Source organism: Lepeophtheirus salmonis, chromosome 7 (assembly GCF_016086655.4).
Source record: "Lepeophtheirus salmonis chromosome 7, UVic_Lsal_1.4, whole genome shotgun sequence".
In the NCBI taxonomy this organism is placed as follows: Eukaryota; Metazoa; Arthropoda; class Copepoda; order Siphonostomatoida; family Caligidae; genus Lepeophtheirus; species Lepeophtheirus salmonis.
Window position 1 is genome coordinate 28,270,216 of NC_052137.2, and position 72,089 is coordinate 28,342,304.

A 72,089-nucleotide genomic window follows, 5' to 3' on the forward strand; every position below is an offset into this window, starting at 1 on the left:
TATGAAAGAAAGAAATCCCAAATTTGACAGTATACTTTCATTTTTGTCAAAAATGCTGCCTTTTTGACAAATTTGACCAGAAGTTTTTATAGACAGAGGATGTGTTTCCCAGTGATACATAAAACATGTCTTTTCGGTATGTAAAAATGAAAGAAACCGAGAATAAACATGGTAATCCTGTCAATTTGGAGAATGTTTGAGAGAAGTGAAGCTTATCTGTTATGACGCTGTATTAAATCATCTGCAGGCAGTCATGAGAGGAAGGAAAGAAACACAAATTCGACACTGTGAATAGCAAGGTGAGCTGTAACTACTCCGATATCACACCTCAATTCTACTCGGAGTTTAAAAGGGACTACACTAACCCCCATGAGCAAACCCTTATTGTTACTTTTCATTGTTCATGAAAACTAGATATGACTTTATATTAAGAGAAAATTAAATAAAGATGACAACAGCTTTGGTTCCTCAAAAAGCCTGTTTAGATTGCCAACTACAAGAAGCCGCACCCACTTTTTAGAACATGTTTGATACCCATCTAATGATAACAGCTTTAGAAAATAAAAAAAAATCTTTTTCCGGTTCCAACTACAAACAGTCGCTCCCACGTTCTAGAACATAATTTATACAGCTCTGCCTATTATACCATTGAAATCTAAGCACTTACTAATTCAATAATTAATGAATGATTTGAACTAATTCGTATTTCGATATATTAAAGCATAAATAATTAGTTATTAACCAGAGCCCTCTAACTGACACTAGAACTTGATCGACGAATTTCAATTCAGGCACTCTAAGCAGGTGTGTATCTCCAAGACTACTGTCTACGCCTTCAGTAAGCCCGAAACGTTAGAGAGGAAGAAGGGGCTATCAAAAAGGTCACACAGGAACTGGAGGAGTAAAAAAAACCAGCCCATGCCAGTCCCCTCAAGTCCATGATGGTACATGCAAATAATTTTGGGATTTCACACCAGACTATACAGAGAGGTATAAAAAAAGTAGGTGAAAAGAACCTTGTGACATTGGAGCGGCCACTTTAGACACCAGTAATGAAAGGAACCCATCTTCGTCGTTGCAAGACTCTTTTGAATTCTTTTTTTGACACTTTTGCCCACGTACAGTCCTAATGCATATTGAGGGGAGGACCTTCAGTGTCCTTCTTCCAAACACCGAGGCCCTCAACACCATGACAGATGACTGCTTCTACTGCGGGGGCCATGCATTCTGCCGCCGCTTAGAAGGCATCATTGACGATAAGGACTGCTACATTAATGATAAAGAGAGCTTGGGCCTATTTATAATATTAATTTTGTTAAAATTGTTTTTGATTGTTAATGAATAAATTATATCTTGTTCAAGTTTAAAATACAAAATATTCAGATTTTAATGGACCCCTCGTTACTACAGAATAGTGTACATTACAGATGCAAGTTGTGGGGTTTACGAGCGATTGTTGCAATGATATTACTGGAGGTACCTTAAAGAACAGTCTCATTCAAACTACATTAACTACTAATTACCTTGGGTGAGATGTGTAATAATAATAAAGAAAAGGTACATGATTTCGTAAGGTAAGTAAATATGAATTGCATCATATCCTCATACCTACATGGCCTTCTTTTGCATTTAGAATTTATTTTCCAAAAAAGAAGAACATTTACAAAAGTTTTTTTTCTTTTGTTCGCCTCTATTTTTTCTTTCTATTGTAACTTATGCACAAGAGGGGAATACAATATTGTGTAATCTTAAGGTTATTGTTATGAGGTGTGTGTGTTACAATATGATATACATTGTACATACTAGGATTCCTCATTCCCCCGGATCCCCTTAGTAAATAATAAATACAGTGAAATTTAAGACTGTTTTTCTATGTTTTCCGAATAAATAATTCATTTTAAGTAGGGGGAAGGGGGGAAGGTGTAATTCTATGAAAATGGGCAAATTAAATTTTAGCTTTACTTTTCGGATGCTAGAGCATCATTTAAAGACTCAGGTATTTCGTTGGGCGACAATTTGTTTTTCTTCAAAATGAAAAATAAAAATTGAATTCTTATGTATCATTTGAGAAAATGAACATTAATGAAAATTTTGAAATTCAGCAACAACACTTTTGAAATTGAAACTTCTGAATCCCTTTACAAATATAGAATGTCGTGAAAAAAACTCATTTTCAAATGGCTATAGAGGTCCAAATCGCCCTTTGAAGACTAAACCTTTACAAACATTATTTTTTAAACAAAATACAACTAAAGATCGATTTAATAGGCCACCCTAAAAAGTGGATACCCTAGTACACACGCTAAAATAGAAGAAGTTGACCTTTGACCTTTTTTGTGACCTTAAAACTGTAATTTTAACACATTAAATTAAAAAACCCATGGGATGAAGAGTCCTGGTCTTGACAAAGAAAACATTTATTTTTGTTCTAAATTTAATTTAATTTTATAGTGGAGTCTCCATAACACTTGTCAAGTCATTGCGTAGCTTGAACGAATTTTTTTTCCATCAAGAAGGAGTGTAAAATTACAAAACGAAATTGTTTTTGATCCAATATTTTAGAAATAACAAAAGTTGTGTATCTCTGAGCAGAATAACTCACAAACATACGACCAGATTGTCACGAAATTTTGACAGCTCTTTTGTGAAGGTTGGTACTCACTGAAAATGAGGTAAATTATTAAAAAATATAGCGTCATATAAGTGTGAAGTTCGGGACTCGGGTAATACAATCTTCTTTCCATATTGTAGTAAATAAATACACTAATATAATGGAAAGAAACATGTATTTTTCACTTATTATCCAACTTCTTCGTCCATAATTGATCAAAAAAATAAATAAAAAAAATGTATATATTTAAACAACTTATGGGGATATCCAGCACATTTAGTTATTTTTTAATTCCAATATCAGTGGTTTATCATTGGAACCAAGTAGTATTTAATGCAGATATTAGGATATATATGAAGTTTTATCAATAATTATTGGAAATTTGTACATTTTATATAGTAAAAATATCTACTATAGAAGTCCAAAGATGACATCAAATTCAATTATGATGTAACTTATCACGTCAGTGAAAAAAGGTCATTTTCAATTTCTTCATTTTATCATTACTCCTAATATTGCGCAGGTTGCTTTTTAGAGACTGCCGGTACCACTTTTTGAAATTCTATAGCTCTATCCAACCCGCAATAAATTTTTTTAATAGTAAATGATGAAAGAGGTAATTTTTGATGACCTGGGGATTGTATAATTGTGCAACACACATCCCGACCAGCAAGCTAAAAGTAAAAAGCGTGTTACTAGAATCTATGTAAATCTGCTTATAAAAAATATTACTCATCCGAAATATCATATGTAATAATTTTTCAAAAACACTGATTATCCGAGATCCATGGCTTATTTTAGGAATTCTATGACTTCATTTTGAATGATTTATGGCCCTACAGCAGTCCGTATCTGAATCAGATGAATTATTTGGTCTGGGAATACGTTAAATCCAAAACAAATCGAACATCTCATGATATTAATGACTCTCGGATTGCCTCCATCAAGGAGCCACATTACGAACATGTTAAGGAATTATCTCATCAACACCTGCTCCTCCTTCCAGACACGTATCCTGGCCTGAATTGATGCTTGAGCCGAATAAATCAAATGAGCTCTTATTTCAACATCCATATCTACAATTCAACTCAATTTTTCTTGTAAATCCACTGAAATATGTGGCCTCAGTGTAAGTTTAATGATTTTTGAAAAATAAGCCAATTTTATCTTAACAATCTTACATTCCGGTGCCGCCGATCCGTGGGTCCCACTTTTTTGAATTCCTTAATCCCATATAACTTGCAATAAAAAAACTTATATAGTAATTGTTTAAAGAGCTGATTTTTGGTGAAGGCTGTAAAATTATGAAGTATATGTACAACCCGACCAGCGAGCTGAAAGTCAGCTCGGTATTCCTATTTTCTTAGAACATCCTCCCAGAAATGCCCCGGAAGACGGGATATTGGGAAAAAAGTTCAGACAGGGTTATATCTACATTCTATATTCATAAACATATAGGTATAAGAAGTCTTTAAAACTTTTAAAAAGTAAGTTGCATAATTGTGAAATATATATCCTACTCGACCTGCAAGCTGAAATTCAGCTCGATATGCAAATATAATTATAATAACTAAATGATGATTATATTTGAAATAATGAAATGTGGGATTTCCCAGGGAACCTCCCGAGAAAACCCGGGAAAATAGGATCTAAGGATTAACACCTATTACATACACTTTCCTATGGAGTTATATATCTACATTCTACAAACATACACTTTATAAAAAGTCTGTTTTCTTTGATCCTTTAAGAAGGAAGGGGCCACTTAGTTAAAGAAAAAGTATTTCTCCAAATATTTATTTATGTAGTTGTTTGTATTGAATTATTATAACTTATAGACTTATTTAAGTTTGACCAACTCTGTGTTTTTGAAGTACCTCTTTGCTTATACATATATGTACAACAGTTGGTACTGCCTCGACCCACTGCTAGTCAACGATCTTTATATAACGCAGTTAGTGAACTGGGTAAAAATGAAATCCCAAACATAAAATGCATTTAAATCATGGTTATTAGAACAAAGTTAGGCAATAAGAAAATCTTAGGGCAAATAATTTTTTTTATTAAGTTTCTATTTATTTTTGCTGGTTCTAGGATGTTTTGCCTCCACAATTTTCTCTCTGAGTAAGTTTTTCACTAATAATTTTCGTCCTCATTATAAAAAATATATATCTTCACAAATAACTTGATCTTATGAAGACAAAGGGCATACCCCTAGCCAACTCGTTTCATCCAGGGATTAATAACATCCCTGAATCACTCCTTCTAGATATCCACATTAAACTTGAGACTCTGAGAGAAGAAATACAGCGGAGATGCCGCTGAGGGCCATGACAAAAGAGGGGAACCTGTGCTGCACCACGGGAACATGCTCTTAGATCTCGCCAGAAAAAAACAACGAACCAACCCAACCGAGTCGTGTTTCAAATGCTTCAAAAGTGAATTGAACCTCGTCCCTGGTAAGAATCCTGACAGGTTTATGTAGTCAAGGAATTTTAAACGAAGGAATACCCATTTCAAGGCCGAAAAAAAGGGCAAAGATTCATTTATGCTATAATATATATTAGATTACGTAAAAAGCTCTTTTTGCTAGAATAACTATTAATACATTGCATCAAAAAAAGCTTAATGTATGCCTTAATGTGTTCCCTTAAAAAAAGTGTATTTACAATTGTGTGTTTGGTGAGCCCAGTTCTGTGTTACAGTGTTTCAAAATGAAAGTTAAAAGTAGAAAAAAAATCGATACAGTATTCAGTATCACTACGATCAATGTGAAAAGGCATAGGAGGTGGGCAAAAAAGTTGTGCTGTTTATGGACCCAATACAGTATTGAATGCATCAGCAGTGTGGTGGCTCCAACGAGTCAATCGGTTGAGCACCAACCTTCGCTTAAAATCATTTCCCCTACAAATTAACATTCTGCTTTATTTATTAGTCAAAAGGTTACAAAGTTTAAACATGTTTGACCTTTTATGTGACTTTGACCTTTTACCGTATCAGACGTGCTTTTATTATACCTACAAAATGATTCTAATTTGATTAATGTATTTTAATTCGTTCCAAAGTTAGGATTAATTTCGCTTTTTTGACATTTTTTATAACCTTAACCTCTCAAAAATTAGTTTGATTTATTTACCTCAATATCTAAAAAAGTTTATGTTCCCGTTATCAACGTTTTGTCTGACCTTGACCTCTCTTACTATTATGGTATAAAATCTTCCTACAAAATTAAAAAAAAAAAATAGATTTGTAATTTTTTTTGTATCCTACTTACAGACAGACAAACAAATAAACCAAGGCGATTACATAATTTGATTGATTGATTTAGTTGGTAGAAGTATTCTTCTTTTTTATTTAATAAAAACTATTTTAGGACAGATTTTATATTAAAATAGATATCTAATAAAAAATTATTAGACGGATTAAAAAATATATTAATTTGTATAACTTTTGGGAAAATTTCTTTGTACGAAGTATAATTATTTATTTATTTTGATCAAATTGCACAGATATGGTCATTACAGCCATATGCAAGTCTTAAAAAGGCTAATTTTGTTTGGACAAAGTTGGTGCATCAGCATGGTCCTAGTGTACACTACCTAGAGTAAGAATATCATTGAAACCAAAATGTTGTTTGGATATGATTGATAAATACGTTACAAATGGTGCATTGAAATGTGAACGGAAAATGTATTAGAATACCACCTATATTTTATATAGTATACAGTCAAACCTTCGATTAATACTTAGTTACAATTTATTCGTTCTTTGTATTTAAATCAAAGTTAATGAAACTTAAGAATAGAACATGACTCTGCATAAACAAAAAGATCAATATTAAAGATCTTAATCATTAAGACGTCGTCCAGTTTCTTAGGTTTTATTTCTATGTACAATGTACATAGTATGTCCCCCTGCTATGAATGTGTAGGAGGTGTGTTGTAGATCCTGGAGATTTCTTCAAATATAAATTAATAAGTGGATAATATACTTCTTATGGAATAAACGTTTTAAGCATGCTTCAAAGAAATATAAATAGAGTCGTAGTAGATAGTAGAATAGAGATAAGCCACGATGATGAATCCACCTATACAATATATAATTGTATGTACACATGCAGAAACTACTTGATAGCTCCCAAAAAGGAAATACGTCACGGAAAGGAACCGTGACCAAACTGTCCTTCAGAGTCCTGAATAAGTTTTTTAATTATCCAATTGCTAATCCCACTAACATGAGCATGTCAAGGGCGTCCGCAGGGTCTGTAGCCCCCCCTTAAAATATATAAAAAAATGATAATTTTTCAAAAAAAGTTCCTAAAAATTTAATTTTTCAATGTTTTCTTATTTACAAAAACTCTAATATTTATTTATAAATTCTATAAAACAAATAACGTAACAACGAATATAAACAGAAAAAAACAAACAGTTAAAAAAGGAGAGGTTGACACTTTCTCTGACAAATAGATTCCTTTAAAACTTAAATCCTTGTCAAACTGAATAAATATCTGGAGCCGGTTAAACATTTAAAACATTCCTATATAAAGATAAAACTCCCATACTTCTCAAAAGTGAATTACGTTGTTAAAGTCAGTGTTATATATGCCCTTATTGCTCACGTATATTGTGAACTTGAGTTTCATTCGATTCATGTATCCTTTCCCAACTTGTAGTCTTGTTTTTATTAGAGTTAGTTTTATAATTGTAAAGATATTTGGGGAAATTTTGTCTTCCTTTGTCACTCCAGATGGACTGAACCAGAATAAAGCCTCCTTATAGTCTTTTAAACCTAATAAAAGATAAAAGTTTTTCCCTAGTTTTCATCCTTGTAACAATTTTTCACACTCTGTAATGATATGAAGACGTATACATTATACATATCTCCACAACCCAACAGGCGTTTTTTGTCAATGTTGAATCAATTGGGTATTTCAATGATGTGACATTGAATGAAGAGTTATTAGTGTTGAATCTGTCCTAAGACTGCATTTCTAATCAGTCTTTTATTTCTAATCGTTCCAGTATTTTTCTCCATTTCAACAGTCTTAAAACCGAATAGTCCTATCTTGAACTGAAGAAAAAAAAAGAATATATTACTACAGGGGTGTTTAGGTAAATCCAGAACAGCTTGAACTAAATCCTGATCAATAAGGGAAGCAATTTGAGGTATGAAATTTTATTTACCAGTTCTAATAATACAAAAGAAAAACCTAACACCAATCTTTCGCATTTAATGACGATTTAATCTCCGTTATTTTTAATTTGGAGGTTTCATTATGCAACCAAAATATACAAGTTTTGCTTTTATCCCATGTCTCTAAGTGTCAGAGCAACAACATATGTGTAGGCAATCTTCTCCGCACGGGTGTCAGTGCCAAGGAAGCTGCAAGGACCGTTGGTACCTTGATTCGGATTGCCTACAATACCAATTAATTACGCCATACAACCAATAAGAACCAAAAATTCTGCAGCGAGAATATGCCTGATTTCTGGCCTGCCTTCGTGTGGTCCTCCTCCAGCCCTAGGCTCAACCTACTGGACTTTGCTGTTTAGGACATCTTGGAGAAAAATATCTGCCACACCTTTCATCCCAATTTGAATTCGCTCTGAGCTACCATCATGAAAGTGTGGTAAACCATGGACATGACCTACATGGGCAGGAGCTTCCAATCTGTTCGCCGACGTGTTGAGGTTGATATTGTTCCTAAAGGAGGGCATATTTGATTAAAAATAAGGCTAAATATAGTATTTATAAATATTACAAATTGGTTTTGAATTGTCTTTTCCTAATTTCATAAAAATCACCTTTTTTATAATTTAGTTATGCTACTCCAAGTTTGGGTTTTCATTCTGTACCATTCTCTACTACCGAATGAAGAATAACCACACAATTGGGTATTACTATGTCTAACGAACAACTGAGTAAGGGTTCCTCTTTTAATTTCAAAGGAAAGGTTGGGAGATATATTAAATATCGCAATGTGAAAAAGGCTAAATACGCAGGGGTCATTGTTAATTATTCTTAATCAGACAGATCCATCAATAATCATTTTTCACTGTCAAAAGAAGTCATTTGCTCATTAGTAAAAGAAAAAAATGGTATTTACACTCCACAGTGACCACACTCAGATCATCTACCTTTTTTTCATTCATACATACAAAACTCGTTTTTATAGTCATGCCATATATGTAGAAACACACGCATAGCAAAAAACAACATGAATTACGTACATACATACATTACGCCGTTGCCTTTATTGTATTACACAACCTTTCTTCGAAAAAAAACAAAACACAAAAAAGCCCCACAATCAGTTGGTAGTTAGAAAAAATAGTCACTCATGCCAAATATATTTATCTCTGAAGTACTACCAGACTATCATTCTCCTATTATTTTTCCACAATTTCTAAAATAAAATTACATATTCTTATATGTTGAGTACAAGTTGTAATTATCTTAAAGCAGATTATCTAATTATAATGTTGGTCATTCTAATAAACAACTATAGATGAATACTATCATTTCATTTTGATCTATTCAAATAACTCGGTTATCATGTATGTATATATGAGTAATATAACTCGGGGTATTTGAACTTAATAATGTACGACAGAATACTTATATATTTTTGTCAATTGTATTCAAATAGTCCAAAATATTTATCATCCATGGAATATTCAATTATTGCCTTCACCTCCTACTAATTACATTGAATTCTTCTTTTAAAATTATTTATCTCATTTTTTGCCTTTCTCTAATAAAGAATCTATAGTTTACAGCTTACCTTAATACAATATTGGATATAATTAATATTATAAAGTAAGTTACCTTAAAAAAAATCTCCCCCTCCCCCCAATGAAGAAATTGCAATTAATGGAATCTTCGTCTCGTTCCGAGGAGTTTATATTTTTTCCTTGGATATCCTGACCATAAGCTTTCTAATTTTCTCTTTAACTTCATGTGCTGTTCAAGGGATATCGTCTCTTTATGCCTCCCTCGATGGATCTCATTGCTTGTAATTGAAGAACGGTCGTTGTTCACGTGACTCTTCACATCAAGGTTCTCGATAGTAACTTCTGAATTCATAAATCACTGCAACTATACTCAAGAATACAAAAAATCCTCCAAACCTTGTACGGAATTTTATCGTATACTTCCAAGGTTTTGCCCTTATCCTAATTGGAACCGACACAGTCGAACCAAGAACACAATATTTTGCTTATTGGTCTAGGTTCTTATTCTTTTTTTTCCTATATATAATATATAAATAAAATACAATATATATAATAAAAAGATATTAGCTTTAATCAATAAATCCATTTTCTGAGTTATTTTTATGCAATTGCAGCGTTTTCAAATGTTTTTTTACGTCACGAGAGTGATACAGTTTTATCTGAGTTCTAAAAAGGTATTGGCTTTTTATGGATCTGGAAAATGGTTTTAGGCACCAGACGGCGTTAATAAAAGAGAGAAGGGGTGGGGTAAATTATGGATCATTGCCCGCTACTAAGCTTGTCGAGTCCTATAATATGATAAATATAATATTTCTTAAGCCTGGGGTTCGGCTTCCTAAACTAATAGGTACTTTTTTAGCTGATGCTCCTTTATGCAAAACATATGTACTGTGTATATGTAGACTGAAAGCAATCCTCAATTCTCCATCTTCCCCCCCTAGCCTTCTCTCACGGCCCTCACTTTAAAAACAATTATTTTAAGTAACCTTAGCTTTTAGGTCTCCTGCTGAACTTGGGACACTACGCACTCTGCGTATAAGCTAGCTGTGGCCCTATTTTCTGGGTCGAATTTTCCATTGAAGCCCTTTGCTTTAAGTGCCTGTTACTAAACTGAAGAGAGTTCTCATCCTCCCTCCATAGCTCCTTCATAGAAATTGTTGAGTTCATTCCACCTTAAGTTCACTCTGATTCGTTTCCTACTTTAAGAACACTATTTCATTGATAAGAGCCTTTAGTGTTATTGATGTATAACACACAGAAGTCACTCATCTAAATCACATTGAGATCTATTCTATTTTTGGGGGAACAGTTAGTTATTACTGCTTTTATTTATCTGAAAGGTTAAATTGTGAAATAGCCTTAATACATCAAGTCAGATGAGGGAATTGAGAGTTGACAATATAGTATATACACCTGATATTTTTGTGTTAGCAAGGCATATATCCAAGGAGGAAGAGTAGAAGCAGTAATAAATCATGTAATATGTTTTATGCGCAATATAATAATTGATTTCTTCATAAATAGAGATTTCAAAAAACAGTCGAAATCTCGGCAAGTTTAAATAAAAATATGTACATGTTGGTAACGTTCAATATATTAGTATAACGTCCATTCTGTATTTTCCACACTTTATTCGACAGGATCCTTCTTTGGTTCAAAAACTTAACTGGAGAACGCCATATTCTAATGTTTTATCTAACTCTGGCAAGAAAAGGGTTGGAAAAAAATGAATTTCACTTATTTTTCTAACTAGTACTTACGAGTTTATCATCAGGTAATACAGTAACTAGGCTATTAAAATTGAGAAAAATAAGGTTCAATATGGGTAAAGACATTTATTTGTAAAAAATCAAAGTAATTTTGTTTAAATTTTAGCTTCATCAAATAATCCTCCATTTGCTTCTATAACTGGTTTACAGACTTTTGGCATTCCTGCTGTTCGTTTTTCAAGATAGGTAGGTCTAGATAGTCTAGGAGTTCCCAAAATTGATAATATGTGAGAGGCTTCTTTCTTTTGGAAGAAGTTTTTGCAGAGCTGGGATGTATGCTTTGGGCCGTTCTCTTGTTGAAAAAACAACAACTTCCTTTCAATTAATCTCTGTCGAGAAGGTATGGCTTGCCTTTCAGGATAGAATGATAAACATTCTAAAAGAATTGACTTCGAATCTTTCATACTTGCGAGTGAGAAACATTACATATGAAATTAAGCCTGACCAAAAAATGCTGGATTTTTATAGACAAATAATTTAAAAAATATTTTATGGATCTATTTTTTGTTCATAATAATTTTAGTATTGTTAAAGTAAAAAATATTGATAAAGTCAATTACTATTAGTGCAAGGAAAATATTATAATGATATGTAACTTCTATTTTCCCAGCACTAATGATTATTAAACGTAATAGATTCTCCTTTTTATACTAGTAATTCATTTTCAGGGTAGGCAATTTAAATCCGGAAAATTTAAGGATAATACATATTAGAATTTATTTCCCAAAATTAATTCAGTAACTCACAAATATCTTGCTCTTACATGAAAGTATCCATAATCAAGTCAATCACTCAAACCAACCACCTCCAGCTTAAATCACGTCTTCCAACCTGACCATGAACCTTGCACATGCCTCGATGAAGAACTCCTTGTTCCTGTTGAACCCTGCCTCGAGAATGGAAGCCTACAGTGAGTCAATAGTGTTATTTGCATGTTTATTGGAGTTTCTATCCAAGACTTTTGAAACAAATAGTGGTCCAAGGGGTCCAGATCTGACGAGCTAGGAGACCAAATTTCCTTTACCCGAAATATTAAGGAAGTCCAAAGTGTGATTTTTACTCGCAAAACGATCCTGAGTCTTCCATACAGTTGTTCCCGACCCATCAGACGTCTTAAAATCCTTGGCAACATTGTTAACAGTTGATTTCGGCAGCTTCGTAAACTTAATAGCCTCTTTGGGAGTGGGGCCGGCAGGTAGGCGTACAATAATGGCCACATGGTGTTCGTATTCGGAAGAAAACTCAAGGATTTTGTATTTTTTCTTGCACAATTTTGTCAGCTGAATCTGATGAGTACAGTTTGATGAACATTGATTTCAGAGTTACAAAGAGGTCTACATACACTTGCTCCAGATTTAAAATCCCCACCCTGTATAAATATTTTGTTATGCATTTTTATAATAATTTTTAACAAAGATAGGCAAAAATGCTTTCTGTAGACATATTTTCACAATAGGATTGTAATATAAATACTATGTGCTTTAGAATTTGCCCATTGCATGCAAAAGTTCTACTTATACTAGATCAATGTTTTTCATACTATTTTATCCGTGTGTAAATATTTATTATGAGCTATATATACTTATAGATAACATATGCATATTTTTAAACACACATTGCTGTTTTCTGGGTGTACTATTCCACACTGTTTGAGGAACAATATGTAACGATTTACAAAGTGGGAGACACGTCACATTTGGGGGTACAAGAGTTCTTCTGGTTCCAAACCAAAAAAAAAAAAATGTATAGAGATTGCGAACGTGAATTTTATGGAATCAAGAGAAACCAACTCCAAACCAATTTATGAAATCTTTAAATACTTGATTTAGGTTTATTTTGTATTCAATAGACATCCTCCTTCACACGCAATAACAGCCTAGACACACCGGCAAAATGATGGACAGCTCTTTACGATGAAGGCTGTGTCTATGGCGTACCACAATGTGATGATAACAGCTCGGAGCGAATTCAAATTTGGATGAGAGGTACAACAGACATTCTTCACCAAGAAGCCCCAAACTGCAAAGGCCGGGGAGTTGAGCTCATAGCGAATGGAGCGAGGTCAGAAATAAGTCATATTGTTACTTGATAAATTTTGGGGTTTCTTGGCTGTATGGGAGCTTTCAAACCCATTATCTTCCTTAATAGATTTCTTGACGTTGTAGGCAGTCCGTATGGATGCCAACAATCTCTGCAGCCCTCTCGCCACTGACACAGGACCAAAGGAGATCGCACGTTCTATCCTTATTTGCTTTTTGTTCCTACATTTTTACTCTTAGAGACATATGATAAGAACAAGACTTGCTTATTTTTGTTTCAGCTGTCGTTTGGTTGTATAATGAATCCTTGTAATTAAAAATATTGAAGATGAAATCTTAATTAGTGCAAATTTTGAGTCTCTCCTTTGGATTTAAGCACCGTTAACTGACAAAAAAACAACTTGAAATGGCTTTGAAAACCATTCAGATTCTTATAACTATTGATTATTGATCAGTGACAACGAATGGTTGTTAATTCAAACACTTCTACTACATGGTTGCACCACGTAATCCAGGTTACTACCATACTTGCAGTGATTATATCTATATTTTACGACTTTATTTCAACATAGTGTCACAAGAAGACAGTATATACAGGTATATACTGTATAGTGCACATGATCTGTATACTATAAAATCGATGCATTGCATACAAAATAAATGATCAAGCGTATGCTTGACAAACCATTGAGCTTCTTGGGACTCTACGATATTGATAATTGCTATCAAATGTTGGTAAATTTATGCAGAAGAAGCAAGCATTGGTAACGTCATTACTTATAAGTACTTCTACCGCTTGAGTGTTGCTCGTTATTTGAGGAACTACTCTATAGACAATGGTTATATTATTTTATACTTACGAAGGTAAATCTACTTCGTTAAATAATACATAATTAGTTTGAATAAGCAATTAAGTCTTGACCACAAGACACATATCTGCAAATAATTTTATTTTAATGAGTAACCAAAGCTAAGGAAGGGTGTGCCTGTGATGCCTCTCTCTCTCTCTGCCCTCAGTAATACCTACACACACAAAACTATAAATACTTTGAATGAAGACAATTTTTTTTATCATTATTCTGTAAAGTTGTTCTACTTTTCCTGGTATAGCAATAAAGAGAGAGAAATAGAAAGTTCATTCGAACAACAAAAAAGGATGTACAAAGGAAAGCAGGAGATGAAGAGATGCAGACATAGGGGGAGCCACTTGCGTAGAAAACTTAGTAAATCATCATCATCATTTGTTTTATGTCCATTAAAAAAGTTTTTATTAATCACTTATTTCTTTTTTTTATCTTATCAGGCTGGAGAAATAAGATTTCATATTCATCCATAAAAGTTATCGTGTACTTTGTATGATGTATATTAACTTTATTTTTGGGTAAAGTTTCTACAGCCATTGAGTCTTTTTTTGTGGGTAAACATCAGATGTCAGTTTTTTTTATCTCTCTCTTTCCTCTTTTTTCCATCTGGAAGCATTTTAGAAAGGAGGTAGTATGTTATGAGAATAGCACCTTACAATTAATATTAAGATGATTGTGTGTGATGGAGTCAAAAGATGGATATCAATACTAGGGTTTCATTGTTCTTTAGCAAAATTCCCTCAATCTAATTTTTAAATTAAGGGATCCTGGGGAAATTTCTGGGATAATATTATAATGAATAAAATGATGTGACATTTATTTATAATTTAAAGAGTAATTACTTTAATTTACATAGTAACAGGAGTTTAAAAAGTTTTTTAACACTTATTCAATTGCATTTTTGAAGGTTTTAAAGATCTTATATGACATTGTTACTTAATAAAAAACCAAACCAGTGTGTTTAACTTTAAAAAAAAGAAGACCTTAAGCATATTTAGGTCACCTTCTAAAAACATAGAGGTAAAAAGATTACATGTTGCTAATTTGATCAACGCCTGCAATACCTGACATCCTTGAACGACTAGTAATCATCTGCTTTACGGTTTACAATGTCTGTAAATGCTGAGAAATGGGGGAGGGGGAACCGTAAGGATCGTCTTCAATCAAAACGACCGGTCGAGCTTGATCCTTAGGCTATTGTATTTTTTTTTAAAAAGAGAAGAAAATCCAGAAATGCCCATGGTTGTAATTACCCATATAGAAGTATGTCGGCCCACCACCGTGTACAATTTTTTAGATGTTTCCGTGATTAAGTCTTTGAAATGTTAAGACACACACCTTGTGACTGAAAGAAATAGTACATTCCGTTTCGAACGTGATCGATGTCTATTGAATTTTATTAAGCATCATATAAATTTTCTTTAATCTATTAAAGAAGGGAAGACCTTCGAATTGATTGAGTCATAGTTCGGTAAAATTATTAAGTCAACCTAATGAAATTTGCTTCTTATACAGGACACAATATTCAGCATCAGTAGTTATGCTAGGTCTTGTTTGCACAAAATACACCAATAAAGGTTTGATATAGGATGCCGATTAACATTGGCCAACGGTCTTGTGATCTTGGAGAAAAAGGTTCTCTCGTGGATTTACAAAATCACAAAGCAGTCTATAAAGTCTAATTGGGTATTCTCATAGAGGAAATATTGTTTAATACTAAATGGGCAAAAATATGAACATTTGATTGCAATAATTTTGGCCTCCACAGAAGCATGACCTCAAACCCACTGAACATATCTTTATGTTAGAAAGAGTTTGCCAAATACGGAATAGTAAATAAATATTATTTTAATAATCAATGATGCTTCACATATGTAAAATAAATGACAATAATAATTAGTTTAGGATCCGTCTACAAATATAAAAATACTGGTGCCCTATCAGTCAGCTCCGAAAACAATGTGTCAGTCCTAGGACCGGTCCTTATCGGTCTTTTATGGAAACTACAATAATTGAAATGAGGAAATTAGTAAGTAAATCATTTGAGAAGTGGACGTTTTATCAAAACTTTGTTCAAAGATAGAACATACGTGAACTTTAAAGTTGAAGGTGTGAAACTAGAAGGCAAAATACTCAAGTATTATAATTGCTCTACCCATCATAATTATTTTCTTTATTTTTATTGAATTTAATTCAAGCTAAGAGTGAATAAAATTTATAGATAGCTATGATCGTAGAACCGATGAATGGTACAAATATCGGACCGTTAAAGACTTAAATGGGGGGTTAGACTAATTAGGAAATCAGTACTGGAACGATCCGACATTAAGTTAAGAGTTTATTACTGTATACCGTATACATACATACACATATAATATTATATCGATATAATAGAATTGTACAATAAATGCATAAGATAAAGAGCGCAACCACACAATGGGCTATATGTGATGACAAACTCCTTTGACAAGTTGTCCCATTACTATAGAGGACTTCAGTGAGTCCACATTTGCGTGTGAGATCCTGTTAGTTTCCCTTTCCAAAGTGGGCCATATAGAATAGTTTAGTGGGTTCAAATCTGGTGAGGAAGGGGCCATATCTCTTTGGACCAGAATAGAGCCCTCTTATCTGCACATAACTTTTGGCACTTGGCGGACCTGTGAGAGGGGGCGTCGTCCTGAGTCCACACGTATTTACCCTCCAGGTAGTTGGTGTTTAGTCATGGCAATGGTGATGTTTTTAAATTCCTAGATTAGAATGGGAAGTTATAAATAAATATTTATTTGTTGGTTTGTTATAGAATATTCGTCCTTGGGAATCATTTTTTTTGTCAAGGTTATTGCTGTATTGTTTATTACCATTTAGTTATAAATTTATTCTTAAGCAATAGGTTGGCAGATATTTTTGGTTGGTAGTCAGTCTCTCACGGTTTATATTCGTAAATCCGATAGTTAAACGCAGGACTGCCGCAGTGGAGGAAGTAGATTCCCTATTCACGATTTGAGTCTAGGACTCAAATTTTGGGGCTTTTGCAGGTGAAGAATGGGGTTCCATTTCAACATGTCCAGGGTTGTGACTGCTCTGTGAACTTATATACATATGTGTGGGCTTTTGACATTTATATCAATGATCAGGGGCTTGGTTTTTGAAATGTTTTTCAAAAAAAAAAAATCAAAAAATTGCAAAAGTTGACAGCTGTTCACAAATTTGTTTTTAATTTTTTTGGAAAAAAATTAAAAAAATTAGACTTCAAATATTTTTTGGAAAAAAATTTCAAATATTAAACTTTTGGAATGTTATTTCAAAAATCCATAGTAATTCTCAAAAAATTAAATTTTTTGTAAAAATATTTTCAAGATTAAATTCATTTTTTTTTTTTTTTCAAAAATATTTAACTATTCACATAAAAAATAATTTTTGGGAAAAAATTTCGAAAATCCACGGTTGTTCACAAAAAATTAAATTTTGTGGAGTAAATTTCAAAAAATTAAATTTCAATTTTAATAATTTTTGGAAAAAAAATTCAAGTATTAAAGTTTTTGGAAAATTAAATTTTCTAGTAAAAACAAAAAATCCTCTCCAGTCCGCACCCCTGTGGACGCCCCTGATGATTCAGATCTGAGAGTGTATCAGGTTGTCTGGTCCCTTGAAAAATATATGAATGCTCATAGAACTCTAATTATTTGTTACTTGTTAATTTATTAATGGATCGTAGTAATCAACATGACAATAGAAACGAAATGTACAAATTTCGAAAAATCTGCTTCAAAATGAAAAAAATGGAGGCAACTTCCCTCAATCCTACATTAAAAGAAACTCCGTAATGACAAGAAATCACATAATGAGAAGTAAAACATGACTATTCAAAAAACACGTGACTTTCTACCTGGATTGTGTAATTTGGCCCATAATAACATTTTTATCAAAGAGTACGTAATATTCTAACTGCGCAGATGATAAATTTCAATTTTAATTAATTAGTTATTTTGAAATATGAATGTAGAACTATTTGTTTCGTAAATAAGTTTCTATCTAGCACGCTATGAAGCACGCAGAGTCCACTTTCATCAGAACGAGAGTATGCGAAAAAATGAGAGAAACGTGGATACAAAAAAAGAAAAAGGAAAAAAGTGTGAGGTTCTGATAAATGAAAGGTTGCGAGAGCTGGAATGTCTACTATTCCGTAGTTTTTACTTCGTATTTTCTAAAATTAAATTACATTTCTGTAAAGATATATGAATATTATTTAAAGTTTCTTAAACTTATTTGATGGGCTTGGATACCTTTTGGCACTGTCATAGACTTCAATTATACCAAGGGTGCGACAAATTCAAAATATTGCATTTTATAGGGCCGTCTCAAGCCTTTAAACCCAATTTCGGAATATGCTTCAATAATTCATTAAGTCAAGGGTGAGGCAAAGTCAAAATTTTGCGTTTTAGAGGTTATGTCTCAGGTTTTTAAAGGCATTTTTCAAGTAAGTTTCAATTTTTTGTCAAGAGATAAATCTTTCACCCATTGCTTTTAAATGCGATCTGGACAAAAGCTTGAACAAATATATATAACTTTCAATATTTGCGTGACTATATCTTCGTAAATATTGAAGCTAGCAGATCCAAATTTTGCCATCACCATTATACTAATCTAGGCACTAAATGGTAATTTTTTTAATTATGCCTGTTATGGATATCAAATTGATAAAATGCATTTACCAATTAAATATAACTGATGTCAAATAATATACTCTTAGTCCTAAAGTAGTGTTTCCTTAACTTTTTTGAGTTTGACTCTTAAAATATGTGGCTAGACAATGTGCGACCCCTACACCTCCCATTGAGAGATTAATTTTGAGTGTATTTTATACAAATAGATAATTTAAAGTCATATCAACCCTTAAAAGTTCGACTCAGAGTCAAATAATATAAGTTATTTGATTATACTGATCAAAAATAAAGATTTAAATTTATTCCTATATTGAAAAATATAATAAATAACACGTCGAAATAGTTGGATATTTTGTAAATATAAAATGAGCGATAAATGTACTACTTCAAATCATATATACGTGTGCTATCAATTCTCTCTTTTGCGGTAAATAGAATCAAAATTAAGACTCACAAACGAATAATATTACAGGCTATGGATAGTGTTTTTTGGAGCACTTTCTTCTGGGAAATACTTCTTAAAATGATCCAGAATCATCTCACGACCCCTTCGTTGTGTTCTGCTACCCTCACTTTGGGAATCACTGTTCTAAAGAAAGCTCTATAAGGTCTTGAAGTTGACTCATACCCAAATTTCCGGTCCGGTTGAACATATCCAGAGACTTGAATAATACTTAATGCCGTTATAAAACAAAAAAAAAAGTAACTAAAAAAGAGCTTGGTAACCCTGACAATTTAAGGAATGTTTTGGAGGAGAGTAGTTTAGGTGTCAAGATGTTTCATTTAAATAAATGTGAGCTACTAAAGGAAGAAGGAAAAAAACAAAAAAAAACATCCCAAAATTAGTTACAGTAATTACAGCGATGCCAATCCAGAATTCTACTCCTAGTACAACAAGGACTTACACATATAACTCCAAAACAAATCCTCAGAGTTGCTCATCGTCTTTCACGCACTAGTCGTTACTTTATACTTATTGTTCTCTCTTCAAGAAGGATAATGAACGCTTTGGGAAAAAAAAAATATATACTTTCAAGTAGCAACTACAAAAAAAGTACAATCTTCAATTTTTTTTGTATAGAGTCTCTGAAAATTTCCTTTACTGAAACTGAGTGTTGTCGCCGTGTTAAGAGAGCATATTAAATTTCTATTGAAACAATTTCTGGCTTCTGATTGTGTCTATGATTTTTATTTTGGGGTTTAGTTGGGAAATAAGCGAAATTTAAACCTAGTAATATTCAAAAATAATGTATAATGATACAAGACTGTTCCAATTTTGGGGTGGTACAGGCCATTTTATATTGGAATAACTTTTTTTTTTGTGTCAAATTGCTCCATTTTTAAGCCTCTTGTACTGTCCCAAATATGATGTTATGAGTCAAAAATTATACTTTTTATATTTTGTAGTATTCGTTTTATGAGTTAAAAAGATTGTGGGGTTTCCCTGTTATATCAAACATAACAAGGTAATGATCCTCCTCCTATTTCTCACCCTTAAATTGAACACTAAAAAATATAAAAAGTACCATTTTTTATAAAATAACAAAATCATAATGATGACGTCACCACTATATAATTTGGCCCCCCACTTCCAAATCCATTTCACCACGCGTTTCTAGGACAGTTCACTGTTGAAAGGTTTGCTATAAGATTACTCAAAATAAGGAAAAATTGACTTGTGGAAAAATAGCTGTGGGACAACTCGCTGTTTGTAAAATTAGCTATGGGACAGCTCGCCGTGTGTAAAATTAATCATTACTTAATCCTACTTATAACTTTTGGATGTACATAAATTAGAACCATTCAATAAGTAATATTTTATGTCAACTAATGGCAAGATGAATATTAGAAGCTCTGTTATAAGGGGTGCCCGCAAGGGTTGGGTTGGAAGGGCTGTAGCCCCCACACAAATAAAGGAATTGTTGCTTTTTTAATAGATTTTTTTTTCGTTATTGGTAAAAAATATGCAGTAGAGAAAAAAAAAATCCAAAAAATTTCATTTTTCCAATTTAATTTTGAAAGTTTTTTCCCTAAATGTTAATTTTTTAAGGAATGACTGGGAATTAATATTTTTTTCAAAAAAAAATTTGATATTAGAATTTTGTTTCCAAAAAATTCAATATTACAAATATTATTTAAGGAATTTTTTTCTAAAAAGTTAATTTTTTAATGAATGACTGGGAATTAATATTTTTTTTTCCAAAAAATTTGACATTAAAATTTTTTTTCCAAAAAATTCAATATTACAAATATGATTTAAGGAATTTCTTTCCAAAAGAATAATTGTTTTTGTTAATAACTTTGGATTTTTGAAATTTTTTTTGCAATAAATTTAATTATCTTTAAATATCTATGGATTTTTGAAATTTGTTTTCAAAAAAAGGAATATTTGAATTTTTTTTCAATGAATGAAATAAATGAAAGAGAAGTTACTAGGAAAACTACCCTGGGGATAATTACCTGCGAGAAAATTACCCGTATTTATTTCAAACTTGATGATGAAGAATAACACATTATAAATTCGCTTGATATTATTTATGACAAATATCTAAGCATATTTATTTGCTCCATCCCCAAGGGAGTACCTTCATGTGTGAGATATATTATTACTATACAATTTCCTTGAAATTTTTTAAACTAAATCTGGGGGAAATAAATAGCTTAGGGCCTCTTAAAATATGGTTGAATTCCTTCGCCCCTAAGATTGACTAGGGGAAGTTAAAGGCTTTCCTAGTATGTATGCAATGTAATTGCGGTGGTTTTTAAGGATCTAGGGGTACCCTCAAGTATCCCGCACAACCCGAGGGCTTGGAACTATCTCTTGATATTATAGGGGTTTCTTGGATGTATTGGTGGTGGTTTTTAATTACTCCCTGGACCACGGAAACCTGAGTGCTTTGAACTAGTTTGTAATGTTAGAGGGGCTCCTTGGTTGTATCAGACAATACCCCGGGACACTGGCCAATCTGATGGTGGAAAATATTAAACCATATTTTAAGGAACCTAAGCTATATGACATACAGAAAATCCTTAAGATTTACAACCCTTTGTAAGGTCGTGCGACTTTGATGTCACCTTTATATTTTCCCCTCTCCCAATTGCAAATACATTTAGGTATCCCTGGACTGCAGATCCTAATCTTTTGAATTCCTTAACCTGATATGGCCCGCAATATAAGAGTTAAGTAGTAACTGTTGAGTGAGCTTATTTTTGGTGCAGGCTGTATAATTGCTAAATATATGTAGAAACCGACCCGCTAACTATAAGTCAGTTCACTCGGTAGAGTGCAAAACCTCTGCCTAAAATCAAATTTAGTTGTGTATCTCAATTTGTTCTAAAGTTATGGTCGATTATGCATTTCATACGTCTTCTGTTACATTTATCTCTTACTGTGACTATATATATTTTTCTTACTAATTTTAATCAAAATCGATCCGTAACTTTTGCTGTAATCCTGGTTTGTATCAAAGAAACAAACAGAGGCAAAAATATAACCTCCGTTCAACTTGATTACTGAAGTAATGAATCTTATATTATGAAAGAAGGAAGTGTTGGATTTCCCGTGGATCTCAAACTCCGAGAAATTCTGGGAAAGGAACACTAATATGCACTTAGTTTTTTGCTACTTACAAATACATTACTTTTATAAGTTGGTTTTCCTGTAGCAATTGAATCTAATAAACTAATTAAACATAACAAAGGATTATTTGTTATGTTTAATTAGTATTTATCAATTATAATTTCAAGTGAAAGGAAAAGGTCCTTTAATTTATGATGTTCCTTTTCAAGGTAAAAATAAAGAAGTGAAGCAATAAATATAACATGTAAAGTTATTTACTTTACCTCTTTTTTCAAAGTCCTTGGTAGAACTTGTCTAGACAAGATGTCTGAAGTTCTCAATCCCGATCCTGGATTCGAGAGCAAAGTTTTCAAGGTCTGAGTACGGACTCGTCATCCAGAGCAACGTTTTCAAGGTCTGAGTACAGACTCGTCAAACATTTTCACTTGATTAGGATATGTTTTTTTCGCGGGGCATGTTCCTTTTTTTTTTTACACATCGAGTCTTGGGCGTAGGGAAACTTTATTTTAAATTCTTTAAATGATTTTTGAAATGGTTTTTGTAGATCAAATAGTGGAATTAAATCAAAATGTTTTCTTGCAGAACATGATATTGATAAATTTAAAAGTTGTAACACCCAAGCCCTCATACAACTGATATGGATTAACAGGGGTTAAAAAAATATGAAATTTCAAGATTGCACCACTGTTTTTATCATTGCTACATAAACATATTTTTTTGTTTACAAAAGCTGTTATCATTATTATTGAAGACAGAATAATAACTATAAGGAAATCAATGACGATGAGTAACTCTAAGAATTTGTTGGAGAGTTATAAGTTTTAGTCCTTCTTGGACTCGTAGTAGAATTGAGGATCCTCTATTAATTAACGGTAGAATTTTAACCAAATTAATTTTATAAATAGATGTGTGTATGAGCTCTGTTGCTGATTAATGTAGCCATCCTTAGAGGCAATGATGGCTTCCAGTCAGCGGAGGAAGACCTAGCACCTCCTGCGAATGTTGTCTTCTGTCATGGCATCCCAGTGCTGGGTGACAGCAGCTTGTTTGGATGACGGACACTTCAGGTCTTCCTCTGGAAATGCACCCAAAAGGTGTAGTCGTTTGCATTAGGGCTGTAGAAGGGCCAAAAATGTCAAAAAAGAGTCCAAAAGAACTCAAAAGAGTCATGCAGAGGAGATGGGTTTCTTTTGTCTTTGATCTCAAAAGTGGCCTGTCCACTCTCACAATGCTCTTTATACCCATTTTTTTAAAAATATCTCTATCGAGAGTCTTCTGGGAAATCCCGATATCTTTTACATGCTCCATCATGAACTTGAGGAGATTTGGCCTTCTTTAACTTCTCTGGATCAAGTTTGGCCTTTTTGACAGTGCCCTTCTTCCTCTTCAATGTTTCAGACTTGTTGACGGCATAGACCGTGGTCCTATAGACGTTCAACTGCATAGACTAGTGAATTGAAATTCGTCAATCACGTTCAAGTGTCCCTTTCTCGACTTGTGTGTAAGCTAGAGAGCTCAGGTTTAGTTTGATTTGTAACAAATTGCATGGGACTTGAAGTGATTGGCCTGAGCGGTTTTATTTAACTCCTCCTGGCCCAGTGTGGTCTTTACGAACGATATCTTCTTCTTCTTCAACGTTTCGTACTTGATGACGCCATTGAAGGGGGTCCTGGAGACGCCCAACTGCATTGAATTCGCGAGTGGAAACTTGTCGATCACATTCTAGGTTCATTTTCTCGACATGTAGTTAAGCTAGAGAGCTCAAGTTTGTTTTGTTTACTAACTAATTGTTTATGATTTATTTCATTGAACTATGAATTAATTTCAATCAGTCATTCTGCATTAATTATTGAATTAGTAAGTTTTCAGGTTTCTATGAACCACCCGGTATATCATTGCTATATAAGGAATGGGGTTTGTTTGATTTCCTTCCTCTTGTAGCTGCTTGCAACTCATTTGTTGACATGTCGTGACAGCTAAGCTGCTCTCCTCCAAGACATTCTTCAAAATGTTAGGTTGTCACGTTTATTACAGCTTTTTTTTTTTAAGCATACCGGTCTTTCATATCATTTGAACCTTTGCTAATTAGAATCCTTTTTAAAAAATTCAAACTATGGTCACCTTGGTTTCCGATAGAGAACCCTTCATTCAGGGGCTACAATCAAGTAGTGGCATTAATCCCTGCATTCCAAACTAACTTGGACGGTCTACTCTAGACACGCCTAGATAGAGTAGTTCAAGAGTTTTTCATCTGGAGAGGAGGAAAGCCACATGTTGAGATCCCAAAAGTACGAAAACTTGTCACTCAGGAATGCCTGGGTGTTAGTAGTACGATGACATGGAACCAAGATGGTCATGAATGATTTCCCTGGCACGACAAACAATGACGCGGCTACGCCCTACCTTCCTGGATATGTCCATGACGTGTACGAGAGGCTTCAAAATTTCACTCCTGTATTGATCCATTTTACTCGTTCTTATTTGTTTTGTTTGCATTGTGTCGAAACTTTACATAAGGAATCTTGAGTCACAAAACCTCTCTTTCACGGTGTTTGAAGACCATCGACGAATAAATTTCCAATTTAGTCAAATTTGAATTAAGTGTACCACTAGATAAACTCAATCCTGGGTAAGTTTGAATGCTACGCATTATCAAAAGATATATTGCTTCACTCTGTATTATAAAAAGCTTTATTTAATGATCAAAATAGTATTCTGTAGTATACAAATAAAATTCTTCTTTCTTGTTGATTTTAAGAAAATAACTATATACGAAGATAAAAAATACTCAAAACCCTTTTAACTTTTATTTTTATTTATCTTTTTTTTCAACTCATTTATTATTCAAAACGATTTGAATTTATATGTGTTTATGTGAGGAAATGTCTAGAAATTTGGGGCTTGACAATCGTCTTTAGTTTGTTATCTACTTTTAAAAAAAATAAAAAGTTTTACTTTTTATTTATTGGAGAAATGAATGAGTAATTAGTTTTCATCCTTTGTGTTCCTCATTGGTGGCTCCATATACAATAAATATGTCATACCTACATTTTTATCTATACCTATGTCGTCTATGGGTTTGAAGCTGACAAAAATATCATCAATTAGTATAATTTTATACATCACCCAAGACAAATAGGTCATATATTTATAGGCAATACTCCTATTGCATATAAATAATATAATAGAGAGACAGATTCATCAACTCTTGATTTTTGACCAGAGTGTTCAAGGGATGATACAAATTACTGTGGTTTCAGAGGTGTCCACAGGAGGGGGGAGCTTGGACACACCTGGGTTTATGTACATATTTGTTAAAGACATGGGGTGAAAATTACCGGGCTGTACACATACATGCCCCATTTTTTTAGGTCACTTTCAGTGCGTACCAACCTTCAAAAGACTGCTTTCAAAATTTCACGACAATCTATTCTTTAGTTTGTGAGTTATTCTGCTAAGTGTGAGGCTACTTTGGTTATTTGCAAAATAATGGATCAAGACAATTTCGTGTTTTAACTTTAGACTGCTTTTTCATGAGGAAAAGTACCGTTTCACCTAAGCAATGGCTTGAAAAGTGATATGGGGACTCTAGTTCTATCAGAAGTAACAATTAAACGTTTTTTTGCTTACTTCAAACATGGCTGTAAAGACACCAATGATGGAGAACGCAGTGAACATCCAAATGAGGCAGTAGCTACAGAAAACATCAAAAAAATCCACAAAATTGTTTTGAATGATCGAAAAGTGAAGTTGGAGGAGTTAGCTGATATTGTAAAGAACGTGGTGCTTTTATATTGGATGAGCATTTGTCAATAAAAAAGCTTTGTTCACTGTGTGTTCTGCGTTTGCTCACTGTTGAACCAAAAAAAAAAAAATCCTGATTCAGTTTTGGTCATGTTCAAACGTATCAGCCCGGAATTCTTGCGTCGGTGTGTAATAATGGATACAAAATGGATCCATCACGTAACTCTGGAATCAAAACGATCGTCATCTGAGTAGACAGAAACTGTTGAAGCTCGTTCAAAGCTCCCAAAGATACAACAATCAGCTGGAAAGGTTATGGCGTTGGTATTTTTGGGATGTGTATGACTTAATATGCATAGACTGCAATGAAAAAGAAAATACTATCAACAATCTAGACTATATTTTTGTTATTAGAGCGAGTGTTTGAAGAACTTAATCCCATTAAGGAAAAATAAAGTGTTGTTTACCCGGATAACGCACCGTGTCCCAAGTCAATCAAAACAATAACAACACCCCACGAATTGAACTTCAAATTGCTTCAGCATCCACCTTAGTATCCAATTTTGGCTTCCAGCTACTACTGGCTGTTCCAGATCTAAAACAAACGCATACATGTAAGAAATTTTGCTGTAATGAAAAGGTTTTACCTGAAACTGAGGACTTTTTCGAGGCAAATGAAAAAACGTTTTATAAAAGTGGCATTCAAATAGCGCTGTAATGATTGTGTTGCTCTTGAGAGAGATTATATTGACAAATAAAGGCAAGTTTGAACAATTTTTTTTTCTTTGTTAGGCCCAGAAATATTCAGCATATGTGTTATTAGTTGTTTTCTACGCTTTGTAGCCTGTGTTCATTATTGTTTATTAGTTTTTGGTTTTTATTTGTAGGAATGGATTGGTTCCAAAAAAGAACAATTAAAAAAATTAAAAATTAAATTTTTTTGTTTTCACTTCAGTTTTTTGTTTTGTTTGTTTGAAAACAGGAGAACGGAAAAGTTACGGACTGATTTTAGTCCATCTGGACGGTCAATCAAACAATACTAAGTCAAACAATTACAGAACCGTCGGATTATTTTTTTTAGTACAAGGTCTTATCATTCTAACAAAATCTAAAACAAACCCATTAAACTTATGCAACGCGGGATACACATTACTAAAGCCATCAATTAGAAAAAGGGGATATTTGGTTTACTACTTCAATAATATGATACTTTAAGAATATGTTTTGATGTAACTTTTCATATATTATTTTTAATAGATCGTTTATGGTATTAACATATCTGCTTCTCACTGAATGATGAATTATCATCTACTTTTAGTATAATTTAAAAAAAAAAAATGCATTATTAATCAATAATGTATATATATATTAAATATACTTTAACAATATTTTATAAAATAAAGGTTTTTCTCTCTATAGAGCGTTTTCACTCACACCTAAATTGCCATTTGGGCTAATGTTGATAATTTTAAAACACAAAATATCTAATAAATTTTTTTGATAAACTCCACAAAGTGGCTTTATGAATAAAGAAAAATTACCACCTGGATTAGACCGGCCCATTTGTAGTTTCTTTTTTCTTTTCTTAAATGTTGAGCTCTCATAGGCTAAAAATATGCATTTGAGTAAAAAATTATGACCGACAAATTTTGAAAAAGTTTTAGAGATCGCCATTGCCCATAAATTTTTGAAAATGGACGTTTTTTTCAAAATTTTTGTCTATTTTTTTTTATTTCTTCCAACCACAAGTAGATATGATTCAATGTATGCGGTAAGTAAATTATCTTTAAAAAATATTAAAAGTACTTTGTTCTATAATTAATTTCTTTGATTTACAAATGAATAGGAGTGAATGATATTTTTTTATCCTTCTAACAGTGAGTATTATCTATTTTAATATATTTAATCTGACAAAAATATTGCCAATTCTTTATGGTAAAAAACCCACAATACTATCAGAGGGACTTTTATCCTTCATTAAGCTTTTTTTATTGAGTACTTTTGTTATAGTAAGTCTTTGAATGTCTTTAAGAAATCAAAAGATAATTTTCATTAATAATCTTGGTTTTTTTTTTCGAAAAATGAAACAAAATATTAACAAAATTAAATATTATTATTGTTTTCAATATTAAAGACATTTCAATTAGTCTCTCTACTCAATTTACTTTATTTTAAATCGGGAAATCTCTTTTTATGGTCCTGACCTATTTGTAATAAATGCTGTAGTTCCTCGTAATCATTATTAATTAAGGAGTTTATTCTCTTACTTGTTAAGTTGTTAATGATGGAATAGACCGCTTGATTGTCATACCTTGAGTTCCAAGTTTCAGGGTCAGGTTGAAGGAAATTATTCTTTATGCCCAAGCATATAGAATAATTTAGTGTGTCTTTGAAACAAATTTTGCTTAAAATAGTTTCCCAATATTATTCAAATCTACTTTTATTCGTTTTGGAATATTTGACGGATTAATGGATTCTTCCAAATTTATGAAATAAATTATAAAGTTTGTTTGTATTGAGAGAATACTTTGGAGTCAAAAAATGCCAAGGCTATATTTTGTTCCTTTAAGTATGGCCTTGGCATTTTTTGAGCCAAAAAGCATGCAAGTTCTTACCTACTAATGATGAAGAACAAAATAAAGTATTTACTACAAGTATTACAGGACCATGGTAAGAAATTTCCTTATTTAAAAAAAAGAAGAAAGTACATTAAGTAAACAGCAATGCAATGGCGTGCTTTGTTTCTTTTCTTCTACCTTCATTCTTTGTTTCTATTCCCCTCTGTTCAACCCTGCAACGTTATTTATTGGTATTAAATCATTCATAATAAATTGCAACTCGTACAAAAATCCTAAATATACGTAATTTAATTATATATTAAAGCAAATCTCTCATAGAATTTGACCCTCCAATACCATGTTGGGACTGGGAAATATATACTCGTGTGTATATATTAAGTATATAACAGATGGCTGAAAAAATATCCTCACTATATTCGTATGTATTGTATCATGTCAATCAATGTCAATACTTGTGTGCCTTTAAAGGATTGAGTCATTATGGAATGAGGTCCCTTATATCCCAACGTTTCTGTGTATGTACAATGTACATATATATTCCATAGTCATATAAATTCAAATTTATGTGCCCAACAATGTTTACCTATTTTATTAAAGTACACGTAATAAAATACTTAATTTATTCATCCTTTACAAGTAGCCCAATTCTTCAGGGATTTATATTTTTCATCATTGGGTAAATTCATAACTATTTCTAGAATTTGCATATTGATGACTATATACATATATTGTTTCTTTTATTTTGAAAAAATATGAAAGAAATAAATAAACATCCAATATATAATCTTGTTATATAGTACAATAGACTGGGTCAAAAATAAGAATTTTGAGGAATCAAATCTTGGGAAATTTGTTTTACAGGCGCGTCCGCAGGATTATATATATATATAAATTGATGAATCGGCTCTCCAACGACTTCTCTGCGGCTAAACCGTTAGGAGGGCCGTGAAAGGGGACTTGAGATCCCCTGCATACACAAGGGCACCTATGTCACCTTCTGGCAGATGTTTGTAAGTCCAGTAAACTCAAGAGGTGGGGCCCTTCATCGCCATACTTGAACCTTGTTGTGTGGGCCATTTTGGAGAGGGAAACCAAGAAAACTCCACACCCTTAATGTAGGAAAATTTATCGGAAGTGTTTTTCATCAAGTTCTGCAAGGCCTTCTGGTGACGTGTAAAGGCTGCGATTGATGCTGAAGGTGGCCATTTTGAGTGATCAAGTTTGCATATGCGTTGAATACAAGTTTTGTTAAAATAGTTTATTTATATATTATTATTGAAAATATAAAAAAAAATATTGAAAAGTTTTTGAAACAACCTTTCGGTCAACTTTTTACTGCCAAACCCTGTAATGTACTTATATTTGAGTCAAAATACTTCAATTCAATGAATACTCGAATTATAATTCCTATTGACAGAATGAAAAGCTTTAATTTCCTTAATGGAACATCCATTTAGATTGAAGGAAGCAAGAGTTGATGTTATTTAAATACCCCAGAACCTACGTACATACCGACCCAGTTTGCTTTACTATGTGCGGCAAAAAATCTTTACACTTACAATCTAGAAATTTATCAAGATGTATTTCAAGTTGTAATAGGGTACTTTAATAAAATAAAAATAACTAATATGATCTCTTGGCTAACCAATCATCGACGTAGCCCCCTTTGCTTAAGGCGGCCACGGAAGGCCTTGCTCCCATTTCAGATTTAGTCCTCAGACATGGTATTCCAGTGCTGGCTAATGGTATCCTTGAGGTTAATGATATTTTGGTGACCGACAGTAAGGCCTTGCATCCAACATGCACCCAAATTCCAATGGGTTGAGATCTGGTGAGTTGGCACATTTTCTTTTGACATAAAGACAAGTTGTCCTCCAACCTTTTGTACCTTTTTGGACCTCTATGCACGTGTACCATCCTGCTGGAACACCTTGCACATGTCCAAATTCATGTAGGAGATCCTTAACTACTTTGCAATGTCCGTTGGTTTCTTACCAGCGTCCAAAAGTGTGCGTTCCAAAATTCGTTGCTGACGTTCTGATGATATTTTCTCAGCTTCTAAGACACTAAGAAAGATTTCGTTTTTTTGTTTTTTTAGTATTTACCTGGAACAATTTTACCGCATTCACAACAACCGTGATTTTTTTAGTAAAAACAAAGTGTAGTGATTTTTTCGCTGCAACCGGTATTAATATTGATCTAAATAGATTTTTTTTTTCTTGCACCTTTTTGGGGAAAGGTTGTATCATATCGGGGGAGGGGGGAACTTGAAACTTACACACTTGAAAAGAAAAGCACAAAATAGCCTACCATTCTTTAATTATGGATTAAACAAAAATAATAAGACTTAATTAGACTCCCGTCAGTCGAGTGCCGAATAGTCCGTATTTGTTTACGAATAATTTATGTTTTGAAACTGGAAGGAGTCGTATAGATAGTTTACTTTTAATGTTTTATTTTTTATTTTCACATTAATTAGACGTGTAGGCCACTGAAAGTATATTATCCAATCGTACGTAGTTCTAAAAACAAAAACAATAGCCAAAAAAATACTGACTTACCGGATTCGAAACTTGGATTTGAAATTCCCTTTAGATTCGTGACTCAGTCTTGAAGTTTAAGTCGGACTCGGTCTTGAAGTTCAAGTTTGAACCGGGAGGCTGTCATAAATTCCAATTCGAACTTGGTACTAGGACTCGCCATGAAATTTATGCGAGTCCACAGTCCTGGTATATATTAGTTTACTCAAACTCATAAAACCAACATGAGAATAATTCTTAAAATTTTAGAGTCTTAATTTTATAGTAAGAAAAAGAATTGTAAACTCATTTTAATTTCTTAATGCCACGGAAAACGCAATGCAAACCTACTCTAGTCTATATATTAATAATCATTATCAATAACTAATCAATATTTATGTACTTCTCATGTAAATAAGATGAGTAATATTGTCTTTACGATAAAGTGAATGGGAGTAACAAACAAATAAATTATGCGAATAATAAAATATTTTTTTTTAAAGTATACAATATCCAATGGTGAACCTCTGAAGCTCAGCTATTCGTGCTCATATTTAACATCAAATATTTATTTATCAATACCCAACTTTTCCTATACCCTGATTTCAAAATTCACAAAGTTGATCAAACCCTCTCAAAATCACCCAACCCCTAATGTTCATTTGGTATTAAATGACTATGAAAAAATAACCCTTGAGATTTTATTTTCATTTTTTTTTTTTTCAACAATGTTATTAAATAGTATTAGAAAAAAGAAAGAGATATGAAGGAGCCAGAATTCGGATTTCAGGAAATTTGATATAGAAAATAAGATTATTTTAGGATAAAAAAGTCTTAAAAAATGATTTGAAATATTGAAAGTTCCTTGCTTTATGTAATGTAGTTGCCTAAGATATTTGACGGCTTGAAGGTATCAAAAGGCCTATCTTAATCGTATAAAAGGCAACTAAGGTTAACAAGGGTCTTAATTCAGTATTCTTAGAAGACTCGCTCAGACTGCATTCTCCTCGAAAAAAAGTTCCATTGAGTAATTACCCCAAGGAAACCGTTTTTGCTGGCATTATACGTGTATTTTATTTTCAAAAGAATATATAATGTTTCGAATCGAATGGACACTGATTGATTCATTTGTCATTGCTTTATTGTTCATGATAAGAGTAATAGTAGATCTCTAAAATTTATAAAAAAACATTTTGTTATAGGACTTTATATTCGTCCCATATACGTCTTCAAAATTTGTCATTTTTTGAAATTCGATAAAATAACATTCTACCTATCATATGTTTTTCATGTATGGATAATTTAAACTTTTTTTTGTAGGTTTGATATTCGTCTTGTGTAAGGAGTGATTGTCGGAAATTTTACTATGTTTTGATGAAAAATGCAAATGTTGTGGTAGTTTAAAATTGTTGGGTCATTATTGTCCCTCTGGGTTTGAAAGGTATTTTGTTTTCTATTTTTATTACATTTTAAATTTGTTCAGGATGAGACATGTATCTTTGGTTTTTGTCCATTTAGAGCACTCATATTAAAGTACACTTTATTAGTAGACAGATTAGCAAGTAACACATATAGATACAAATATTTTTATAAATACTTTATTTTTGAATGTAGAGTTGTTCATAAATAGAAAAAAACAAAGAATAAGATATTTTAACATTTTCAGCAGCACTAGTCGTGACCAAATTTAAGGCATTTTAGATGAAGCAGACAGTGCTAATGAATATGACATTGACAATTTATTATATGATTCTGATACTTAAGGTATAGCAGGTTACTATTGAAACGAGTTCATAATATGCTTTATTTACTCCTAAAGCCAACATTCACGTTCGTATTTTCATCGTATTAACCAGATTATATTCAACATATTCTATGATACTACCTAATAGTCACATTTTTTAAATTTTGTAGATCATTTTTTTTGTTTTCTGTAATAATATGTAATCACCGTTTTTTTCCTCTACCGTCCCCAATCGCCCCTTTTAATATTAATTATTTGGGAACAGCTGAAATAAAAGATAACTCTTCTAGAAATTGTCAGTGTTACTCTACGTTTTTCATGAGCACACTCACATTTATAATAATATATGTTTGTCCTCAAGAATAATAACTGGAGTATGATGAATAAAATTGAGACGACTGATGAGTCATTTTAGCACACCAACGAATATATTTAATTCAAAACTTAACACATTATTTATGATATAAACACGAGACCAGTAAGTAATAGCATCAGCATACCGAAACAGTGCTCCTGTCATACATACACACGCCACATTATTCATTTTATATTAAAAATATTTATATGACTTATATCAGGGAGCACTATAATCAGTGCACCCTGATTACACACTCGATGCTATATGAACACACCTACAATAGTTCATTAATACGACTGTATTGTTATTTATCAGATCAAAAATATATATCTGAAAATACATTACGTTTAAAAAAATCATTTTGCACACAAATCGATTTTTGAGTTTTTGCTATTATTTTAAATTTTTTGATTTACTTTATGGAGCATTGATTTGAAGTTCAATTTATAAGTTTTTCATAAGTTTTATTCTGAAAATATATTTTTCTGTTCAATTCAATTCATTTGTATTATATATAGTTCAATTGATTATCTTATTCAGATTATATTTTTGGGTTAAATAATTATATTGATGATGTTGAACTTCTTTTTTATTTTCCTTGGAAATATTAATATATATGTGAATATTGGAATGAAACAACGTAGCTCAATGGTCAGAGCGCCCGGGATTTTTTTTCTCCAACTCAATGTGTGTAGGTTTGCATCTTGGTCGTTATTAGAGAAGAAAATACACTTCATGTATATGGTCTTGAAAGAAGATTCCGTGGTCAGATGGAGTAAACGTAATACTATAATATTTACTATTAACTATTCAGTTCAATTCCATTGGACCAATTAAAGGAATATTAAAAAAAAAAATATATATCTCTCTCGTACAATAGAGAATAGCTTCTCAAAGTATCGTTTTTTATAAGGAAGAAGCTGTTTAATTTTGATAAAGCAATTCCTAGAGAGGCAAAAGGAAATTTGATAGAGGTATTTAGACGAAATTGATCAGTTTGAATATGCTGGAAATCAAATAGCATTTATTTGAATGTGAATTTGTTGTGAACGAAAATATTATTATTATTATTTTTGTACCTTTGTACAACTATATTTAACATATTATTTTATAAAAACATTAGTTTTAATTTTTTAACATATTAAATACAATATTCTTCAATATTACCGTAAAATCCTCTCTTCCGATGTTTTACCATCTAAACTACCCAAGTTTAGTAAGTTGGTAACTACTCTGTTCTTCATCCACAATAATGAATGTCTGTCATCCTATCAGGCCTCTTATTATCTCCCCGACCGAGGCATTAAAGCCAATAAAGCCAACCCTATCTTTCTTCTTCTTTATTTATTCTAAAAATTGATTTTGTTTTGATTTTTCCACTAAAAACATTCTCAGCCTATGGTTTACTATCATTTTTATCCAATTAAAAATACTATCCCTAGGGCCAATTTCTCTTCTCTTAAAAACTACACTCTTTAAAGTTCTTTCTCTTTAAAAAAAAAAAACCAACCAAATCTTATTTTATTGAAAACCTCTCCCAAGAACAATATCTTCCTCTTGAATGACGTATCCATATATACGAATCTGCTATTCTCTAAAGCTGGTTCCTCCCATTGCATTCTTTCTAGAACTTTTTCCGTCAATTCCTCATTAATTGCTTCATTTCCCCCCCCCCGAATGGGCTTATATCATTAGTTATCCGTATAATTTTGCATGGTCTGTTGCCTTTCTCTCCCTCTAATGCAGTGCCCATTATTTAAAAGAACGGTTGTTCAAGTATTTTATTCCATACGGAATCCTTAGCAAGAATTCGTTTGAACCATGTAAAAAGGATAATTATTATTTTTTTTTTGTTAATTATCGTAGTAATGATAACAAGTGTTCCATTAAGGCAATCATAAACTAACCTGCTAATATGATCTATTCAATTTCTTTACAGATTCATTATTGAATTATCTCAAAATTGTCATTTTGCTTACTCAGATATATTTTATAATTTATTTGTGGATGCAATAATAAAGTTATCACAATCTATTCTTCGATAATTATGTTATACTTTTTGGTCTTTTATAAACTTAATCATTCGTATGTCTTTCCTTAATAACTTTTATATGCAGAGCAGCCATACCATCTAAAAAGTAAATGCATAGACTTTCTCGTGAATAAGTCCTCTGATTAAAATCTTTTTGTTGAACTTTTGGATAAGACAACATTTTTTGTAATTCTTTTATTTCTCAGATTTGTCTTTTTCTAAAAAAAAGAAAGAAGTTATTTGTAAATGTTGTTTTTTCTAAGAAAAGGTATGTTATTTGTCAATAAAAAAGTGTTATGGTCACATTTGGATTTTCAAAAAAGAAAAAGAAAACCCCTCTCAGAAGGATTTTGTGATTTAAAATGTGTTTTGCTTGTAAAAATGAAAATGATATCATAAATTAAATTATGGATCCACAAAAATGACTAACAATTAATATTTTAAATGTGCATTGTGCTTGGCTTTTTTATATTTTTCTTGAATTGGTAAGATAGAGTTGTACTGATTTAGTTAGTATAAGGAAAACTTATAGTATTACACATTTACTCCATCTAACCTAGGAATTTTCTTTGAAGTCCATATTCCTAAAGTATATTTCCTTCTTTAGGAACGACCATGACACGAACAGTCTATAAAGTCTACTTGGGTATTCTCATACGATAGATATTATTTAATACTAAATGGGCCAAAATATGAACATTTGATTGTAATCATTTTGGCCTCCACAGAAGCATGACCTCAACCCACTGAACTTATCTTTATGGTAGAAATATTATCCAGAGGTTACCAAATACGGAACAGTAAAATTGATATTATTTTAATAATCAATGATGCTTCACATATGTAAAATAAATGACAATAATAATTAGTTTAGGATCCGTCTACAAATATAAAAATACTGGTGCCCTATCAGTCAGGTCCGAAAATAATGTGTCAGTCCTAGGACCGGTCCTTATCGGTCTTTCATGGAAACTACAATAATTGAAATGAGGAAATTAGTAAGTAAGTCATTTCAGAAGTGGACGTTTAATCATAACTTTGTTCAAAGATAGAACATACGTGAACTTTAAAGTTGGAGGTGTGAAACTAGAAGGCAAATTCCTCAAGTATTGTTATTGCTCCAACTCCTGTATTTTGAATGTCACCTACTCCGATTCCATCACACAATTTTATAATAATATACTTTATAGGCTATATAAGTACTATTGAGTCATTTAAGTGTAAAGACAATAAATATAGCTATACGCAGTTAGTAGTTCTATGTGGTAAATAATTGTGCCATTATAAAGAAAAAGAGTTTGAAAATTAAATATTTTATATAATGAACAAGACATGAAATTTAGCACAAGTTAAGTTTATCACATAAATTATAATAATTTTCGTAGCCAGAATCGTAGTCAGTACAATTTTTTCTGACTCCATTAAAAAAAGCTGTCACTCCGACTCTGCTGCCATGTCTACATAACATATTTTATCATATGTATATATATATATTATCTCCCGGTCCAAGCCAGGATCCTTTATTTGTGATGTAACCAACAACACGAATTGTCTACTCCATATATTTCTTGAATCTTCCGGTTCCCCCTTTTCCTTGTACCAGATCGTGTAGAGGACACTCATTACAAAAATTTTCTGCAGTTTAAGTGCTGGGTCGACATCATTATGAACCAGTCTAGGACGTTGAGCTTCCCCCCGTACCCCGTGAGAATATTCCTTTCCTCGAACTCCCTAATACCATGAATTCTTGACCACCTGTAGAACATATGTCAGCTTGTCTTGGTTTCTAATCCTCAGAAAGAGAAAGTGCTCCTCGTTGGATCTGAGAGGTACTTATTTATAAATAATAAGGAGGTGGACATTCGATACTGGAACCATTTTTTAGCAGAGTCCATGAATAGATCCATCAGATTGTTTTGTGCGTGTATTCACGAATTTTCCTACAAGATCCACCAACTTTTTGATTTGCTCCACAACTGTTGTGTGAGAACTTGAAGATTTAGTGCTGGACAGAATTTCATTCGTAATATAACTATTTATAAAGGATTCCAAGACAATGTTTGATGTAATATATGTACCACATGGGAGGGGATGTTTTGTTTTAGTCTTTGATAATACTTTACTGAGAGTTAGAAACTCTCTCGCACTACGGGTGAAAACCCCGCTTCATACCTGTCCCACTGATGTCAATCTGATAGATTTCTTAGATCTCTTTGGTACGGACGAAACGTGTATTACAATTTATAGGTTCGTTTGGAACAAGAAGATAGAAGACTGAAGAAATCGTAGACAACCAAGTTTACTACTAGTTTTATTTTTTGTTTTTATTTCTTAATTTTATGGTTGTTTTTCAATTTTTATAAACTTGTTATTTTTTAGTCATTGTTTTAAACACATGTATTTGAGTGCACTCTACAGGGTTTTTCCAATAAGAGGTGTTATTTTAAATATCCCACTATTTAAGTAGATGTCACTTTTGAAGCTCTAATTTGTTTACGTTTGACAGATATAAACTTCGTTATTAGTAAAAATGGAACTATACAAGCTTATTGAAATTATTAAAATTCACTTTAAAAATGGGGGAAACCTGCCAGAGACGGTTCGTAAAACTAATACATTTTTTGGTCGTTGTGAAGCATCCTCGTGAATGACGGAGAGTGATGCTGATAAGCTGATCGGGATTTATAAGTGTAATTCCTTGTTGGACCAATAGTAGAATTGAGGATCGAAAATGGAGTAAATGAGAGTATAAATTACATATTCTGTAGTGAGAAACGAAAAATATTAGTACAAGTTCTCTACAAATGTGATAACATTTATCCTATAGTACGAATGTGTGAACAAAAAGTAAATGACAATCTTCAAGACAAGACAAGACATTAAAAACAGATTGTGTAGTTGCTAACGGATCCGAATCTTCGTAGGGCCCATCAGGTAGAAGCAATCATCAGCAACATATAGGAGAAAGTTTATAGATGCAGATGAAAGAGGGAAGCCGTTCTACTGTATTTGGAATGTGTAAACACTGAAGAACTCAATGTTTTGGTTGTATTTTATTATGATAAATTTTTCTTTTTGTCATCATTTAGAATAAAAAAATGTCTATTATGCTTTTAAAAAAAGTATCAAAAATGGAGCAATTCCTACCTACGTTCTTCCATGATGAGGTTTATGTTAATTCCTTTCCTCTTATAGCTATTTGGAGCTATCTTAATGAAACGTCATGATAGCTAAGCTGCTCTCCTCCAAAACATTATTTGATTTTGTCAGAGTTACCATGTTGATTTTCCGTTTCTTTTTAAAAAATACCGGAACTCCTGTTAATTTAAATGATACATAACGATAACTGTACGATATAATAATTAACTTTTGATAATTGTTAATAATTCTGTTGGCTACAATTTTACTGCCTTAGATACTGCAAAGTTTCCTATAACTAAACATTCAAACCCTTCTAATGGAGTCAACATAATTATGATAATATGTAATAAGTTTATTGCATTGTATAAAACAAATATTATACTCTTGAACTTTAATTATGATAATACAAGTTTTTATTTTCTTGCTGTAAAATTATACCACTTATTTTAACGAGGTACTAAAACACGACCTCAATATGTAAATATATTATTTGATATTACAACATAAAACTTATTTATGGAGTATAACGTATATACAGGGTGTACAAGGTATCTGTCCTACAAAAAGGATTTTTTTTCAAACGCAATTTTCTCTCCAATCAGTTTCTAGACTAGAAAAATAATAAAATCAGCTCCTACCTCAATGACAGTCTCTATAGAATGCCGAATCCTGGAATTATTTCTAGATCCGATTGACAAGTTTAGCTTTGGTGATACAGAGGGTTCGGTAGGTTTGTCTTTCGATCGTGCGCCACACTGAGATTAAGATCCAGCTAGTTTTAAGGCCAAAAGTCCGGCGAAATGAAGTCGTCATAATCGTCTTTGACTTAATTGAGACATTTTTCCACGGCATAGATTTTTCACAGAAAGATAGCAAAGAGAAATCACTCCTTTTATGAAGACAATTTTTGATGATTTTTCAAAGATATACTAAGTTTTTTTCCAGCATATTATAGTGTCTAGGTCCTTACTGAACCAAAATGGTGTAGCTTGATATAATATTAGAAATATTTAAAGGGGTCGAATAATATTTGGAAAACACGCTCTACCAAACGGTCGATTTGCCACTTTAAGGTAAAGGTAAAATCCACATATAATTCAAATCTATGTGGCACTGAAAATGGGGTTATTTCTTAATTGAAACTTTCAAGTTCATTTTCTGTACAAACCTGCAAATTTGTATAAATTTGCAGTTTCCCACAGCTTGAAGCAAGGCAACAAACCAGCATCCAAAGTCAGCCGACCATCAACCTCCTCCCCATCAAATGCATTTCATAAGAAAAAATACGCCTCAAGACCTTCACAATCGCAACCAGATTGCGGTATGATGCCATCAGCATTTGCAACTTCACTGTGACAAGCGTGTACGATGCAACCTATATCTAAATGGTGTGGGCCGATGGAAATGTTAAAAATGTATGGTTTTCCTATGTTTGAATGCTTTTTGTCACACCGCTAGAAGTTAAATGGATCTAGTGGCCCAAAAAAAATTGTGCGGTTGCACTAACTGACTAGTAAGAACAAGCCTAGTAAGTTTATTTTTACAATACTTTACCATTTATTTAATTATTCTACATTTTTTTTGCATTTGAAAATGTATTTTTATAAATAGGCTATTGATTTTTTTTTGCAATTTTGAAAGAATGTTTTAATTTTAAGGTTTCAGTCATGTTCACATACAGCTATATATACAAAGAGATATATTTTCTTTCAGTTTTAAGTCTTTAAGCTTAAATCATGCGATACTTTTTTGAGAAGTGTAAAGACTTTAAATAATAAAGTTGGGTACATTAATGAAATTTTGTTGTTGCCATCTTTTAATCGGAATATTGCAAATAAATATATATTACTATCTTGACAAAGATAGAAACAGCAAGGTTGGAGATTGCAAACTTGATTTGCGTCAGCCATGACACCTTGTGATACATTTTGAGACAACCACCTCACTATATACCACATTTACATGCACCTGTATAGAACATCCTTGAAGCGGAGGCAAGTCAAACTAACCCCAAGAGCTGCCTAGTACTTTTCGAGGCCAACCCGGCCGTGTCTATTGTTGAATTAGCAAAAAAGAAAAGTACCTAGACTGTCCACCGTGCGAATTGTCGTCAAAATGGCGTGTCAAAGTAAAAGAGGTTTGAGGAGAGGCCCTTCTTGACTCGACAGCATAAAGAATTCCTATTTAATTTTTTTTCTCTTCAAATTCTGGCCACCCAAGAGCTCGAACATGACCCACTGGATTACTACTAGTTCAATTCCTGCCGCCGAGTCATCCACAGAAACATTGCCAACCTCAAATCCTCCATTACTAAGGAGGGGAAGAAGTTGAACCGCATGTGTACATGGTCTACTGGGGCAGCTTAGTGGCTGTCATTGCCATCAATGGCGGCGGCAAATTCCCAAATCATGTTCCTGTATACATATATATCTTTCTTTGATATCCGGGCTCATTATAGTTCATTCAGATTCTAATGAAGTACAATATACGAGGTGGAGTAAGACTTATTCACTAATCGGTAATCCAGGTTTGACTACATACGTAATAAATGAAAGAAATTTACTTATTTAATGAACTATATTATATCTAATTATAATACAAATTGAAATTTTACCTTTTATTGCCAATATTAAATCAAATATTATACAGAACGGACTCATAATTTGGGAACATAAATTTGCAAAAAAATAAGATGAAAGAAACATTTATTTGAATCGTTCTTTGTAATGAAAAATGAATGCAATTACTATAAAAGGGTTTACTGAGGATAATGAAATATTTGAGAATTTTTTATACAAATGAGATATGATTTTTCTAATAGAATGTGTACACAATAATCGAATTTTATACTTGGTGATTTTTTGAGACATCCATTTGATGCTATATTTTTACACTTCGGACATCTATGCCTGTTATGACTAAAAAAATAAAACAAAATAACTACTTAGCTTGTCCTATTAGTATTCATTGGGGCTTTTCATGATATCACAACTTTTTTTCTCTTCGTATGAAAAAGCGTGAATTCATAGAAGTTGCATAGTCTGTGGTATTCTAATTTATTCAAGTATATACGACGCCCTTAGCGGACAAAAAAATTAAAATGTAGCACACTAGATTTGGGAAAATATTGATTGCGGAGTGTTAAATCGCACTCTCTATATTCTGAACTTCTATACTTTAATTCCCGGATATAATTTTCATTTCTCTTTTTATAACTTTTCATTTAATAACCAACATATTTTTTTTCATAATTGTAAATGGTTACTTGATAGGGTAATTATTTATTGTCGATTTTGCAAAAGCCTTAAAAATCCTCATTTTTACAGAATAAATTCGGTTTCCTTGGACAACACCAAAAGTGATCACATCATTATCAATGGAATTATCCGTACTTAATGAATTTTGCAAATTTGATTTAAATATTTTTTTTATATATTAGAAATCGAAGCAAATAAATGTTTTCCATAAAATGCAATACTATTTATGGGCAATATTTACGTTCCTTGCTACTCCAACACATGATAGCGACTAATTGTATTTTCATAAAAAAACACACTTTATTATTTCGCCTCTAAAAGGAAATCCCGCACACCCCAATATTACTTAAACATCCTAATTATAATGGATGATCAAAAGGAATGTTATGTTGCCGGACCTTGTATATAATCTGATCAATATTAGTTTGCTTATCAATTACTATTTCATTATTTTTTTTGTGGATCGGATTAAGGAATTCCAAAAACTGGACCTGTAGCCTCTAAAAAACAATCCGCCCAGTCTTAGTGGCAACGCTAAAAATAATCACTATGAGAATTGATACTAGAGGGTGGTACATTGAAATCATTACACTAACTAATTCAATGATTAATGAAGGTTGAGTGATTGAAATTAATTCATATTTCGATATATTAAAGCTTAAACAATTAGTTACAAATTAAAAAACAAAAAAACCTGAACAAGTCGATAAATAACATTTGTACGTGATTGACGTATTTCTATTCACGGACTCCAAGCAGTTGGGCGTCTCTAAGACACTCCTGTTTACGCCGTCAGTAAGTCTGAAACGTTGGAGAGAAAAAAGAGGTCGGTCAAAAAGGCCAAAGTGGACCCGGAGGAATTAAAAATAACAGCCCAGGCCAATCCCCCTCAATTTTAAGATGACCTTTGCAAGAGATCTTGGAATTTTACACAGGACTGTCCAGAGATATATAAAAAAAAGTTGGTGGAAAGAGCCTTATGAGGGTGGAGAGTCCCCTTTTGACAACAGCAATGAAAGGAACACATCTCCTCCGTTGCAAGACTCTTTTAAGTTTTTGAAGTCTATTGGACACTTTTGGCCCCATATACACTTGATGCCAACCCCCTTGACTACATATTTTGGTTACATGTTGAGAGGAAGGCCTATTGTGTCTGTCATCTTAACATTGATGCCCTGACAGCCACCCCTGGAACGCCATGAGCGGGAACTACATCCACAGCGGGTGTCAAGGCCTTCGCTGGATGCCATCATTACTACTAAGCTCGGCTACATTAATGATAAAGAGAGCTCAGACACACATCTATTTATAGTATTTTTTTTTTGTTGAAATTCTATTGCTAATTAATAAATTATAACTGTTAAAGTTTTAAATTCAAAGGGTTCAGATTTTAATGGACCAATCGGTATATTTTGAGTAGGACAAGCTTAAAATTTATTACCTTCTCTTTAAAAGACAAAACAAAAAAAAACAACTTATATTTCATAGAATTTTAAGGATCCTGCATTTTAGAGATGTATTTTCGAGGATTCCGATCAAATACAATTTACTAACTCAATTGTGTTTTTGCAATGTATGTATGTAACTTATATAACTATAGTTATTGGTTTGTTGGTTGTTAAATGCAGATATTTCTTTTATTACATAAATTATTTTTTGTGGTTCTGTATTTTGTTTTTTCTATTTATGTATATTAGACTGTTTCTAAATGCAGTCAAAATTGAATTTTAAATGGAAAATAGTATTTTCTCTATATTTCCATCAGTTTAAGATAATGTATATAAATAAAATTTCTGAAATATTGATTTTGACAAAGCGCAGTGGGGTTAAATATTAAGACATTGTGAGGTATAAAGACGTCATTTCAGTGTTTTTGAATAATTCCTATTTCCTTTATTAGTCGACCGAATATTAAAATTTATAATTATGTAAAAGGTTATATACAAATTACAAACTAAATAACCGTTGTTTTAGAATTAAATGTAGTTCGACAAGTACTTCGACAAATAAAATGCTTATAAAGTGCAGTTGTTAGTAAATCCCTAGAGGCGTCAGTAAAAGGTGCTGTACCTTTTTCAAAAAGTCCTATAATTGACAGTTAATTTTTGAATTTTTTTTTTTTAAATTTTCTATGCTCTTTTTTTTATATTTAATTTTCTGTAAATAGCTATGAATTTATTTCAAAAAATTTAATTTTTCAACAATAATTGTAGATTTTTGAATTTTTTTTTCATTAAATATAATTTAAAATTTTTACCAAAAAAAATAATATTTAAACTTTAATTTTGGAAATTTTTTGGAAATTTTTCTCCAACAAAATTAATTTTTCAATTTTGTTCCTAAAAATTAAATTTTTCAAAGCATTTTTCCAAAAATTTGAAAAACAATGCCCCCTCTCCCCAAATGATGAGAATCCTGCGGGACCCCCCTGATTTCCATGTTATTCTGAGGGTTGTCCAGAACAAATGTATTCATATTTTCTGAATTTGTCTACTGATTATTGAAATTAAAAAATTGAGTGAATACTTTGAAACATACTAAATAATAGTGTTTTTTTCACAAACTTAGTTAATGGAATAAATCCTTCTACAACTAAAATGCGCATAAATTTGAGCTGGGAGCCTATCCGTCTGTCAATGTTGTATTGCAAAGAAAACATCTGGTTGTCAGATTTTTTTTTTTTTTTTTGGGCTTCCAATTTCACAGGAACTCCAAACCTATGGACTCCTTTGTGTGGATCGCAGTGTAGGTATACACAAACAGGCCCTCCTGTAACACAAAATCTATCTGATGTTCAGAGTCCGCAGTATTTTTGTAATCTGCTAAAGGAAGCTGTCATCAAGACCTGCTTCCTTTTCTGAGGTCGAGTTCATGTCGTTATTGACGTCAAAGTTGATTATATTGAATAGTAATACTTTTTTATTACTTCAGCCTTCATTTAACATTGGTTTTTATTAAAATCAAATTATTAGTTTATGAGAAAATCCATAAAGAAGATTAATAATAAATCCAAAAACATCCTGGTGGTTAGTAAATAGCCTTATATAATATTTTTGCTTAGTTATATAATTAATTCATTCCATTAAATAACAGAATAATTAAAAAAGGAGAATACATTTCAATGACCTCACGTGGAATCAATTTTACCTTCTATAAGTACCGACAAGTGTGACTGGACTGGATTGCGGTTGTCTGTCCTAAATATGGAGTAACATAACACTTGTTGTTTGGTGCAAACTGCAGATGAAATCCTATTTCTTTTATTTGTTGACCGACTATTTAATTTCAAAATTGAATAAATGTGTCGACTAAACTAAATAATAGCTATTTTATAAAAAAAAAACTAAATCTTTCGTCTTTCCATGAATAATACTTATATCACCAAGGAAGGTTTTAAATGATAATGGGATAAGGTCCTGTTTGTGCATTATTGATTAATCACTTTTATCAAAAATTTATTGTTCTATTCAGAAAAAAAATTATTTTACGGAATAATTATTTATTTATTATTTGCATGCCTCTATTAACGAGGTTACGTATCGATCCAGATTTTAAGTAATCTATGATTGAACCTACGTTATTTCAAAAGTTCTTGAGAGAAAAATACAAATATTTTTTATATTTATCTTATTTGTCCACCCATAATTACTAATATTCAAAATAGAGTGAATAAATATATAGAATAAACTGGCTAATAATCCCTATTGTTTGTCGACACTGGATCCATTATTTTTAAAAGAGTCAAGCTCTATTTGCACTCTCTTTATTAATTTTCAAGTGTTGACTTCTGTGGTAAATAGTATAGTCTGAAATTTGGCTATGATTAATTCTATCTTGAAAGCCTCATCCATATTTCCCAAATCCAGACTATCCAATCTCTCCTTACAAAATCATTTTGTTTTGCAGTACATAAAGGATTTCGGAAAATTACGTGCGGACTCACACACAAAGGTTTCCAGTCCAGAACAGGTCTCTCAACTCTTCTCCTCACAAGGACCTCAGGGTGGGCTGCATTTTGAAGCAGTCTAATGTAAATATTTTTATTGTGTGTAGAGCACTGTGGGATGCCAATTTTCTCCCCCCAAAAAAAAAAAAAAACTATTCTATATAAGCTTCTCATGATTGGAATAAAAAATATAAAAAAGGAAAATATATTATTATTTATTTGTAGAACTAGGAGGGTGGGTAAGCAAATGATGTTTGCTTTCTATTTTGTCCACCCTATATGGCACAACTTTCATGTATGGTTGCCTATATTAAATATTGGAATGTTTGATAATAGTAGTCCAACATTAAAACAGACCCTCGTTACTATTTTTCTTTCAGTGTCCTATAGACAAGACTTTTACTCAGGTTGTTTTTTGGCAAAATTGACAAATGACTTTTTTTATATTATTATTAAGAAAAGACAAATAAAATGGAGCAATTTTTCTCAATGGGCAACGTGCTTGGGAGAAATTATTCTCTTGAACTCAATGTGCGTAGCTCACTTCCTGGTCATTCCTAGACACGGAAACATACTTTATGTGTATGAAGTTTAGAAACGATTCCTAGAATAGATTGAGTAACTTTAATTCTATAGAGTTAACTAGTTCCGGATTTAAAATCCACTCCCTGTATTTATTGTAAGCAATTAATATTTCTTGCAATGAACTTACTTCCAGATGAACTCTCCATGGGAAGAACTTGTCATAGGGTGAAAAGAGGGAAATGAACTTTCTGGGGGTAAAAAGTGCGAGGTGAAAGTTGTATAATAGTGGTTTTCAAACTGTTTACAGTGTCTTCTACCTGAGAAAATACTAAGATCTCCAAGGTGCACCATTGACACATTGTAACATACATAAATTTGGATTACTTTATTCTAAATTTATAAAGGACATGATTTATATATTTTTTGACTACGTGTCATCATTTTAAATGTATATTTCTAAATTTGATTTCATTAGACGATTCGAAACTCCCTTTTACTTTTCAATTGAAAAAAAATAAGGGTATTAGGGGGAAACCTCTCTATCTCAGCAAATATGAATAATCACTTTTGGACTTGTAAGATTGTTTAATTCTTGTCTTCATTTAAATAGAAGAATATGATGTCATAGAGAATGTGTGTCTATTATCTATACAGATGTTAAGTAATTCATCATAGGAAATGGATGAAAAACAAAAAAAGTTTTATAATCTCTGCAAAAAAAAATAAATAATAATGAATAAATAAAAATTACAGCTTGTGAGAGGATTATCTTTAATATGGTGAAACATCTAATGTCTCTTCATCTTGCGTTGTTTAGTAAGGAGTCAAAAAAACATCATAATATATCAAAATACATGTGTCGTATCACAAAGTCATCCAATCCTCGAAAAAAGAAATGAAATAGTCTTGTTTTGGAAATGATTATCTCTTATACTGAAGATTCCGGATTCCGAAATTTGGTCGACAATCTTGATCCAGGATATGTTTTGCCTAATAGAAAGACACTTAGTAATAAATTGCTTCCTCTTAAGTACGACAGAATGAAGACTTCTCTCATGGGTGAATTAGCAACTGCAGAACAGATTTCCCTCACTACAGATATTTGGACTTCCTGTAACAAGACTGCACATTTCATCAATCGTATACAAAACCCAATCAAAGTCGTTTTTGTTTTCAGCAGAGATGCCTTGCTTGCCATTCGATTATGACCGTCCATAACGCACATAATATTCACTCTTTCATTGAAAATAGTTACCATCCACGAGCTATCCATCAAGGAAAAAGTTGTTGCTATTACAACCGGCAGTGCACATGTTATGATTCGGCTTGTTAAAAATACCAACATCAAGTATGTCAGCTGCTTTTCCCACTCTCTTAATTTGGAAGCTCAAGAGGGGATGAAGAATAATAATTCATTGGATGACCTTAAGAATAAAGTTAAGTCAATTTTAACATTGACAAGAGGATCTACAAATGCAAAGCGACTATTTCAGTAAGCTTTATGACTAATTATTTTCTATTATTGTTTATTTTATGATTAAATAGCTATAAAATATATAAAAAGATAAATTATATAACACTTTCTTATTGATTACCCGTGGATAATAAAAAATACTCGAGTATCAATGAAACTCTTTTAAGTACTCGAAATATTTCCCAGGTTGACTCGGGTCAAAAAATTCATTACCCGCAATTACCTGTTCACCAAAAAAATACCCGAACCTAAATACCTAATATATATTTATTAGTATATGATTTTACCCCCAATCTAAAGGTCTTCTTATTGGTTTTGCTCCGGTCCGTTACTTCCGTCTGTTGGTAGTGTTCACGGTACACTACATTCATTCACCCATCATTCCTATGAATTCATATTCTTTTATTTGGATATATTAGCCACACGCCTCAATAATCTTTATGTTCAGGGATCGTACCTTAGAACGAGGTTCTCATGTCTCACTCGGTAGATATAATCTCCTTTAATGGAAGTATCGTTCTTTCTACAGATGCCCTTTAGCATCAAGGTATGTAGAAGCAACTTCTACCTTGTGATTAATCGTTCATAGTAGTGATAGGACAATTTAAAAAAAAATCCCGATGCTAATTCTGATGCAATTCTGGTAAAAAATCCGGATACCGATTCTTTAATATTTTAAATAATTGTTAAAAATACAATTTTGCTATAAATTTTAAGAATTACAATTGACAAAATAAGTCACCTTCCTTTATTTAACGTAAAAATATATATTTAAAGTGATGTGCCAAGGCATTGATTTTGCTGCTGGAATGTTTTTGAGTTTCTGAAAAAAAACATTAGAGGAATCACGAGCTTGAATACTCGTTAATCATCTGAATACTCACTCTAGCACGTTTGATCGCTAAAAAACTCGGCAGACAAAATTTTCTATACTTTTTCAAGAATGATTGAAACTTGTAATTGAAAAATTGTTTTCCTTATTTATTTTCCAAGATTCATTTAAAAAATAATTTAAATTATTTGAATCATGGTCATAAGCGTAATTCAACAATATTTTACAATAGTCTGAATGTAACCAATAACCAATATGTTTTGAGTGGTGCTGATGTTTATCAATATGAATGCATATGATAATATATGTATAGAAAAATATAAGTTTTTAGACGGGTAATATTTATTTGTTCATATTTATCCTTAAAGAGGGATTAAAAAAATGTATCGAATATGAATACATACTAAAATTTTAACTAGTAAATTTACTTCAAGTTGCATCTACTATGTCAACAAAGAAGATAATGCTAATTATTAATAAAATAATCTACTACAAAAATGCTGCAATTTTTTTGAGAAAGAAGGATAATGTTTAAGCTTAATTCTCAAAGAATATAAAGAATGAATTGTAGCTAGCAGATTGAAAATCAAATTTGACCATTCAGATGTATGTTTTGGAAATGTTTATATATTAATGATCATTCATTTATATTAATGCAGACGAGTTTGTCGTATGTTTAGTTGCCTGTGGATGACTTTTGAGGGCCTGCTTAATTAACTGTGTAATTCCAGTCATTGTCAATTTCTCCTCCTTGTCTAAAAAATTAAACAAGAATTACTTTTCAAACAAAGTGGAATTAAGAGAATACATAATTTCACAAAAATCAGCAAGTTTGAACAGAGTTCAAGAGTTACCTGTGGGAAAATATAAATTATCTAAATTTCACAATGAAAGGAAGTAATTCCTGGAAGATTTACATGTTTTAATCGGCTCGCAAAAGATTAACAGAGAATCCCATGTAATAAATAATAATACATAAGATTCGGAATCGCAAATTAAACATTATTTTGCAATGCCGATTCGAATTGCAGAAAACTCACCTGATCCCTGATTCCAATTAATCGTCCACTCACTAGTTCATACGCTCAAGAATACATTAGTTACTCTTGATCTAGTCTCGAATCATCCTATTTTTCAAATACTACTCTTGAATGTAATAATTGAGCAGGGGAAAAAAAGAGAGATAATATTCGAAGACTCCGTGAGGAAAAGAATGAGTGTAATCATTCTCCATCCCCAGATCTTCTCGAGTCTATTCCTACTAAAGTTAACTCTTCTTCGTCTTCTACTCCAAGAAAGATATTTTATTGATTTTAATCCTTGAGTGTTCTTGTTGTATAAAACGTACAAATCATTAAAGCCTATCACATTGATAGGCATTCAATTTATAAGACTTAGTATGCGCTGTATCGTCTATACAAATAATTTTGTATCATGGACTGGACACAATAAATTTAAATCCTGATTCCTTTTCAACATATTCAATCAATGATTAAAGAAGATCCTAGATCCTCAAAAAAAGCATAAACCTCTCTTCTTCATATTTGTATCTAGAAAGCAAGTTTATTCTGACATCATAAACATATACTATAGTTATTGGGAAGTGATATGTGAGAGAAAAAATATGTACTCTCATTAGAAAATCTTACATCCATTACAATTTAAATTCTAAGACAATCGGGAATCTTCTACTTTATTATTAAATTGCTTGTGACTGAGTTAGAATATTACCCTCTCGAGGATATTGATTCCCACACAAATAAATTATTCAGGAATGCAATTCATTTTCCCATAATAAATTTTGAGAGTGTATCTTAAGTTGTTGTAAAGAAGAAAAGAATTAAATATATAACCAAATTATGAGACTTTTTTGATATTTAATTGAAAAAATATAAACGACTTAGAATCATGCAGATGCTATGTGGAGAGTGGCTATAAATATCGTTAAATGAATTGTTGTATTTAATTTTTTTATTTATATTATGACATGCCTAAAATCTTACATGAACACACACTAGTGATATCTTTTCAAATACATAGGTGACAAATTTTCCATGATAATTTTGTCTCATTCTTTAATTAAATAAGCTTTTAGTGCATCCAAATTAGGATGAGGTTTCTTGGAGACACTGTCCTCCAAAATGGACCTTATTCCAAAATCCATCAGATTGAGGCCGATAGTCACGGCTCCAAAAGCTATGGAGAGGAGTCTTGCATCACAACTTTGTTATATTGGACGTATGAAGAGGAAAACTATCTTGTTTAAAGGTCCAAGTCTCTTCTTAAATGTGGTAATTTACCCATGGAACAAGACCTTTCTCCAGAATGGTATTTATGTGGACCATAAGTAGGGCGTAATTTGCGAAAAACTTCTTTCACAGAACACTGATTTTGATAGTACAATTGAACAATTTGTACACGTTGTTGTGGCGTATATCTTTCCATGATGAATTGTAAAAAAATACTGAGTAAAAATGACGTATGAATTTGACAGAACTCGCGCACGCCTGTCAAAAAATCCCTACTGGAAAAAACCACTCGCTTTGAATCACCCTTTACAATTAAAGGTGTTTCCAAAAAAATTTAAAAAATTCATTTACTCACAAATAATTATTTTTTTGTATAAAAATTTCTAAAATCCATATCTCTACTCAAAAAATCAAAATTTATGGAAAAAAAAATTCACAAATTCACAACTATTCCCCCCCCCCGAATAAAAAAACAATCAACCAAACAACAACAACATCCTAAACTCCAGCCCACCGCTTGCAGACGGACTGCTTTGTATCTAACAAGGACATATTTAGAAATTAATTATATGTCTATCTTCAATTCTACTCTGAGTCTCACAGGAATTTTCTATTATAACTAGGGATATGAAACTGTTTCAATTTTTGTGGATGTCAATCAAAACGAAAAGTATATATTGGGAAATTTGATTGACGACATAATATCTACCTACAAAATAAATTTAAAAACTTTAGTCCCCTTTGCTTACATCAAATTTTGAATGAATGAAATAGGGAGAGGTAATCAATAAGAGTAATTACGAACCTATACTTGTATTCAATATATACTCACGTGGATTTTGACAATTATCACATACCTACATATAGATATCTCTAGTGTTGGTAATCGTAAGCAGTTTTGGTATGTAAAAAAATCCGAAAATTATTGATCATTTAAAAAATGGAAGGAACTCAGCTTAGCACAAAATGAAGGAAATAAACACCAAATTATCATGTTTGTACAGAAGGATGGCCCTTAAATATAAATATTTAACTTTTAATGGACCACCCTGTTCTTTTTATATTAAAATTTAGTTTTGCAAAATATTTATATACTTTAATTAATATTTTATTGTGGCTTTCACTTCTTAATGCTTTGCCCTATATTGAAAAATACCACAAAATATTTTTTTAAATGCTCTTTTAATTGGTTAGATGGAGTTGTACTGATGAAGCATAAGTAAACATTATATCATTACGTTTCCTCCATCTAACCTAGGAATCTTGTGTGAAGCCCATATAATATATAAAGTTATTTCTTTCTCTAGGAATCCCTTGAGTAGTGCAAACCTCTGCACATTGTGTTCAAGAGAGTAAATTCTTATTCTTATTATCCATAAGCTACGGCGATTCTATTCCAAATATTTTGTGATTCCATTTTTTTTTAATAACATTAAATTACAATACAAAAATAAATTTTAAAATAAATTTTTTTGTAGTTTTTATCGTAAATCCTTTTTCACAAGAAGAGTTTAAGATTAAGATATATTTATTGTGTTACAAGGTACTTGATCTACAAAACGAGTTATTGTTTGGTAAACTTCCTTTTTCTTGGTAAAACTTATATTTATCATTTATCAAACTTACACTTTTTATTCTTGTTCTAAAATATACACTTCAGCATATGTTGATAAATGTATAATTTTATTCAAAAGTTGAAGAACCAAGGACACTTACTTCTCATTGTCACTCAAAAGATACAGTTTTTGACATAGGAACATATTTTTAGTATAAGAATCCATTAAGAGGGGGAGCGGATTAAAAATAAACATGGATATTTTAAAAACACAATAAGAACCACCTTAATAATCTATATGTAATTTATTTATAAGAACTTTGCGCATAGTATAATTTTCAAACTTCAACAATTTCTCCTTCAAAATGAAGAAGGTTAAAATGTGGCTTTTTTTTTTTTGGGGGAAAATGTCACATGAGTAATTTTTGTCCTTCCAAAATTTAATTCATCTTGACATTTTACTCCTATTAGCAACACCCAGTTTAAATCACAGAATAAATACTATATTTTAAAACTTATTTATTCTGGTTTGATAATTATAATATGCAAAATTCTTAGAAATAAATTATCGAATGGTCATTGCCAATATTATACACGTATATATATCCGTACAGTGTCATGAGCAACATTGCTAATCTTGACCCAATAAACTTTGTTGGTAACCCCCATTATAATTTTAGCTAGTCTCTCTCGAGCCTTTTGAGTAATAAAGATATATAAATGACTTATAAATAGGTCTTGGGTAGAAATGAAGATCCACCTGTTCACTTTTTTAACTCGAAGTTGTGTGAACCAATTTTAAAGTTTGAAATTGGTTCAGGAATTGCTGTGTTTATGTGTTTTTTCCCGCATTACACGTCATTTTCACAGCAGGAATGTGCTGAGAAAGATTCACTCGGATCAGGATTTCCGCACTTCTAAGTGCGAGAATAACTCCTAAAGAAATTTGCGGATCAGCTCTAAGTGTCCCATAACACATTCTACCTCATCAAATAGTTGTTTGTAAGCAGTGACAATAAATAGAAAGCTCCGAGTGGTAAAACTTGCAGTAGGGGTCAAGAAAAAGTAGACGTCAGAGCCATGAATGGACTATCTAAAAAAATCTGCAGAAGTAAATGGTAGCAAAAGACATGGACTTCTCGAAGTCTCGGTGTCCAAGCCGTCAAGAAGGAGGGAGGCAAGTCCTTGGAGTTGAGGCATTACATGAAAATGTAGCATCTCCATCAATGCATAGGACTTTTGAGCAGTTTGACCTGACTTGAAACCGATTGTCTTTACTTCTTGACTGCACTTGAAGTCAAGGGCCTGTACCTTATACCACTCGAACATCGCTTTACTAAAGTTCTTTGTCAATGAGCATTGGAAGGGTGTCATCAAGGAGACTATTGCAAGTGTTGTGCAGCCTTTAGACGACACCTAAAGGTGTAGGTTTACCTATGATTTATTGACATTATAATTGAAAAGTATTCTAATGTCCATAAAACACCCGTTATGTCTATAATCAACTTATCCTTCTTGTATGTGCTTGTTTATTCTCTCTAGGGATGCGTTTGAATATAATTAATTATCCTTTTTCCATTAGCTAATAAATCACCTTAGAAAAATAATCTTGGATTATTAGTATATGTACTATATACGTTCATCCCTTGTTAGTTAATCCTTCATTGACTAGTGCATAATCCTCCTCAAAGTATAAAAAGTTTCCGTTTTTCCTTGTCAGCAGTTGATTGTTACCCTCGACCTCCATATTAGTCTAAGCTGCTAGCTACTCAAATTAAATCTCAGTAAATACTGAATAATGGGAAGGAAATACATAATTGGCTGACAAATAGTTAGTGTTGGGCTACGGTCTCAAAATCCAAAACCGGTCTAGGACCTTTTTTAATTTGTAGTGAACCATACTAACTCGGTCCTGTCACCCCTCAACGGGTATGAACACGGAATATATCGTTTTCATTTCCTACTTTTTTTTGTGTGGCAGACGTGATATCTCGTCTTGAAAGGGAAATTAAAATATTTTGGAGCACTCGAATCATAGTCTAAGTATTATCCCTCTTTTCGGCGCACGAAAAATACATTATTTTTTTAAAAATTTAATCATGTTGTGCTGCAAGCTTAAACTGTGATTTGAGTCCTCAGAAAGGTAACCAAATGTTTTAGATTGAATTCAGAATATGGGTTTCTCAATATGTCAAGTTGACAAGTTAGATTACGTATGGATTACTTAACATCTGGATAGACCAAACCATGCAACTTCACTTTTATAACTTTTAAAATAAAAAATAAATAGTTCTTCTTTTAAATAACATTTGTAGGGAAGAAGAATTAATTTTTGTTAAAAAGTGATGAATCATGAACGCTAAGATAGGGACTTATCTGGTGGTCCATTGAAAATCCTCATCTGTGATTTAAGTAATCAATCATGGAATTGCAGATCGTCTGGTGGAAGATTTTGTTAGAAAAATATATTTTTTGTTGGTGAAACTTGAAAGAGTCCTCCTTAAGTAATGATCAAGTATGATTCAACTCTGTCCAACAAAGAGCTAAATTTTTATAATAGGTTTCCTTTTATTCCTTTCAAATCTAACTTAAAATTCTTCTAATTCATTAAAACTGTTGAAAATAGTGTTTCTGATTTTATTTCCTAGATTAATATATGCTTATGGTTCATTTTTTGAAAAGTTTATTATTAAGGATTCTCATTCTCCCATTTACATATATATATATACTTGAATATGTACCTTTAACCTCAGGAATTTTAGACTTTTACTACGGAACCTAAGTGTGGATTATTCAACAGGTTAAGAATGAATTAGTCCATATTTTGCCTGTTTTAATGCAACACATTTTTATTATCACCACTACTCAAACTCAAAACTCGGCACATAATGAAGTTGGGCTTATATTTATTTCCTTTCAAATTGATTTTGATAATTTCTTGTGACAGCAAGTTCAACTTTTATTTCCGGATATTTATGTATTATATTATACTTACATATATGAATGCTAATCATCTTTAATTGGACATGATTACATATATCACTAAATATAGAGTAATTCACCTTTGAAGTAACAAATTAACTTTGTTTTATTCCGCACTAACGGAAATAGGAAGAAGAGATGATCAGAATTTTCAATCCCCAAGGCACAGAATGTATTTATTCCCCACTGCTGGTAGTACCTGATGGTCCAGATAAATGGGGAGAATCTTTAAAGGCTTATAACAAACAAACTAGAGGGGTTAGAACCATAATTTTGTATTATTTGAAAGCTAGATTTAATGACATTCAATTATTCATAATGAACTCCAACTCTCTTATGAACCTCGATCACCCAGCACTGTAAGCTTTGGCAGGTCCGGGGGACCTCGTACAGATCCTTCAGGGCCTCTACAGACGAATGATACTTGGCAAAGGCCTCATGCTCAACCTTCCCCAGAGATTTGTTTTTAAGGCTCTGACCCTGAAGAAATATCCCAGTCGACACTGATGGCTTTCTGGATGGTTGTTTTACTCACGTTCTTGATCTTTGCGAGATTAGCAATGAGAATAGTTAGATTTGCATATATATACTTTTTGAGCCCACCACAAACTTTAGGGATCGTTTTTTGGTCAACTCTTACCTTGGGATGTTTTCTGTGGGTCTTCTCCTTGGCGTCTAATTCATCAGAAATCCAATACACTGAACTTTTCCGGTATTTGAGACGCTTGATAATCTTATGCCATGTGAATCCCGCACAACGCAATTCGCATATACCGGTTCTTCTGGTCTGCTCCATTTATAACTGATTAAAAAAAAAATGTTTACTAACAATATATGTAAGTGGATATTCGGAACCAAGGCATTTGTATCACACAGCCTATAGACGCCAATATATAAGCGACTGTACCACTCTGTAGTTAAAATATACGAAACATATATCCTGTTTTACTGATGGAAAGCAAAAAACTACGTATCGATCTTTACTTTATTAATCAACAAATTCATTTTTTGTCATCAAAGCCGTTGGAAACAATTACTTGGTGGACAAAGAACACTTGAAAAAATGTATTGGATACATAAGTTTCCCTTGGATTGAGATGCGTGTGTTTTATTTTTTGCTTTCATGTTGAGAAATATGGCAATAACCTTTATAATCAAAAAACGTGTAGGTTTATGGCTTTCAAAGGTACATTGAGATGCAAAAATGAAAGAAAAAATAATATTACATCATCAAAGTATAAATTAAGAAAAATAATAATTATATCATCAAAGTATAAATTACATCTACTCATTAATAACGGAGAGTCATACTGGTAATTTACTGCAGAGCTATAAGTAGTGATGTAAATCCTTTACATGTTTGAGCTACCCCGTTTTTTGGAATTGGTAATATGAAGAATGAATATTCTTTTCCCTATCAGTCGTCATTATTATTCAATTAACTGAGTTGCGAACATCACTTCGTAAATCGATTCAATTATATTCAAAACTTGATTGAACATTCATTTGTGCTCATTAAAAACCGAGAATACCCTAGAGGATTTGTTGCAAAGTTATAATTGTAAGTATTTCTTGGACTCAGAGTAGAATTGAGGATCGATATAGTAGTAATTTTTGAAAATGTCTTTGTTTAGTCCCTCGTTTCAGCCGATTGTTACTGATCTCCTTCAAAACATTCCTCAAATGGTCAGGGTCTCAATTATGGGGTAGAAGACCAAGCACGTTTTCCTTACAAAGTCCTCGCTCATGTCCTCCCACATCTGGTCCAATGAATCCTTAGGGACTCCACATTGGGTTGAGAAGTAGCATAAGTCTTGCTCTTAATGGCTCCCACACCCCAACGTCCAGGAGGTTCAAGTCCAGGCTTGACAGTGGTAAAAAGGCATTTGGCGATAATCCCTTCAGGGCCGTCCACAGGATTATAATTTGTGGGGGGGGTTGGATTTAAAAGAAAATGAAAATTTTGGAAAAAAAAAATCAAATTATATATATTAAATTTTTTGGACAAAGATTTAAAAAACTCATTTCAAATATTATTTTTTACATTTTTCCAAAAATTGGCCATCTTTCTCTTGCACTTTATCGGGCTACTTTCCATCCTCTCCTGCACTAAGTTCGAAAAGCCTGTACACCGACTTTTGTTGAGACCACCGCTGCCAAGACTCCTTGTAGGGCTCAAACCATACCTTTTCAGCTTCTTCACCTTGAAGACGAGCCTCTCCATACAGCCGACGATCCTGACCATTTCTGCCACCTTGACATGGGCGTCGAACAAGTCGGATATCCCTTTTCTTTGAACCTCCATCATAGCGCTAGATTGTAATACAATTGTTGTTTAAAAAAAAGTTCTAATTGGATTATAGAATAAGCTCATGTTACTAAAAATAATTTAAAATAAGGGCACCGAGCTCTAAACAATTTTAAGTCCTTCTGTATGATTCGTGGCCGTCCACTGTAGAAAGGACAACGGCACAATTTGAAATTAATATTTTAAATTGTTACCATTTTAGAAAAATTTGTTTTTCTAAAAAAAAAAAAAATCTTTGTTAATTTTGACAAAAAACATTCTGAGTGAAAGTTTATCAAAAGGACACCCAAAGAACAATCAATATCCTTGCTAGATACGAAGTAGGACTTGTGTTTATTTTTCTTCCTCTCATAGCAGCTTTCAGCTAATCTAATATAACGTCATGAAAGTTAAGTTGTTCTTCTCCCAAACATTTATGGATTGTCAGGGGTACCATTTCACTTTTCTGAGTATTTTATTTTTACTTAGCATCAGATCATAGTTTATAGAGCTCTCACCATTAAATTACGACTCGTGCATTATAATATCTAATATATGCACCTCAAAATGTATGTTTATGTTATATTAGTCAGTATTTTATGCATGTAAACTACAAATCAATAGTTGCAATTCATACAAATTGAATTAGATAATGTGCATTTTGCATCAAACAAAGAGTGAATGTTAATCTTACTCATATAATCGAAATTACATTTGAGGAGACCATTTGTCAATGATATGAGCAACATTAGTGATACTTATTGCTTGGAGTTATTGGGCGTCGACAAACAGACACACTTGCTTTAATATTTACAGAAATGATCACAGCGCGAGTTTTGATAGGAATTGTTGACATACATGAGGTTGTGGTATATTCTAATAATTACTAGCAATTGGTTTTATTGCTAGTGATATTACACTACTACAATAGTACCGGTCACTGACGCATTAAAATGCTACTAGTCTAAATTGGTAGTGCAGCCAGTATTACGCCACTTTAGATACAATATTACCCACCGATGGTGTAACTCGCCTCCGCCGAAACATAAATTTCCTTTATTAACAGTAATCAAATTTCTAACCTAGCTTCCCCCTAGATGGTAAGCAAAAAAACCTGCAGGTATCTCTGTAATCACAAGTATGTTATTGGATTGAGGGGGGGGGGAGTTGATTTGAGTGACTATAGCTGACTCATAATTAATAGGATCAATTGGAAAAATTACTGTGGGCCCTGGTAAGTGCATGCGAATTTATCTGTAGAACATTTTGGGGTTTTCTTTTTATTAGTTGAATAAGTACCGAAAAGTATAAAAATACTTATAGCAATTTTTGTTTCAGGAATCTAATTGAAAATATTATTGTTACGACAACATTTATTTTCAAAATGTTTGTCTATGAGGATTTTTGCAACAACTATAAATTCAGCTGGATGTTCTGTAGTTGTAAATTGGAATATGGGATCCTCTTGATATATGTTGTTCGTAACTTTATGTATATCTTTTTTCTGGTTATGATAATAAGACTTGGTACATGACTTAATATTTTTTTGGGGTTCGGTCTTGTGTTTTTTTTAATATTAATTTGGATCTATATTACGGTCCAAACCACAATTTCAGACCAAAGATCAATGTTGAATTGTTTTCTAATCGTGGACTAAATTTTTCGGTCTCAATATATAGACAATTTTTTTGGGGTCAAAATCTATGGACAGACTTACTCTCCTATCATGATATATCATTTGAGTTTTACAAATACAATTTATAAAACACATTTAAATTCAAATTGACGCTCCCAAAGAACATATATGTTCATAGAATTAGAATGCAGGAAGCTCAGATAAATTTATAGTCTTCTTTTGTAGTGTGTTAAACAACTGAATTTTAGTTCAACATCTGAATAATTAGTTGATTATTCAATATCTACTCTATTGTATATATTTTTTCTTATTTTCTATTGCTCCTTAATTTCATACAGCTCTTCTAGTTCTTTGTATATTTTATTAGAACGCTAATATGGAGATGCTCACAATTTTTGAAACGCAACCATCGTCTCAATAATTCATCTATAGAATCGATCTAGACCGAATTTTAAATGAGTTTGAACTTCCTTAATTAGTTCGGTATAATACAAATCATGCGGTCTAGGATTTTGATACTGAATCCCTACACTAATAATTATATTATTGATATATTTACCAAGAAGCTTGACCAAACATATGAGAAATGCCCTTCTTTTGTGTGTATTTGTTCATCAAAGTAATCCAAATACTCTGCGCAGAGGACCATAATATAAACACAAATTATAATGAAGGGAGTAGTAACTCGTTAGATATATTTTCTTTTTCTAAGTAAAATCAAAAAGTAAATAAAGGAAGAGAGATAGATAAGAAACGAAATGCTTAAGAAGCATTGAAAAAAACCAACTTGGGATTAGCACATTTTGAACTTTTCTTTAAGTAAACAGAGAGAACCTTTGCTTAATGTCATACTTAAAATGGAGGAGTTAAAAGAAAGTTACTTGTACATCTATCTACATACATTAGGGTAGTTTTTTGAACCAAAAAATTAAATAAAAAATGGGTAATGGAAATTTGAATTCGGATTGAACCAGGTATTTAATTGTTTATTTTAATACTTGTGGCTTCGCTCGCCCTTTAGTTTCTAAAGATCTCCAATTTTTTTATAATTAATCTTTTAAGTATATGTTTATAAATATGTTATTGGTCTTATTACAGATGGAATCCAAAAAGTGTCAAAATGATCAGTCTGAAATTTAGTAATTAGGCGTTTAAAATATCCAACCAAGCATGTTCCATTGATATTTTTTTGGCCTCTGAGATCATTAGAAGGCTGCTTCTGACCGGAATAAACACTTTCTTTCCTTCTCCCTTTCTATTTCTCTTATCTGATCTACCTCCTTTCTTTGATTCCATTCCTCTCTATTCTGGCCTGGAACGTGGCACCTTCTGCTAGTATATATTTAAAATAAACCTATTTATAGATAAACAGGGTTCGGAAGCAAAACATTGAATTGAATGGCTGATTTTAGAAAAATGTCAATAATTTTATTTTTTGATAAATAATTTTGAAATTTTTTAAAACAAAACTTTGATATAGACCTTTGTGAACATGATCACTCAATAACGCCACCCTCAGCAGCAATCACAGCCTCTACACGGCGGCGGAAAGCCTAACAAGAATTGATGATAAACTTCTCGGACAAGTTGTTCCACTCCTTTATGATGGCCACATACCCTTGGTGCCAAAAATCAGCCATGTTGTCGGCACATAACTTCTGGCATTTGGGCGATGTGTGTGAGGGTGCACCATCTTGGGTCCACACAAAGCTGTCCTCTGGGTCGTTAGCCATGACCCATGGTAGTATGGTGAACCTCAGTACCTTGTAGTATGCCTCCTGGCCAAATTTCTTCCCAGCCTTAAAAAGAAGGGAGGTATCTTCCTGCTGTCGGACGCCACGATCACCAGGACCATTGTTTGGGCCGGATGTTTTGTACGGAACACCCCTTTACCTCCTCTGGTGATCCTCCAAGCCAACAGTCCTTCCAACGGTTGTAGACCTTGTCCATGTTGAAAATCTTCTCGTCAGAGAAATTTTTTACTTTGGATACATTTGCCATGATCCACGCACGAACTTTCTTGCACCTCTGCAGTCTCCTTTCCTTCAGAGTATCCGTCAACAGGTGGTGTGGGATCTTTGTGTAAGAGGACAACCCCAAGTCCTCCTTCACAGCCCTCCTGATTGTCCCCTCGCCCATATCAAACTCATTAGAGAGGCGATTCATGGATTTTGTGGGTCCTTCTTGATCTTCTTCTTTAGGTCCCCAGAAACTCAGAATCCCTTTTCAAGTTGTGTCCACCACTTCCTTCTTTCCTTGAGAGGTATTTTCCAACCCTTTTTTTTTTCTTGGTCTCCTTGAAAATGAGGATCCTGGATCACTTCACAATGTCCATAATCTCTGTCACCTCAATTTTGGAATCCAGAATGTCTAAGATCATCTACATTTTTGCTTCTTGCTCACTCATGATGAAAGATTTGAGAAATGTTTATTGTTGTTTACTTATGCAGAAAAGACAGGAGATTCGGAATATGCAGGGAAAAATGACAAAACCTCTCTATTTAATTTACATAGTTAGTATTTATTAACAGTCCATTTTTTTGCTTCCGAATCCTGAATAGTGATGAAAATTGTGTCGATTTTGAATATGCTAAAAAGAGAAACTGAAAATCAACAAGGTCACCATGACATTTTGAAGAATGTATCGGAGGAGATCAGCTTCGCTCTGATGATGTTTCATTGGATCAGCTACAATCACCTGTTACAAAGGAGGAGGGAGAGGAGAAAATATACAAATACATTGGCAAGGATGGATACTTGTAGAGTGCGAGGAGCTTGCTTATTTTCTGAAGCTGTTGTCTTTGTTACTTAACTCCTAAGGAGTGAACTTCCTTTTCACTACATACAAGCTATCCTTGACATTCAAAATCAGATTGAATATTTGAGTTGACGGAGAGTGACCCTGAGGATTTGTTCCAGTGTTATAATTGCAAGTACTTTTTGCACTCGCAATAGAACTGAGGATCAATATTGGAGTAATTCTTGACAATTTCTTTGTTTATTTCCTTCTCTTCCGCCTTCCTCATCACAGCTACTTGTATCTGATCTAACTTAAAGCTTTCAACAAAGTAGTGAAACGCATCGTATGTGATCAATAGCTAAAAAATGTGTTGGTGCACATAATTTTATTTATGTGTCCACTAGAGGTACTGTTTAGTCATTATTGGGAGATATAAGTTATGCTGCTGTTCAATATATTTTACTTTATAGAAGATGCTCTTTCGGGGTCGGGGAGACAAACTTAGCTTAACTAGAGAAGTGTTTTATAATATGGGGTTTTGTTAACCCACTAATTTGTTTATTGGAGTTTAATAATGTTTATTTAGCGTTATTTTTTCATATATCATTATTGTAAAAATATATATTTTATAATTAACTATGGATTCCAAGTTCCCACCTCTGACAATCATTGAGCATTGTATCTTATATTATACAACTTTTAGTATACTATTAATTATTAGAATAACAATTAATAAATTATAAACGTATAATCTAAAATTCCTTTTCGCTATGGTGGGATTTTCATAAAAGGAAAAATCAAAGGATACAATAATTTCTTCTTTCTCCACAGCAATTTTAGAGTATGAGACGTGTTTCATCAATATTAATATTAAAACGCTGCACGATTGTATCTTCTCAAACTAATGGCCGCGTTTCATATACTTAATTTTAATGATTTAGTGTAACTTAAACACAGCTAAGCTGCACTTCTCCAAAACATTCTACAAATTGTCAGATTTACCAGGTTGATTTTCGTGTTTTTTTTTTCTAAATATACCCAAAAGGCTCCCAATTAGCTTAACTTATTATGATTCTACCGAATTAATATCCCTGTCAGCATCAGCTGCCAGTTATATGATTTTGAAGGGAGATCCTGTATTATTTCTATAGATAAGAAAACCTTCAAGATTGATGGTAGGGTTAGTGCAGGGAAAATATTTGTTAAATTATATTTAAACATTAATACTATCATTTTATTATGGCTTTAAAAAAAATTACACAAAAATTTAAGGAAGAAGACATTATTCAGTGCAATATGTCGACACAATGACGATCTATGGAGCAAAGAATGAACCAAGAAGAAATTTTTTTCCTTTTCTCATCTCAAATCTGTTATTGCATCCTCGTGTTCTCCAAAAATCCCATTCCTACTCATAGGTTATAGTTGTCATTTTTGTATGGAATAAACTAAATAAAAAATTAGCATAGAAAAACGGTTTTTGTGTCTGCTCTTTCTTGCTTTTTGTTCATTATTTATTAATAAGTCGTCGTGATGTTGAGTTCTCCGTCTAAAGTAAGTATTCTCGCCTACCTTTGGTGTAAATTATTTTTCAAAAATAATAAAATAAATATTTATAAATTTAAATAGACACGCTTATGATATTTATTTTATGATATTCGAGGGCATAATTAGTCCCCTAATATCTTTAAAAAAAAAAAAAAAAAAAACAACTTGGCAATTTTTTAATTCTCACTAAAAAAAATTCTAGAACAAAGCAAAAATTAATTTGTCTGGTCGGGCTACATCCCTTACATCCCACCACAGCAGACGCCCCTGAATAGATACATTAAAGATATACAAAATATGATAGGCAATATCTTAGCTTCTGAGTAAAAAACTTCTTCTGATTCAGAGTCAACATAAAATCATAGTTAGAGACTAAAATAGAAACTACATCCCTGTGATTTTTAAAAAATAAAATAGAATTATATTATCTCTTGGTACTAGTATTGTGTCAGTCCCAATTTCTTTGATCCGGTCGACTGTCAATCCTTGGTAGCGGTCCTTATAACTGTTATTACTTTAATTTTTCTTACAAAATGTCAATCGTGTATTAATTCAAAGAAGATATATCAGTAGGGATGAGCATTTCGTAGAGTGAGACATATGGTACACATGGACTTACACTTTTGTTAACAATAGCTGCTTGTTATATGATTTTTCTTTGGGGGGGGGGGGAGAAAATGAATTATTGCTAAAAAGTGGAGAACCTTCTACATTGAAAATAACATTAATGTATATAAAATATCAGCTACCTGATATATTCAATTTTTTTTATTTCATTTCAAACGAGCAACTATTATTTTATATACCATTCCAGAATTTTATACTCAACAATAATAACAAGTTGAACTTTTTTTGTGTAAATAAATAATAGGGGAGAACCAGGTGGGTTCGAACACTTGCACATTCTTTGTATCATAAAGCCTTCATTTTTCAACCAAATTTCAAAAAATGATACAATACATTTTTTCTGAATTTTTATTTTTTGTAACATAGTCTCCTTGTTAACTCTACACACTTCTCCGGGTGATGTTCCCATCTCTGTAACTCGTCTAAATACTACTAGGTGATTTTCTCTGCAATAAATGTTCACAAAGGTCTCTTCATTCAACGAAAAACTACCTTTAGGTTGTTAAGTAATGATGTGTACAAGTAATGGTTTTTCCTTTTTGAAGATAATGATGAAATTAACAAGATATATATATATATATAAAAACAGTAACCATCACATTCCCAGGCTTTCGTTTCCCTGCTCGTATCTTTAAAAATTTTTGTTTCTTGTGGGACTTGTTTCTCAAAGTATTGTTGTATTATTCATTCAACCCTTAGCAATATTTTATGACCACTACTGCCAACTGAAGATATTACTATAATATATTCCTACGTTGCTGAGCCGCCAATCGAAACCCCTTTGTCCTCTCATTATATTTCTGTGTGCACTTTTATCAATTTTACTCTCATTACCTGGCTCCTTGACACTCCTTTATATATATATATATGCATATAAACCACATTGTTAATTGAAACAATCGTTTCTTTAAAAAGAAAATGCTTTTCTTTTCTTTTTCTTCAATGACTTTTTATTAGAGAACAGTAATTTTGTCCTTTATCCTTAGAGAACGAAGAAAATAAAAAAAAACTTGGTACTTTGTTAAAGTTAAAAAAGTAAAGAAGCTGAGAGCTTCTTGAATACTTCCATTCTTTTACCAGCTACACCTTATCTAAACATAAAATAAAAAAAAACAAGCTCCAAACAACAAACTTACAAAGGAAATAATTATGCATATGAAAGAAGAAAGTTTTGAATTTTGTGTCTGCTAATTCTCTCTCTCTCTCTCTCATAAAAAACTCGTAAAATAAAGAGACAATTAAACTAAATTGAAAAATATAAATGAAAAAATATCCCCCCCCCCTCTTATCAGTATTCAGGAGTAAATCAACTTTTATATGTATAAAAATAACTTACTCCCTAGATGTGGAAGTACCTAGTACCTTCCGAGTACTCCGACCTTACAAGACAAAAGATTCCTTGATTGAACAATACTATAATATTTTCCATTCATCTTTATATAAATACGTATATATAGTGGGTCTATAGAATGAATATCTTAATGATAAAAGCATGTGCCCTATAGTCTTTTATCCTCTTCCTACAAAGATTTCTCTTCAAGGATCCCGTCTTTCCGAGATTTCTTGGGATTTTAAACCTTGAGGAAATTACCTGTAAATATTTATGTTTCCAAAAAATGCAGCATTTCATATTTTATACAATGAGTTACATTTCAAAATATACATACAGGAAAAAGTTTAAAACCTTTTTCCATTGCCTTTTTGATAAGTTTAGTAAGATAAATTAAACAGTTTCAGTAATTAATTAAAAGCTTAGCTTCTTAGCTTTCATTTTGAACATAAACAAAAGAGGTACGATAATTACCATGGAAGAGATTGACGTTTTAGTCCACGCTGGCAAGACTATGTTCGACATTCTGGCCTCGCCAATCTATTTAAGAAAGTATGTATTGGGTTAATAGACCTTCCGAGCTAACTATTCGGATTATTTTCCTCTAAGGGCACTTTTACCCTTGTGGCATACATTCAAAGAGCTGACTATGGATATTCAAGGATTGATATGATTTTTAAGATCTCGACCAGACCAGATCGTAATGGATGAAGTTCATTGTGTATACAAATAAGAAACGAATATAAGATCGAATTGTCAAAAGACGATTAAAAAAATCAATCTACTACTCTTGATAAATATCAGAGGCACTAAACGAACCTTGGATTATTATGAAGCTTTATAAGTGGCTATATAATATTTGATTAATAATTTATTGGTCGAAGGAATTTGTAAATCAAATGAATGACTACCATCTACTAACAATTGCAATATTTGTAAAATTATCTACTTTATACCTATTATCTATTTTTTATACTAATGTAACTTAAAGCTCAAACCCATTTGCATTTTCTCTATTATAATGTTTTTCTTTGTATAGGCTTTTCCAATAAGATGTTTTTTTTAGAATAGCCGCTATTTTATGTCACTTTTGAAATTTGTTTACATGGGACAGATACAAACGACGCCATTAATAAAAATGGAACAATAGACGCTTCAATAACGCATTGAAATGTACTATAAAAATGGGGAAAACCTGGGAGAGACGCTTCGTAAGACTAAAACATTTTTGGGTCGTCACCAAGCACCTTGTTGCACCACAATATATAAATTAGTGGAAAAATTCGAGCTGTTGATACAGGTTAGTGATGTGAAGAATAAAACCCGTGCACATCGCTCAAGAACAACTGAGAATATTGCTGCTGTAGCCCAAAGTTTTGAAGAAAACCCAGATTTGTCCATTCCTTTTCGTTTTTTAGAATTGGGCAAACCACAAACATCAATACCCCGTATTTTGCTTAAAGATTTGTGTCTTAATGGTTAAAAATCTCAGTTAACATAAGAATTCAAGCCAGCCGATCATCAACAACGACGTGTCTTTGCTAATTGGGTCCTTGAAATACATGAAAAGGATTCAGCATTTCATCAAAAAATCATCTTGACTTCCATTTCCACCTGGATGGCTACGTCAACAAGCCAAACTATCGTATATGGGGCTCGGAAAACCCAAGATTGATTGTTGAAAACCCTTTCCATCCTATCACCAAGCTATTGAGAGCATAAAACAGCCACTTTGTGATTTGGTGATGGAAAATTTCATAAAAAAGATGCACTCCTGTTAGCAAAGCTGTGGTGTTCATTTGGCTGATATTGTTTTCCATTATTAATGACATATACATTGAAATAAACATCCGATCTTTTGTCTGAAAAAATACCCTTTTTCTTTGAATATCAAAATAACACGTCTTATTGGAAAACTCCTTACTTCAATTCTAACATAAGTTTATAGTTATTTAAATTTAAAAAAAAAAAATGTTAACTTAAAAAGAAAAAAGAAAAAGAGAATGAGAACATAAAAAATTTATTTTTTTGGACCAATAATCTCTTATTTTCTGCTCGAGCTCTCCATGAATCATCCCCTTCTTACTCATAGGAGTTGACTGTCGAATCAATAATCATTTGGTTATCAAGGGCAACCTTAAAGACAAGTCTAGAGTAGTAGACGGTCCAAGTTAAAGCCCAAGGAGGTAAAGAAGACCCTTTTATAATAAACAGGCAAAAAAAGTTCGTTGTGTACGCCTAGAAGAAGAAGGTGGACTGGTCTACAATTGGCAATGCCGTAAAAATTGTAATGAAGTTTCTTAAAAGGATTGAAAAACCTTCCTTTTACACTAATAGCAAAAACTCCGTCAGCGACATCTAAATTATTTAAAACACAATTGAAATTCAATAATTTTTTGTCTGACCATAAAACATTCATTGTGAACCCTGTCTACAACAAGCAAAATGAACTGACAAAATGAGGGATAGCTATGGCAATACCAGCATCAGAAAGCACTTTGTGCAATATGCTAATACTAAAATCGTAAGTTTGCATAACGTCACCATTATATAATTTGGCAACTCTTGCAAACAAATTCCGGTACAACTGGATTAAAGCCTCAATGGAAGAAAAGTATTGGTCGTACCACGGGGACCTAGAATGCCAATGTAACCTGTTTTTTTAATTCCCTCTTGATTATGTTACTTCTTTTGTCCCTATTCTATAAATCAAATAAATGCTGAGAGCCTAAGCATTCAGTTAAGGAATTAAATAGACAAAGTGTTTCAGATCTTCTCGACACGGATGTTGATCCAAAAATAATTTCAGACATTGTCAGAGTGACCATGAAGACAGTCCAGAACATCAGGGCGGCCAAGGAGAATGGGAAAGGTGTCAAAAGGAAGGCAGAAAGTGGAGGAAATGGTTTGAAGTGAGATCAAACATTTCTCAAGCCCCTGAGATATGAGACTTACAAAATAAATATTTTTTTCACCAAAATGAAAAGCACTATTTTTCGCAAAAAAATTTGATAAAAACTACTCTTATGTAAATAGATGTATTTCTTTAGGCACTAATAATTATACTTGACAAAAAGTTTGTAACATTTTTTTGTTTTTCTCGTTATATATGAGAATGCTGCTAGTGGGTATACAATGTGTAAGTATAGTCTTCATCACTTAAAACTTTGAGTGAGGAAAAAATATATACATATACAGGGGCGTCTGCAGGAAGTGGGCTTGAGAAGATGTAGCCCTCCCCAAATTAAGGAATTGTACAAAATTATTTAGATCAGTGGACAACGTCCTTATGCAAAATTATTCTCTAGAACACAGCGACCGTTGGTTCAATTAGTGGTTGCTCCTAGAAAAAGAAATATGCATTGTGCATATGGACTTACCCTTAGTCGGTGTAACTCCATCTGACCGATTAAAGGAACATAAAAAAAAAAAAGAGAGAAAAAAAACACCCTTCGTATTAGTTTGCAAAAAGGAATTCCTTATCAATTAAGATATTTTCTCTACAACAGAATGCGTAATTTGAGCCGGCGCTCCTCTAGTAGAACTTAATGATTTTTATCTACAAGTAAACCAATCAAAAATTGTTATACTAAACTTCTCAAAAGCAGACTATTTATTCTCTGTTTGCCTAACGAAGAATGGAAGTCCAAATAATTCTTATGCCTCCACTAAACATTTTGTGGAATAAGAAGGGTTATAAATTCTAATTAATACCAGTATATGTATTTTTTAATCCTGACAAAATTATTTTGTTTTTGGAGGATATCAGCATAGCTCTTTATTAATTAATCACTCCGATATCGATCCTGTGTTGTGATTTATTCCTTGAGTCTAAACCTCGGAGTAATTTGTTTTCATGTTCAGAAATTACTTTCTGAAACTCAATTATTATTTCAAATTCTTAAATTTTTTTATATTTTATGAAAAAATTATTACTTGTGTTTGACATAAGAGTGAAATATAGCTAATTAGTGAAGTATTCAGGGCTCAATATCAGTGTTTGAAGTCAAATACAACAACATAAAAGAAAAAATACAAAAAGCCTCCAAACAGATATATATAAATCCCATAGTCTTATTTATCAATTTGGGATTTACTTTCATTATACTAAGTTTGATAAATTTGTTATCTAAAAAAATATATATATCTGCAAAAATAGGGTTATAAGATTATTGGATCATATAAAAAAATATATTTTTAATGAAATTAAATTTTATTTCAATTATATCGATAAATACCTATATTTTCTATTATTATTTATCACTAACATCATTCTACAAATTTGTGCCTATGGATTGAGATGATGTGTTTTTAATTCTTTTATATTAAAAACATGGGAATAACCATTGTTATTATGGTCTACAGAGAGAACCATTTTATATATTTGCTTGGGGAAAAAGTAATTTCGTATTTTCAATTTATTTCAATGCTTTATAAGAAGTTTTACAATCATCTGATATATGCCAAGGTTGTCCCGTTCTGTTGAATAACTTGTTGCCAACAATTATCCAACTAACCCAATTTTTTAAGGCAACTATTGAGGGCAAATTTGTACCCCAAAACGTGTTGGCCATAGTCAGGAAAAGGAGGTAGTCACTTGGTGCTACATCTGGACTTGGATGCATAAGAACTTCCTATCTAAGCTCCTGGAGCTTATGACACGTCATCAAAAATGTGTGTGGCCAGGCATTGTCTTGATGAAAAACAATTCTTTTCTTATTCACTAATGATGACCGCTTCTGTTCAATCGCCAGCTTCAAAAAGTCGAGTTGTTCATAATAGAGGGCAAAATAGAGCGTTGGACAATAGGGAGGAGTTCATTGTAGATAATTCGCTGCCAATCCAACTAAATACACAGCACACCTTCCTGACAATCAATCTTGGTTTGATCACGGTCTAGGCCACTTCATTAGCTTTTGATCTCGATATTTGTTGCTTACTTTTGACGTAATTGATCAATTTTTCATAGTTAGTCTGAATCGACATCAGAAATGAATCGATTTTGTTTTGATTCAGCAGTGATTTGCATGCTCAGAAATTCTGAGTCAACTTGTAAAAAAGTAAAAAGTACATCATCTAGCATCCCTATAATTCATGTGTAAGCTTATTCATAGAGTTTCAAATGAATAAAAAGTTTTGGCTACAATGAGATCAATTCTATGGTAATAAATAAATAAAAAAATATATTTGAAATAAAGCTATTTCCAAGAGTAGCCAATAAATGACCGTCTTTTCATCAATCAGTTAATTACTTTTTTCTTAGTGAACATGCCTTAAAAGGCACAAGGTTGCATTATTTGTTAGATAGATATTACTTACCAAGAGTTATATTAATTGTGATGTAAATCCTATGATATTTTTAGCTGGCCGGTTTTTTCAAATTTAAACATCAGAAGAAGAATTCTTTTGTTCCTTAGCAGTTGTCATTATTACTAAATTACTGATTATTGAGCATCCTTTCCTAAATACATTAAATTTTATTCAAAAACTGAGGTAATATTCGTGTGATTGAAAAACGTGCATAATCTGAGAGATGACCCCACTGGAGTGTATCGAGGTTATGTTAAGTTAGTAGCATCTCTGGGAAAAACTCACACTAACTTCCATCCAGGTTGATCTATTTTGTTCTGTTTGGCATTCGTTTGAATCGAGGAAGAAGGATGATTTTCAAAAAATGGACAAAAATAATTTTGTTTTTCAAGACTCTGCACCTTCGATTATAAATGTTTATAAATGGTTTCAAAATTTTTCGGAGGGGCCAAGTGTACGCCCTGTTGAAGTTACTCCAAAAGTAAATTGATAAAAACCTTGAATTAGTGATGATTGAGAGAAGAGTGAAGTTGCGTGAAATTGCTTTTGCTGTGGGAATCTCGAGTTGGAACCCAATTTCCATTAACTATGCAACCACAACTGCTGATGTGTGAGTTGGTACATTGCCGTGATGGAAAATTACTTTTTTGTGGGAGCATCATTTGCAATTTTCTTGCAGCTCGGTTTTCCAACGGTCCAATAAATAACATGCACCTGAAATAGTTTTACTCGTTTTCAGATAGTTGATGGAGATTACTTCTTACTAATACAAAAGACAGTTGCCATAATCTTCCCGGCTAATTCCACGATTCAAACCAATGACAAACAGGATGAAATAGACAGATCAGGCTGAAAGTTAGTTTGTGTTCTTCCAGAAGATGCTACTAACTAAACATAATCTCAATACGCGCAAGTAGTTCCATCTCTCGGACTTTTCAAACGACCCATGTAAAATTGACAAATTGACAATAAATCTTAATCTAACTCCATCAAATAGCTTTAAGAATATAGAAATATGGAATACCTGTATTGTATACTATTTGATATCAATGATAAAGAATCATTTTTGAACTCAAAATCAAAGTAACATGTATTTGGCCCCTCACAAGGTCCAAACATATCGTTATCGTCAATATCTAAGTGTACGCTCCCTCATTTATCCGTGGATTCGATATCATTACATTCATTTTAAGAAGATTTTGAAGATCTTTGGTATGCTAATATTGAAGAAGAGGAACTCCTTATGGGATATAATTCAGGATTTATGGATACAGATATCTATTGATTCCATGAGTTATAAAGAACATCCTCCTTTTTTTGCTTCGGATATTAGAAAAAGATTGGATGTTGAAGAACTTAAAGTTCTAAGAAATGTGTCACAATCCTAATGATCCTTCTGCTTCTATCCTAAAAT